The sequence below is a fragment of the Grammomys surdaster genome, unplaced genomic scaffold, assembly GCF_004785775.1.
Source record: "Grammomys surdaster isolate TR1022 unplaced genomic scaffold, NIH_TR_1.0 325, whole genome shotgun sequence".
NCBI classification, from domain to species: domain Eukaryota; kingdom Metazoa; phylum Chordata; class Mammalia; order Rodentia; family Muridae; genus Grammomys; species Grammomys surdaster.
In genome coordinates, this window is record NW_021604744.1 from 5469148 (window position 1) to 5541236 (window position 72089).

Consider the following 72089-nt stretch of genomic DNA (forward strand, 5'->3'; position numbering starts at 1 on the left):
AGAAGCCAATGGTGTCAGATTCATTAAGGATGTGCCTCCAGGGACCACTAGTCCAGCAGTAGGAGGAAGAATGAGAGGAATAGGAAGGGAGTAAAGCTGTGGCACAGGGGTATCCTCAGCTGTAAGGTAGAGACGTTATCGGTAGTATGACTGCATGAGCTCTCTTTAGTGTGTGTTACACACTAGAGCTTCCCCACCAGAGAGAAGAGAGCTAGATCACAAGGAAGTTTATGGTCTTTGCAGTCTTTCAACATTGTTAAGTGGTGGTAGACTCTACTCCAAGCCCTTAAAACTCTTCCCTTCATTCCCAGAGGAAATAAAATAATGCACAAAAAAGGATCTGCAAGGAGTTCCTATAGTATACACTACAAGTGTGTAATGAACTGAATGAGGACTCTCGCCCCCATTGACACTTTCTATGTGTTTATTTTGGTGGCCATAACCACTTGACTAACTAGTAGACAAGGAACACTTCAGCTTGATATGAGCTGTGCTGGACAAGAATGTCAGGACGGCCTCCTGGGAAACAGAAAACTGAATGGGAGCCAGTCCATGTGTGTGGAAACACCGACTGATACTAGGATGACAGAACTCTCCATCCAAAATGATTTCTATAACACCACCCACTTGAAAGCCCAAACTTATGTAAACTTAACTAGAACAGGAATGTTTGGTTTGATGAAAAAATGATAATTGCCTGTTTCAGGTAGAGATAGCTGGCACCCTTGTGGAGATTTACATTTAGGTTTTTAGTTAGCCACTGGCCATCTTCAGCTTCATAAACATCAACACATTGAAGTAAGGACTAACTAGGAGCAGAAATGCAAACCCAGAAAACACAATTATAATACTATTGTTGAGCCATATTGAAATTGCCGTGTGAGTCTGAACCACGAGTTTCTACAATTGAGGCCTGTACAGCTACTGTCTAATAAAGTAAATAATAAAGTAAATAGAGATTGCGCTTTGACTTAATTACCCAGTTTCCACTGTAAAAGAGAGATGATGAATAACCCAGACATGCATAATCAAAACCACTCACTATCTACGTATAGCAGACTATGGTACACAAGTCACAAATAAATGTCACATTTTCAAAGCTCCCATCAACTACACATCTGCCATCACTTGCTAAGATTCACACGATCAATTAGATGCCGTCTGAGCTGTTGACTTGCCTGACTCTCTTTGCCTGTCTTCTAAATCCTAGACAGTTGTCCATGTCATATTTAGTATCTATTTCTAAAGAAACAGGTTAACAGGTCTCTAATTATCTCTGTCAACAGAGCATTCTTCACTGTTCTCAGAAAAAGTCCCATTATTTGAATAAGCATTCAATGCAAAGAAGGATGCTAATGCCCATAAATTAAGAGTTTGTCTCTAGGCATTTTAAATCCGTTGACAGTGTTGGGGAAAGCTATAAGCAGAGAACAGACTTGCACTCATTTTAATACTGTTACATTGACAAAAATCCGAGCATTTATAATCACATTGTTCCCTAAGAGCCCCAGTTCTAAATAACAGATTCATTTTTCTCTTCCACAGTCAGCAAGGTCAGCTCACACACGCACTCACTGTTCCTGAGAGCCTGCCTGCCTTTTCCTAGCTGTCCCAGACAGCCTATTGCAGAAACTGGCTGAGTCACGTCTCTCAGCAGCGACTCAATAATGAGCCATCTCTAGGCACATTGTGAAGACATGCCAGAGATGTGTTTTTGATCTCCACCTAGTTTTTAGTCATGCCTCAGGCTGTGCCCACATTACTGAAATTTCCCGTGCATTGCCATGCTCAGTAGGACAAAGGGAAATTCTACAGAACTGCTACTTAATGTTACTCAATAAATCAGTAACAGAAGCAATGAGTGGAATGGAATGAGAAATTCTTGGCTCATAGCCTTAGAACCACTTCCTTCCTGGAATCAAAGAGTGGTTAGTAGACTGGCTTGCAGGGGCTGTGGCCAAAGAACAGTTTTAAGTAATTAATACTACGCTGAAAACTTGAGCTGTACATAGAGTTTTCAAGACAAGAAACTGCTACTTTTCCCCTGCTGGGAGATTCTATTATCCATCAACTCAGATCTACCTGGTGACTAAATATCTGCCCAGGTTTGATATTTAATCAAAATAGTTCATGAAATAAGTTAGTGAACATAGAATCAATTGGACACTATAACTAACATAATAACAGAATAATTTACATGCACATTTGTTAAAGTACTCAAATACTATATTCAGTTTTTAAAAATATAATCTACTTCTTTGTCTTAGGAAAGGTTTGGAGAGAAAATTGCTGTCACCAAGTTAAAAACATTAAGAAATGCCTTCTGGAAACATTAATTAAATAGTAACATGGTGCTGGCTATACTTATGGAAAATGAAGAATTAATTCTTTTTATTTCGTTTCTCCAATATAATATTTTTACCTATTATTTGGGAATTTCTCAATAATATACCCTACTCTTATTCAGCTTCTAATTCTTCCAGGTCCACCCAACAACCCTGTAACCTTCTACAAAAAAAAAAAAAGAAGAAGAAGAAGAAGAAGAAGAAGAAGAAGAAGAAGAAGAAGAAGAAGAAGGAAAAGAAAGGAAAGGAAAGAAAATCAAAGAAAAGAGAAGAGAAGAGAAGAGAAGAGAAGAGAAGAGAAGAGAAGAGAAGAGAAAAGAAAAAAGAAAAGAAATCACCAAGTTCTATATAGTCACTGGAACATGCTTGAACTCCTATTGCCAGTCCCTTCAAGAAAACTGAATCCTTACCCACCTCCACCTCTGCCAGAAGCCATCAAATGTGAAGAGCTCCACTTCAGTGTCCCTATCACAATTTTTAAGAGTTCTCTTCAATAGCTTCCTGTCTAGACTGTTTCTTTTTTGAGAGTTGGGGGTGGGAAGGAGAGGTTGTCACAGTAGCCTTCTAAGTCTCATATTACCAATCCTGACTCTGCAGTCATCAATAGCTCTGAAAAAAAAAAAAAGAGTTTCCTTGCTCATTTACAGTCAGTGACAGCGCAGATACGGACTTCCACATGGCCTCGCGTAGCAGCAAGGTCCACATACCTCAGCATAGTCTCCGGTGACAAGATAGACTACAGAGATCAACACAGCCTTGGGCGACAGCATGGGCCACAGACAGGGACCACAGACACCATCAACACCATCATAGCCCTTAGAGAAAGCACAAGCCATGCACAAAAACATGACCCCATGCAGCAGCACGACCCATGGCCGGGACATCAAGGATGTCAGCACTGATTCAGACAGCATTACAGACCACGGACCACCACCTGGCCTCTGGCAGTAACACAGACCACAGACTTCAACAATGCCTCTAGCAGCAGCACAGACCTCAGACATCCACACAGATCTCCTGCGTCAACACGACCTGCAATGGCATTATAGACCATGACACCAGAACATTCCCCAGCTCTTGCACGGACCATGGATACCAACATGTGCTCGGGGCAGCAAGAACCATAGAGGTTTTTCTAGAAACTCCAAACCAGAAAATGAATACCCCTCCATCTCAGACATCCTTAGAGACATGCTTAGAGCGAGGACAATCTTGCTGCTAGGCAATGTATTCAGGGGCAGAGCCTGCTGGCAGTAATGCTACCCTGTCCACCAGAGTTCTACACCTGTCACCGCTATCAAGTCCCTAGTTTTACCTCTCTCCATTGTTCACACAACGCTCAGTCCCTACATCTTTCCCACCTCTCCAGGACATGTTTGTACATCTAAGTAACACAACAAACGAGTGATACATTTGGTCACTCAAATATCCCAATGATTCAGATCTGTTACCACTGCCACTATCACCCATAGTCTTAAACATGGCCAAACTCCTACCTACACACAGGTAGTTATCTCCAATGAATCATCAGAGCTTTCTACAGAGATTTCACAAATTATTATTATTATTATTATTATTTTAGCAAATGGTAGGAAAGCTATAGTCTCTCCTTTTATGTAGTCATTCAATTTAGTCCATCATTGTTACTTTGCATAAAATAAGTCTGTATTCTACTTCCCTATTTAAATCTTGAGTGACTATTTATTTCCTATAGGATAAGAGAGAAGTTTATAAGTACAGTAATGTGCTTTTCAATGCCACCCTTGTTAGCAGCTTTTCCTGGGTTCAGGCTCTCAGCACTCGGTAACTTCTCATGCCTCAGATTTTTCCCTTTGATTTTTCCGTTCATGAAAGTCACTTTCTCCTATTCTAACACTAACTCCTAATTTTTAATTTGACTCGATTAGAGTTGTAAAATAGTTTAATTACACTTTCTTTTACTTCCTTTTGTATAGTTCTTCCTGAACTCAGGAACTTTCTAAAGTGAAAAATCATGATTCATTTCTATTGGTAATTTTGAACGTACCTTAGGAAAAAGTAACCCAGTTCTATAAGCAAATGATCATCAGAAGGATCTACGAAGCCTCCGACTTTTCATGGTACCAGAAGGTACCCATGAAAGCTTCCACAGGAGGGAAGTAAACAACAGTTAAACCATCATAAAGGCACAATAGCCCTCGAGGAGCAGTAATGGCACTTATCTTGGTAATAATCAATAACTCTCTAAGGAATTAAGGGCCACTTAACAAACAAGGAATCATACCTACTCCTGGACACCTAGTCAACTGCTCAGAAATAATAAAATCATAGGTGTTGATGGAGAAACTCCTAGTCAACTTTACAGCCTGGTCTCTAACTACATTCTAAATATTTATCTTTATTCCCACATATAAGTGTAATTCTCATCACTCACGAAGAAAGCTTCTCTTTGCAATAGATAAAGATCATCACAGAAAAATAGAACCAAACAAAATTAGTACTTCTGGAATCCATTCATAGCTAATAGAGCAGGCACACAACTTTTGTAGCTAAGGTTTAAGAATCAAGGGAGAAAGAGTAAAAAGATAGGAAGACTCAGAGGAATAGTAAGTTTATGTGATATACTGTCTCCTAGAAATGTCCAAAGTCTCACCAACATGGCTGTCTAAGTACAACCTGAACAACATGAATAGATTTGCTAATGTGGAAGGAGAAGCACTTACTCAAATGAATCCTGGACAAAGTACAACAGGCAATAAAATTGTAGTGAGAACATAAAGAAAATCTTCTTTAGGGATGATTAGCCAATACCACGTGGATAGCCTTGAAAACATGTAGGCACTGAGCACAAACACACACACACACACACACACACACATGCAAATGTGTGTCTTATATGTATATATACATATATTATGTATACAGATATATACATATATACATACATATGTACATATGTATATTATATATACATGTAGACATAAGACGTATGTGATAATAATTTAAGAAAAAGAGGCCACAACTTTGAAAAAGTGTAGGGTTAAGGGTCCATAAGAGGGTTTGGAGTGAGGAAAGAAGAGATGATGCAGTTATATTATAATCTCATTATTTTTTAAGTTACACAGGACAAAGCCAGAGAGTACATCAACACTTCTACTTAAGTATGGGTCAGTGAGTTGAACAAAAGGAAATTCTGTCAGGCCAGCTGTCCAAGTGGCATCAGTTCTTCTCTTTTTACATTTGTTGTAATGTGTTGACAGCTGCAAACCCGGCTGGGCATGCCTTGACTACTAATTATACTTAGAGCAGAGTTAGACTAGAACTCAAACATCAGATAATTAAAGAATGTTGATCATAGACATCACCATCAGAGAACAGACACATGATTAGCATTTCTCTGTAGTAAAGACAGCTCTTTTACAAGGGATCACATACCAGGCAAGACCTCACTGTTGACCTACTTATATTCTCTTGAAAAATGTTTGCTGATGACTTTCTTGGTGTAAAAAATATTATGCAAGGAAGAAATGACAAAATAGATTGCTGCACCTATCCATTCTGGAGACAAAAATAAATAACACACACACACACACACACGCACACACACATACACACAAAGAAACCTGTGGTTTCCTAAAATTTTAAAACAATAGTTAATCTGTTGTTCAGTTATCCTCTGAGTTTTGTGACAAAACATTGAAAATTATACTCTAAGCTTTGTATTCAGGAATTTTTTTTTAATGAGTATCTTACATTTACTCTAGATATAAAAGAGGAAGTGGTTATACAAGTGAGAATGGAAGGCATGACTCTAGGTTTAGGGAGGAACTTCATCAAAGGCCCTTTGTTTGTGTGGTACAGTGTATAACCTAGAATAGGAAGAAGGCAGAAATGTTTGGTTTGATGGTTAGGCTACTCAATTTGACTGGACTTGCTATCAAAGAAGATAATCTGCCAGGCACATTTATGGAAGATTTTCTTGATCATGTAATGTAAATTGAGAAGATCCACAGCAATATACGTGACCCTTCTGGTTGCCGCTCAGATAAAAGGATGTCCAAAGGAGAAGCTTTTCTGTTTGCTTCATTGCCTTTACATGTAACTGGGAGTTCATCTGTCCTTTTTTCTGTTGCCACGGCTACCTTCCTTTATGCTATCAGAACCCAGCTCCTTTGTGCTTTTAATGTGGCACTGAAAACAAGTGGCTCCTTGGGAACCCTCCAGGGCTTCAGCATCAGGTTATGAGACATAAAGCTTAATGGATTTTTCAACTATCTGTTCTCATTCGTCCAAGATAGCTGTTGTTGGATTAACCTGCCTGTATTACATAAGCCTCTCTAATAAGCTATTTAGAATATACTCATTCGGTTGGTTTTGTTCTTCTAGAGAAACATAGTTCATAAGAATATGTTCAAAAAGTAGATGATGACAGAGAGATTTAGGGATGGGTTAGATTTTTATAATCTTGATATTTTATATTTAATTATGCAACAATGAACAAAACTTCCCTGTAGTCAATGGTCGAAAGAATAAGGAGCTTGGCTGATAGAGGATGGATATTCTCTGTGTTATCCACACATAGAAGGCAAATGAAGCCTTTGGAGGAAATCCACCCTGAGTGGATTGAAAGGAAATGACCAAGGGAGTTTGAGCTAACAAATTACAGACTGACATTCGAGAGAGGAAGATGAATCAGCTAAGCCCTCTAGGAAAAAATGTGAAGCTATTGACCATCTGGAGAAGTTTGCATACCAGCAAACTAAGAACAGTGTTTGACTTGATTGGATTGAGAATACCTAGGAGATGAGTAAACTATATGGCAGTACAAGTCTGAGAGGGAGGTTCCAGAGAGGGTAACTAGGGAGATAAGACTGACTGACTGGAGTCATCATCTAATAGGTGAGAATGTTACATGTGAATAGAAGTGGGAAGGAAGGCAATCTGCTGGTGCCGGCTCTCTCTGCTCTGTGGCCTCCTCAAGGACTGATGCCCTGCCTGATATAATTTCCCTTCTGTGATGAACTAAAATCTTGGAAAGGAAGAGACAAGACAATCTGTTCTCTATTAAATAAATAAATAAATAAATAAATAAATAAGCAAAGTAGTTTTCACATACACAAAAGTATTTGCTAAAGATAGATGGTTTTGATGAGGAAATTTTGCCAAAGTCTAGAAAAAAGTGTCTTATCACATTCACATCTTTTAAATGAAGCTTAAAAAAGGAAGCTAGTAGACACATAATTGCTATAAAAGTAAGTTAAATACTATGATATCTGAAACGGATACATAGTAGTTAATATTATTTATTTTTAAGGAGTCAAAAACAATTTCTTACTGAGTCACAAGAATAATCACATTGGATTATAAGGGATATAATCCTATCTACTTAAGATTATTACAAGAATTAAAGGTTTAAAATGGTAAGAATGCTTACTGCTAGACCTAGGCTCAATCCCTAGATTCCATATGGCAAAATAGAAAATTACCTCCCACAAATTGTCTGACTTCCATATGTAAGCTATGATGTACACACACACACACACACACACAAACTCAAAAAATTCAGTAGTTATCCTTTGTACAAAGGACAAAAGGATGCAAAAAGAAATCAGAAAAATAACACCTTTCACAGATAGCTTCAAATAAAAATAACTTGGGGTAACTTGAACCAAACAAGTGAAAAATTTATAGACCAAAACTTAAAGCCTTTGAAGAAAAAAAATGAAAATATCATAAGATGGAAAGATTTTTCTATGCTCATGGATTGGTAGGATTAACATAGTAAAGTGGACATCTTACCAAAAGCAGTTTATGGATTCCAGACAATCTCTATCAAAATGCAAAACACTATTTCACAGACCTTGAAAGGACAATTCTCAACTGCATGTAAAAAAAAAAAAATCCTGAACAATAAAAAGTACTCTCAAAGGTATTATCTTCCATGATTTCACGCTTTACTACAGAACAATAGTCAAGGCACCTGATTTTCAATAAAGAAGCCAGAAATTCACAATGGAAAGAAAAGCATCTTCAACAAATGGTGTTGCTCTAATTGAATCCTGACATGTAGAAGAATGAAAATAGATCTGTATCTATTACACTGCACAAAATTCAAGTTCAAGAGGATCAAAGAACTGAACATAAAGCCAAGCACACTGCACCTGATAGGAAAGAAAGTAGTCAATAGATTTGAATACATTGGCACAGGAGACAACTTTCTTAACAGAACACTGATAATACGAGCAATAAAGTCAACGACTAAAAATTGGAAACTGATGAAACTGACAAAATGGCAGCCTCCACAATGGGAAATAATTTTCATGGACACCACACCAAATATAGGGCCAATATATAAAGAACTCAAGAAAGTTGACATCAACAAAACAAACATTCCAATTTAAAAAATGAGGCACAGATTTAGACAGGTATTAGGGGACTCTCTAATGGCTAAGAGACACTTAAAAATGTTCAGTATTCTTAGTTATTGTGGAAATGCAAATTAAATCTACTTTGAGATTTCATCTTAGATCTGTCAAAATGGCTAATAGCAGTGACACAAGTGACAACTCATGGTGGCGAGGATGTGGAGCAAGGGGAAGACTCCTCCATTGCTGGTCGAAGTGTAAACTGTACAGCCACTATGGAACTCCATATGATCAATACTCAGAAAACTGGGTATTGATCTACCTCAAAATCCAGCTGTATCACTTTTGACCATATATCTAAAGGACCCTTCACTGAACCACAAGGACACTTGATCAACTATGTTCATAGCAGCTTTATTCATAATTGCCAGAAACTGGAAAAAAAACTGAAGAATGGATGAAGGAAATGTGATATATTTACACAATAGAGTATTGTCAGGTGGTAAAAAAAAAATGACATCATGAAATTTGCAGGCAAACTGATGAAATTATAAAAAAATCATCCTGAGTGAGGTAACCCAAGCTCAAGAAAGACAATCATGGTATGTATTTACAAGTATATATTAAGTATATATTAGCTGTTAAGTAAAGAATCAGATTACAATCCCAGACTCAGAATGGCTAAGTAATAAAAAGGCCTCTCAGGGAATGCTTGGATCTCCATGGGAAGGAGAAATACAATAAATATCTCTTGTGGAATGGGAGCGGGTGAGGATGGGAGAAGGAGGCATCAGGTGCGATAGTGATGGAGGGAGAGAACACAAGAAGAGACAATTGGAATTGGGGAGCATTTCAGGGACTGTATGGAAATCTAGTGCAATGGAAACTCCCTGGAATCTCTGAGTGTGATCCTAGCCAGGTCCTCTAATAATGAAAGACATGGTGCCTGAACTGGGTAATGAGGCAAGGTTTGGAGCAGGACTGGAATACCGACTCAGCCACAAACCTTTGACCTACAATACGCCTTTGCAATATATGCTGGGGCAATGGTTGGGTAAAAGCTGTAGGAGTGGCCAACCAATAACTGGTCTAAATGACCCACACCATAAGATTCCATGCCTGACACTAGATAGCCCTGAGTCCTAGGACAGAATCAACCAATCAAACAAAAATAATCGCTGTGCAGTGATGGCACATACCTTTAATCCCAGCACTTGGGAGACAGAGGCAGGAGGATTTCTGAGTTCGACGCCAGCCTGGTCTACAGAGTGAGTTCCAGGACAGCCAGGGCTACACAGAGAAACCCTGTCTCAAAAAAACAAAACAAAACAAAACAAAACAAAACAAAACAAAAACAAAAAACAAAAAACAATGGAATGTCGTAATAATCAACGAAATTCTGTTACATATTTCTGTCTACCCCAATTTTTTAGAGCATCATTCAGCAACTCATGGGATCAGATATAGAAATCCACAGTCAAACACTAACCTGAGCTCAGAGGACCCACCAGAAGAGAGAATGAGGGATTGTAGGAGCCAGAGGAGCTGAGGACATGAGGAGGAGATGGTCCACAGAATCGATCGACTAAGCAGGACTCATAGACGCTCACAGAGACTGAAGATGAAATTATATATCTTGCATCTGTGCACGCGCATGCGCGCGCACACACGTACGCACGCACGCACGCTCGCGCGCGCACACACACACACATACACACACACACACACACACACACACACACAGAGGCATATACATATGCCTCTGCATATGTGTTATGGTTGTTTAGCATAGGATTTTTATAGGACTGCTAACAGTGGGAGCAAGGGTATATCTGAAACTTTTGCCATCTCCTGAGATCCTTTGCATTCTACTGGGTTGCTTCATCCAGACTTGATATGAGAGTTTGTGCCTAGTTTTATTGTTTCTTGCTATGTTGTATTTGGTTGATATCCCTGGGAGACTTGCTGTTTTGGACGTAAAGAGATAAAGGAGTAGATCTAGGGAAGAAGGGAAAGGAATGGGAGGAGCAGAGGGATGAAAGACTCCGGTTGGATAAATCATATAAAAACAGCATGTAGAACTTCAGATTGACTGCTTCTGATGTGCACTAGCAAACAAGGCTTCACAAATGCCTGCCGTGTGGAATGTCCCTTTATGAGGCTCTGTCTTCTAGGTCTCAGAGAGTGCAACAGGCCCTGCAGTCAGTAATTAAGCGAACATGTTTATGATGAATCTCTTCTTAATCTAGGTGACCTCATTTAAGCCTTTAAACAAAGGGTGAAGTTAATGTCTAGAAGCTATTCGCTTTCTAGTTGGATTATTTAAAAATTTAATTATTTGTTTATTTACCTATTTTTAAATTTTATTTTATTTCTTTACTTATTCACTTTACATCACACTCACTGTCCCCTATTGATCACTCCCTCCCACAATCCTTCCCCCATCTCTCCTCTCCTTCCCCTCTGAGCTGGTTGGAGCCATCCCTGGGTATCCCTTCATCCTGGCACTTCAAGTCTCTGAGAGGGGAGGCATTTCCTCTCCCACTGAAGCCAGACAAAGCATCTAGAAGAACATGTCTCACGTACAGACAGCTTTTTTGATAGCCCCCACTTCAACTGATCAGGACCTAAATAAAGAAGAAGCTGCACATCTACTACATGTCTGCAGGAAGGCCTGGGTTCAGCCTGTGTATGTGTATGCTCTTTGGTTGGGGGTTCAGACTCTGAGAACCTCAAGCTTAGTTTCTAATTGGTTTTAAGCATGCAGATCTATATAAAGAGAGTTCCTCATGGATAGCCTGAAATTTGCCTCTTACCCTTTAAGGATCAATCATTTAGTCTCTCATTATTTCAAATCAAAAGCATTATTTTACGTACAAGCTGACTTAATGGCAGTATCAAAATTTTCTACAACTCTTCTTGGGGACCTTGAAAAATTGAACTGACCATTCATAGTACATCATTTTCATTTTTACATTATCCTTATTTCTTGTATTTCCTGGTTTAATTTCTCATTGTTTTGTTCCCTAGTAGCAAAGGGGCAATGCATCACATTTTCTAAATCTTGAAATGTCAATTTTTAATGTTTAAATATTATTGACTTGGGATGGATAGTGCAATCGATATGACTCACACTACACATTTTCCATAAGTGTTATTCTCAAGTCAAGGGTATGTCTACAAAAGTTAATATCTTACAATAGGGAAAATGTGCTAATTAATGTCCAGATATGATGAACATTAAAATAGTGCCTGTAAAGCACTTAGACTATTGCTTAGATTATAAGTGCTACTCAAACATTAATCTTTACCATAAATGTCGTCACTACCTTAGGTAGTTATCGTACAATTACTTGGGAATGGATCTGACACTAGACATAGTTAACTTCAAATCTTTTCATTTGATTTATTCCCATGAATAAATGACATAATTTCTCTAAGCTTTTTGTTGCTCTTGTTAAAATGGAGATTTAAGACCTTCAGAATATAATGAGATGAAATGATAACGTGTTTTATGAGCTTATCACAAAACTGAACTTGGATCAGAGCAACGTCTTCATAGAGGAACTGGCCCTTGCTCTCTACTGGCTGTGCTAATAATAAAAGCATTTGGCATTGTGATTTGTGTTCTTAGAACTGCTGTTTGCCAGACAGTGTTTTCAGGAAATTTATACAAGAGAGGGCAGAGTGTACGTGATGTGTCTGTCCCTGGCTGGCCTCCATACCCATACTTGGATTTAAACGTGATGACATCCCTGGCTCTGAAATGACAGATGGTCACAGCTCTGCTGTTATCATTTATAGAAAGGAATATGAAAATGTCACAGGACATCCTGACGGTGACCTTGAGTACATGTTTTGGCAGAGTGTGACAATGACCCTTTGTCATCTTTCTGTAGATTCTCTCATTTGGACTTACAATTTGTTGCTGTACCATAATTGTCAGGTATGTAGAAAACAGAGGCTTATACTAGCCTTCGAGAAATGATTGTCAAATTTTCAGGAATTTTGCTACCAGTTGTTAAGTAGTTATTTAAAAATAAGTTATATAAATTTACAAGTAAATATTTTAGAGTGAGTAGTGACAAACATATCAAACAAATAATATTTAATTGTCTATTACATGTTATTGCTTACACGTTGAGACTTGTCATACTGACTGTGCATTGTGAAATGCTATCTGATTGTGTGGTTTTGTGCCTAGCTACTTAACTCTAATGACTGATAGCATATCGATAGCTTTAAATTAGCCATCGTGGGTGTGTGAACTACAAAACAAGACTCCTCCCTTGTGCTTCATAAACATGTATCAGCATACCCCTGAAATCACTGAAGCTGGATGCATTAGACTACAGAAGATATGTTGTTAAGGAAACATTATGGACAAAGGCTCTTTGCTGTATTTCCATGGATATATTTGATATGTAAGTGATGGTGTTTTTTGGAATTTTGTCATCATGTGTAAGTATATGTGGTTATCTATCTTTGGGGGTAAAATATTGGTGAATTCACAGTGAAGTCTAGGATCAACACTACATGAGTGTTAAAAAATCATGAACAATGATGACTGGGTAGCAGACTACTAGTCGCTATGTGAATCTGTAAAACTATATTTGGCAGACTATGTACATAGAAATTATAATAGGACTTTGAGTTTCAAGAAGTCATTTGTTAATACCCTACTCTAAATCATTATCATTGCCCTAAATTCAAAAACGTAGTACCTAGTTTATCATTACATTTGCTATCTGAGCCTGTTTACATTCAGCCTTTTACACTATCCCCAGGGACATGGAGAGAAGAGCTCCACCAAACATTGAGAATATACAATGAAAATGGACCTATGACAGAAATAAAGCCATGCAGGGACACCGTACAAGCATTTATCATTAAATGGCTCAATGCATCTTATGTTTGTAAAATGTTATTCTCTGGAATATTCTGGCATCCCATTCATTGGAAACAGATTCTGTATATACACTAAAACTTTACCAGAATCCCTTTTATTTGGGAATTTTTTATCAAAAGTTCAATAACTTTGAAAAATAAAAATACGATTTCATAATGCACGCCTTGCTCAGTTTTCTAGACACTGTAAAACTATACTTAATAGAATTTAAAACAGAACGTTTTACATCCTAGTGTATGTAATGATACAAACCTTAAAAATTGTTATATAAAAATAAGTACTCAAACTAATTGCTAGAAATTTGTCCTTGGCTGTGTCTTTTACTTAAGAATTTAGATAATGATTCAATTAATCTTTTGAAGCTCTGAATTTTACTTATTTATGATTAACATAGATACGAAAACTCCTTTAATTATTAATTATGGTGACAAAATTCTAAAACAACTTGTAGAAATATTGTGAAACCTGACTACATTTAAATATATGATAGGAAGCCTGTTAATTAAACTATTTAATAACAATGATGGCTTCAGGGCTAGCTTTAGAAGACATCACAGATAATCAAAAATTCTTTAAGAATGACAATTTGATAATGCCTAAGCTCATCTGAAACTTAGCATTTAGGTTTGAAAGCACACAACTATAGCTGGTTCCTCCTTCCTACTTTGACTGTGGTGTACTTGTGCCAAGATTTGCTAGTATGAGGCTTTTGAAACTTTATCCTTAAATTCCAGAGAGTCTACGACAAAACCTGTTTTATATCCGCTAATCCAGTGACTGCCCAGCTGATACTCTCAGGACAGAAGCAGTGGACTCATAGTTTGAATCTTGGTTCATATAATCTAACACAAAAAATTATCAAAGAGTGCAAATGTATACATCACCACATTTAAGAATTTAATAACCTTGTGTCTGAGACAAAATGAATCTAAATTTTACAAGGTAGCTACTTAACATGATATTAGACTGTTATTTTCTTTATTATAATAAATTCTATTTAACAGTCAAAAGTTGTTGTCAAGCTTGCTGGATGAGCTACTTTGGTGTGTTAAAACTATGCAACATTGTGAAAATATGTGAATTTGTAATTTACCTTCATATTTATTTAACATCTACTTTTCTGTGTAGCTGAAATGTCCTGGATATTGAGTATACTCTGGTGATCTGGGAAACAAAGTATATATATATATATATATGTGTGTGTGTGTGTATGTGTGTGTGACAAAGAATATATACAACAAAGAATATATATATATATATATATATATATTCCATATTCCCACAGAACTCCAGGATACTGTAGACTGTAGTAATGTTAGGCATTAGAAAACAAACATATATTTGGTTATCAACAAATTTGTGTTATGATTAATACAAATAAAGCAAAAACCACTTGTATGGGGCTTAATATAATATATTAATTAATTTTCTGATTCAATGGCAAAATTCTAAGGAGGAGTGCTGTATGGGTTAAAAAAAAGTTTGCTTAGCTCAGAGTGTAAGAGTTTCAAGATGAAGCCACTCTGTCTTTTGGTCTCTGTTCTGTATCAATGGACATAATGGTTAGAACACATAAGAGATCACTTGGCAACAGAGGAAGGCAGAGAGATGTATTCCAGAGGAGACATTTCATTCAAGTTATGTTGAGTGAAATAAAATTACTTAATCCCAAAAAGGACAATGTTACAAGCCCAGGGGACTCACATTTCTAGGGAATATCCCACAGTTTCTTTTTAGCCATTTCTCAAATATTATAGAGAATATAGTTGTACAAGTAGCTTAATATGGGAAATAAAATACAACACATATTCAACAACATTATCTGAACCCCTCTCTGTAGCATAAGCTTTATTTCTCCTATCTCAGAACATAAGTCGGAATGAATTTAGTTCAAGGATCTGTGGGACAACTGGAAGGAAAATTGACTATGAAAGACAAGATGAGAGCAATCACATGTTCTTCACTAATCTACCGTTGAGTCCTTCACTCATTTTTTTCTTCATTGTGTTCCTGCTTTAGTTATAGATAGAATTTTCTTTCTATTCGTGTATATTATTCCATGCATCTCTTAATGGAAACCCATAGGCACTCATTTAATTACAAGAATAATTGTTTTCTCAAGCAGAATCATCAAAGAAAAGGTTCAATTGCTAATAACATTTAAATGTTTTCCCATATCTTCTTCATATAATGTTATAGTTTCACTTAAAATTTAGCTATACAGCTATATGTAATTAAAGTTGGTGCATAAGGTAACAAGTCAAATTTTCCTTACAAACTGTTAAAAAGTAAATATGGTCATCATCAATTTGTGAGGTTCCTTTTATTATATATCATGTTCCTTGTATGTTAAGTCTAATTTAGAGTAAGTAACAATCTTAATCCACATGTGGTTTTCATTCTAATTATTTTAATTTTAACCAATTTTCATAGCTAAGCAAATTGTCATCTTTCATTTTTATCTATCTTTAATGTGAGTTCTTAAAATTATTTTCACATCTTGTCAAAAATCATCTACTGAGGAGTGATTTCAGAATGTTCAATTCCTATGTTCAAGAAAAATCAAGTTTTTACAAAATCTAAATTTTCATTCAGTAATCTAGTTCATCTCAATTATATATGTCTATCTATCTATCTATCTATCTATCTATCTATCTATATTATACAGAAATGTTAGATACATATTACATATTTAGGCACCATTACAAATAGAATCCTTTCCTAATTTTCATCTTAAATGGTTAACACTAGGTATATATTTAATATAACTATTCTAATTTATTCTGCTTGTTTAATTATTTTATTTAGTTTAACTGAATAACAATTGGCGTGTATTCTACACAATTTATAAATAATGAAAATATAAATTCTATCTTGAAACTTCTACTTTGGTTAAAAAAGCAAAAAAGCTTTGCTTTCTATTCTACATTTTCAGTTTCTTGTGTATTACCTAGGTGACAGTTGACATCTTTGTCTATTTCTTGAACTTAAAGAAAACTAATCTGATGTGCTTGAGTATGTTGAACAGCCCTCTAATTGAGATTCAAGGAAAATCATATTCCAGATAAAGGAAAGTGGTCCCTTAGAATTTTCTTACCATCTGGGTGTTTCTTTTCAAAGTCAAACAAAATCAGATTCTGTGCTATTAAATATGTTTTGATCCATCCTATATACTGTATGAGTCTAACATTGATGGATTTGTTCTTATTTAATGTTGCTTTTTATATATTTTTTAAAAATGATGCTTTTACGTAAAATAATTCAGCTCATATTTAGCTTTTATAGTTCAACTAAGTTGTGAGGAGTTGGGTTAGGTTAGTGTGTGTGTGTGTGTGTGTGTGTATACGTACTACCATAAATAATATTAGAAGCAGCTTATAAATAGAAATTATATTTCATTTCTTCCATGCATCATCTTTTGAATTCCAGGACATAAATAATGCTTCTTTTTAAAATATCTGAAATATTTGTTTCAAGTTTCACTTCTGACCAGCCGTTAAATTTAGCAGTCTTAATGATAGCTCCACTTTCACTCTTTATATACATATATTATTAAATATTATATATAATAAATATATTTTATCGATCTTACAGCCATAGTTTAAGACTAGCTGGTTTAAATATGAACAACATTTCTTAACTTGGTGTCTGTCCTTCCATAGTTCTAGGAAAACTCTAAAATTATATAATCCTCATATGTAAAAGGATATTAATAATATTTATCACTCATTCAAACTCTTAGCTTTTGAATGTTTTGAAAATTAATGACCTAAAATAAATCATTTAGATTCTTAGAGGTACTAATTGAAATGCACAAGTAATAATTTTTGTCCATGTCCATATACATTATGTGTCATTTATTCAACTCAGTACTATTTGGGAATTGTTTTGATTCAGTTATTTCTGCAAGCACACATCCTTGTGAGTCAGGGGTTAGATCCTGCTTATCTCTCTCTCATGGTTGGTAACAAGTATCATGAAGACAATGAGTCTCATTTGCACAAATTCTTAGAGCCTTAAAATGAGGATGAAGATACATACGGAAAGTAAATTAAACATTGCAACTAAAGTAACATACCAACAATATTGACGTTTTATGTATATCAAAATCACTTGCTACTGAGTTTTGTTTGTTCCCTCCTCATCTTTCATGCCTTCCCACTCATTCCACTCTTCCTTCTGTTCCTTTCTATGTTTCCACTCATTCCATCTTCATAAATGAAGACTGAGGGTGCAGTCTCAGTATCAGTATATTTTATTTCCAGATGCTTTAAATAAGGTTTCAAGAATGCTAGTTGCTTAACACCGTGCTAATCTGGGCCAATTAGAATTCCTGGTAGCAGATTCCTGACTTCTGGGTGGGTCGAGGATGCTTCAGAGAACAAATCACTCTTGATGACATGTGTCTAAGAGAAAGCACCTCATGTTGCTCCTCACAGGAAGAAGAGGAATAAATATGGATAAAGAAGTTGTGAAAAAACACAGCAAATGTGAAATTATATAAAACACTTATCCACCTGCCAGAATTCTGTACTCCTGGGATTCTTGCCTCACTTCCTAAATGCTCTTGTTTGTGACACGATAGTTTGACTTCTCATTGATTTTCCTTGTGTTTCTCTATTCTAGAGTTTCTGTTGTGTCTTATCAAATCCTTAACAAATGCCTTGACAAGCCACCTAGATGATATTTTCTTTACATCCCAGAACAATATGTTAAGCCTATTTCTTACTTTGTGTTTATTTTTAATTGTATATAGTTTTAGTTTAAAAGTTTATTATAATATATTCAGCATTTTGGCCTAACTCAAAATATACTGAGATACAAGTGTATAAAAAAGAATTTCTGCTTATATATTTCATCTTTGCACCTCAGGTTGCCTTGATTATCTTTTAAAATCAGAATTTTATTTAAAAAAAATTACAGATGGGATGACAAGTTGTTTATGGCAGGGATTCTTGTGAAACCAATTATATTTTTCTTTTGCCTAAAAGCCTGTTCTAATTACTTCCAGAAAACAATTGGTCAGAATGTGATTTGAATTATGACTTGAGATTCCAATGAAAATAATACAAGCAAATTAAAATGCTACGCGAATCCCTAGGGGAAAGTTGTTTACTACAAGTCAAAAATAAAAATGCAAGTGTAAAGGATTACGATAATGCTTCTTCAATAAGGAATGTCAGCATTTAGAGTGCTGGGAATCACACTGTTGGCTCTGTCATGAAATTACTCACTGGGCTCCCTGATGCAACCAAACATAAATGTAATATTGTCTTTTACATGTAGCACCACCTTAACATGTGTCCAGGTGTCTGAACTGTAATGAAAGCTGTTAATGTTAATTGCTTTGTAAAAAAAAAAACTATTACATAAATGAAATTGATAGATTAGAAAATACATTGCTAAGAATTGCAACAGTTTTTTTTATAATCTTGTGACAACCCATTTCATATACACAGCAAAAATCATTGTTGACATAACATTTTAGGTAGTGAGACAATATCACAGGTCACCAGGAAAAGTGTGTGAAGTCTTGAAATCAAGATTTGGATGAAACCACTGGAGACTTTGAAATGTTTTGGAAAACTACTTCTGAGAAATTGTACTTACTTTGATTACTACTGTCTACAAAAGACAAAGCATTCTGGTGTCTGTTTGCTTGTTTTTGTTTTCTGTTACCTGTCTTGTTCTACAAGGCTTAAGACTTAAAAAAAGAAAGAAAGAAAGAAAAAGAAAAGAAAATATGCAATAAACAGTCATCATCAATGGAAAAATGGGGAAGATTTGCAACTTATAAAACCTATTTCACTTTTACAAACAGCACATTTTAATCCTACAACTTTCTGTTTAATTAAAATAGTACCATTTCCTAATAATTCCAGGCTTTGGTATCTGTAATGTGCATGTGTGTTTTTCCTCATATTTATATAACCTCAGCAAACAGATATTTTACAACATATATTTTGCTTTTCTGAATAGTCACAGGGTTAGACTAAGTCTGTGACTTTTCTTTCTATTTTCTATTTTACACAAGAAGCAGAATGCTTGTTCCCTGGAAAGCTATCTGTGGGTCTCTAATAACATGTTAGTGCACCTGTCAATTTACTGATTTACTTGTTTGTTCTATCCAAACCAAGTGATGAAACTCATGAGGGTATGTGAATTAAGTCTTAAAGGGGGATATGAAACTATTTCCCCCTTGTGAATGAAATAATATTTAAGTCACCCAACTATGATTTTGAGAAAGCAGTTTCACTGTGGCTATAATGTATCTATGAAGGCATTTCAGTAATTTATTACTTAAAAGTTATATTTATTTGCTTCTTACTTATTTTTGAACAATTTTTGTATGCATATAATACATCCATACAAATACACTCCTCAGTCTCCCCATTCAACTTCTCCCACCTTCAAAACACCTCTCCACAAACTTTATTCACTTTCTCTATCTCTTTTTTCCAATGATTGTTAGCCATAGGCACACATCCACCTGCAAGTAACCACTTCCAGGGAAAAGAGATTCTCCTTCTTGCAGAGTTTTTCAGCTGTTAATGGTTCCTGCCCCAAAAGCCATCAACTGCAACCAATTCCTTAGTTAATGGTAGAGTCCCGAGCCCCTCCTTCCTCTGTGACAGAATGTAAATGGCTTGATCTCATGCAGACAATCACAGCTGCTATGGGTTAATATGTACAATAGCCATGCCATGTCCAGAAGACTTCATTTTACAGCATTACTCTTTGTCTTCTGGCTGTTAATATTCTTACAAATTCTGAGTCTTGAAGGTATTTGTATAAAATGTCCCATCTTTAACTGAGCACTGACAGTTAATACTTTGAACAGTTTTGACTCTACATTAAGTAGTGCCCACTTTAAGAAGCTTTTCTGAACAACTTTGAGAGCACTATATATCTATGAATATGAACATAAATACTTAGAGGGCAGTTTAACAAGTCACTTAGAATCACTAAATGATCCTTTGGGGGTTGTGGCTTCAGCAGCCATGATTTTGGCCATGTTTTCAGGGGTCATCCACCTGCAAACAATTGTTAATTGTTTAACAATTAGCTCTTGTTAAACAATCCTATTGCTGTAGGACCACTGGTCATACCTTATTCAGTAGATCAGTATTGAAGCATGCAGAGTTAAGCCCTTGCTGCATAGCATACTACTTTTTATTTTGCCTGTCCTGTCCATCCTGTCTGTAGATTTGAAAGTCTTGGATTTTGATTCAGATTCTAGAAGGCTTTATTATTCTTTTTTTAAAATGTATTATCATCATCATCATTATTATCATCATCATTATTACTTTTACTTTTTTTAAAGTTCAGTCATTACCCTCTCCAAGTCTTCTCTCCCATAGTTCCTCATCCCATTCCTTCTCCCCCTGTCTCCAAAAGGATATCTTCACTTCTGCACCCCCTGCCAGGCCTCCACATTCCCTGGGGACTCAAGTCTTCTCAAAGGTTAGAAGTGTCTTCTCTCACTGAAGTTAGAATAGGCAGTCCTCTCCTGTGTATGTGTTAGGGGCCTCAGATCAGCTCCTGTACGCTTAGTTGGGGGCTCAGTGGCTAAGAGATTTCAGGGGTCCAGGTTACTTGAGACTGCTGGTCTCCCTCCTACTCAACTTTTTCTAGCCTTTCCCTAATTCAACCACGGAGTTCTTCAACTTCAGCCATTGGTTAGGTGTAAGTATCTGCATCTGTCTCAGTCAGATGCTTGTTTGGCCTCTCTGAGGACAGCCATGATAGGCTCCTGTCTGTAAGCACACCATAGCATCAGTAATAGGGTCAGGCCTTGGAGCCATTCCTTGATATGGATATCAAGTTGGGCCAGACACTGGACTGCCTTTCCCTCAGTCTCATCTCCATTTTTGTCCCTATAGTTCTCTTAGACAGGAACAATTCTGGGTCAGAGTTTTTGACTGTGGGATGGCAACCCCATCCCTCCACTTGAGGCCCTGTCTTTCTATGTGGGACCATGAAAGGGTAGCTTGGTTCCTGGTCAGGCACAGGACTCAAACCCTGGACCCTAATGGGATGGACAGTAGGTGTTTGGCTTTGCTCCCCGACTCCAGGCTCCTAACATGAGGCTGAAGATCTCCATTGATCCAGACCTTTCAGTCACATAGGGAAATGCCCCTATAGTCCCTCCCAAAGAGAGTTTTGTGTCACCTAGCACAGGTAGCCTTTGACTACTGAGCTGCTGCTTAATCTCCCAATAGAAGACTTCTCTACATTCCACCATGAAGGCCACCAAGTCAAACAAGCTAGCTGACCCAGCCAAGCAAGTGCTGTAACCAAGAGTCTTTACCCTGTGGAGCGCTGCTGGAGTTTCTCTCCCTTGTCCCTCTTGGCTGTGGGCCGGTCCAGCCCTTATAACTACTCCATCTCGGTTCTTCCATGGCTCCAAGCGGCATCTGGGAGCCCACGGACAGAGACCAATGGTCAGCCACTTTGGCCCGGAGACCCACAAACCAGGAGCTCTGCTCCCATGGGACTTCAGACTGAGACCTTTCCACACCTGGGCGGAGCCCCACTGCTTCCCAGTCCATCATCCACCCAGTGCTGCGTGGAATGAATTCAGTCAAATTCCTATGCTTCTGCCTCCCTGAGCCACAGCAGACATTCGGGAACCACAACACAGCCCAACAGGACCCATGCCCATGCATGACCCACAGCCCAGCATTTCTACTGGAGGTGAACTCTACAAGTTCTCTCTCGCCACTGTTGGACATCTCATCTAAGGTTCCTACCTTTGAGTCCTGAGAGTCTTTCATCTCCCAGGTCTCTGGTACATTCTAGAGGGTTCCCCTATCTCCCACCCCTCCCCCAAGGTTGCATATTTCCATTTACCTTCTATTTACCCTCACTGCTTCTCTCTTGATCCCCAATACCTGATCATGTTCCCCTTTCCCTTCTCTCTCCACTCTCCCACCAAGGTCCTCCCTTCCCTCTGCCTCCTGTGATTGCTTTTTTTCTACCTCCCAAATGGGATTGAGGCATCCTTACTTGGGCCCTCCTCTACTTGTTAACTTTCTTCGGTTATGCGGATTGTATCCTGGGTATTCTGTACTTCTTTGGCTAATATCCACTTATTAGTACATACCCTGCATGTCTTTTTGGGTAAAATTTTCCTCATTCAGGATGATACTTTCTAGATCCATACATTTGTCCATAAAACTCATGATGTCCTTATTCTTAATAGCTGAGTAGTACTCCATTGTGTAAATGAACTACATTTTCTGTATCCCTTCTTCCATTGTGGAACATCGGGGTTGTTTCTAGCTTCTGGCTATCACAGACAAGGCCACTATGAACATAGTGGAGCACATACCCCTGTGGCTTGATGGAGCATTTTTAGGTATATGCCCAGTAGTGGTATAGCTGGGTCTTCTGGTAGAACCATTTCCAATTTTCTGAGGTACCTCCAGATTGATTCCAGAGTGGTTGTACCAGTTTGCAATTCCACCAGCAAAGGAGGAATGTTCCTCCTTCTCCACATACTCGCCAGCATGTGCTGTCAGTAGTGCCTTGTCATCTTGGGCTTTCTCTGGTTTTACTTCCTTTTGTGAATGTGTGACAATTTTATCTTGCAAACATTTTTTGTTGATTTGATTTTTCTTCTCTGAGAGATGTGTTTTGCAAGCTTACTATAGTTTTATTTCATAATGTAATGTTGAGTAACTAATTGTTATGCGATGTTAGAGGAGGAAATGAGTAACATTGACATTGTTCTTCCTTGCTTAAAATTATACAAACGTTCATTCCTAATGCAAAATTCACTTATACAAAGTGGGCAGCTCGCCTTCTGATATCAGGTAACTGACTTTTCTCTAATGAATTTTTCATTTTTCACCAACAAATATCTGGCATACTATGCTTGGTGAACAATGAACTAGACAATCTCAGTCCTTTCTTCTGCCAAATCTTAGATTTCAGTTAGGCAGAAAGATTGCAATCCATAATGAATGTGACAGGGCCTAAAGAGGCACATGAAGAGCTGTATGAGGCCTCTGACCTAGACAGACTCCCAGAGGGCAGTATCCTGCACTGTCAACTCCAATACTGCAACTCCAGACCTCCTGAGCAAGAGCAGGAAGAGAGAAAGGGGAGTGACCGAGCACAGTAAACAGTACTGACAGGGACCTTGTAAAGGATGCGAGGCAATCAATGAGCCTAACAGAGCCAAGGGGTTGGATGAAGTGCATTGAGAGTAATATAGCTGGAGCTAAGCCTGGTGAGAGATGCCCCAAAGTAGTATTGCTGTGCTGATGCCAAGCTGGAAGGCTTCCTGCCAGCTTCAGGGCATGAGGAAGCTGCAGGGGCTTTAAATAGAGTAAGCGATATATGGAGAAAAGTAAGATACCAATTGACAGCTAGGAAAATAATACTGCTAGCATTTACATGTTAGGCATTTAAAGTAATGTTAAACATTTATAGTAAAGATTTGCAAAGTACTGTACAGTTTCGTTTTATATAAAGCATCTTAAATTATAATTTAAAAGTACCTTGTTGGTTCTTCTATTGGGAGTCTGTATGATATGCCTGATGAAGATGACAGCTGAAATTCCAGAAGGAAAAAATAAATACGAGGACAAAATCTATTTGTGTATGGTAGTTTGCTGCCTCCATGGATTCCTAAGCAACGTTTCCCTTGTGCCCATAATTTGCTTGTTGTCTCGGTTAGATAGAACTTTAAATTATTATCAGCTGCCAGCTTCTGACATATCTGAAGTTCATGGATTTTCATACTGGCTCCCAGAGCAGTTGACCATATACTGACACAGCATCCAGACTGCATCCAATCGGTTTCTTCTTCAGTAAAGTCTCCAAGAAGGCCAAAGATCATGTTCTTTAATCACATTAGTAAGAAATAGAGAGAGATGGTTGTCTCACTCCTCCCTCGACCCCTGGGGACCACAGCAAAACCACTTCCTATCCTTGCTCTTTCAATGTTTTGCCTAGTCTGGCTTAGAATAAGTGCATTCTCTGCTTCCATCATGCAATCTCTAAATAAAGACCCCATACTTGCTTTCTCTCCAGTTATTCTCCTTTTTGCATCCTTCATAAACATGTTAAAAATCTCTGCCCTGATCTGAATTCCCAGGACTTAGTAATCTGAGTTGTTCAGAGAACTCAGAAAGAAGGAGATAAGAAACTAATTATCTCAGTGGGTGGTCTGAATATGAAGATAAATTTTAAAATTTATGACAGGGTGAGATTGTAGTAATTATGAGCTATGCACAGTATTATAACATAGAGCTAATGCATATTTGATATTATGATCAAGTATCAGCTGATAAAGTTAAGATGTAAATGATAAGCAAATTGCAGGACACAGTGGATAGGAAAATGGAGTCATGTCCTGAAATGTTCCATTTGTTGTATACTTTACAGTCAAGTTGATTGTGCATAACTAAGAAATACATGTTTTTGCAAATCATATCTTGAAATGTGATGACGGGCAAGCAAGATTGAAAGTGGTTATTGCAACTTTGGGGTTCAGAAAAAGGACTTCTATTAATGAACACAGCTTCTTTCATTAAAAACAAAATGTAGTTTCCAAAGACGTCCACAGTCTTACAATAGGACCTTGTAAGAGTCCAGTGCCGTAGTGGGAAGCACGTGGAGACCAGAAATCCAGGGGGCTACTTTTTCAAATAATCCTTATTTCACCTTTACATCCATTAACTTCTTCCTTTTAAAGTAAGATTCTCATTACACACAGAGGACAAAACAGAACGCTCTGAGCAAGGACAAAGAAGTCTTAGAGTGAGGAGGTCCATGGCAAGGAGGGAGAGATCTGCAATGTGTTTTAATAGTTTAGTATTTCACACATGGAAAAGCTGCTTGGGGCCAGCTCACACCTGTTCCTTCAAACCCTCATATATCTGCCTTATATAGCTGCTTTATTTTTCTTTTGATGTGAAGAATTTTACTAGTAAAAACTTGGACTGCCTATTAACAGGTTGTCTAATAACAGACGTTTTTTTTTAAAAAAAAGAAGCCACAAGGTTTAATCCCTGATATTCTTCTTCAAAGTCATTTGTAGGGCTTTATTAATAATTCTAAATAGATCCTAATGACAAATCTCCCAAAGGAACAGGGGGTGGGACTGTTAAATAACTAATACCCTTTTTATCTGCCCACAGAATCATGGGTTGGTTTTACAGCAAAGTTCTTGATTAATTTATAATTAATTCATTATTGTAATTGAAAAATTGAAATCATAGAAGCAGAGAGTGCTCAAGGGATCAAGAGTATGAGATGTTGATCAAGAGTTGTGAGCCTACAACTGAAGGGGTAGTTAGCTTCAGAAACCTACAGTGTAGTTACTAGCAACAATGATATGTTCTGTATTTGAAATCTTACGGAGACTTGACTGTACATCTTCTCATGAGAGGATAAAACAACTGCTTAAATGACAGATTCATTAGACTCTAATGATTACAGGATCTTGGTTATCTCTTTAAAACATGTATCAGAACACCCTGTTGTACATTTCAATATGTATAATTTTCAGTTGTTAATTATAATTTTATGAGGTCAAATGTAAATAAGAATCTAAAGATGTCTTTTTCCTAAAGGAACTGTTCATAGTCCCTGGTGTTTAGTTATCAGAATAGGAAAGTTCAAACAAAGTTTAACAATGGCATAGCATGAGAATTCTATTCTATTCCTATTAGAATTTTATTTAATGGCCTTAATAAAATTGTCATTCATAGGGGATTTGGTGTATAAAAAGGTCTCATCACCTTTCATGTAGAAGGAACTATTAGGAAACCACACTTTCAATTAAGCAATGGACAGGATATCATCAACGTCTAAAGGGTGGCTACAAAAGGACAACAAAGTAACACAAAGATTAGGGCTTGTTTTGTGAGGTCTGCAGTTAGTGGAAGGCTTTGCTTGTCCATCTGCCTTGTGTTCCTGGGAGCATACTGAATCTTGAGACTTGCTTTGTAGATCAGGCAGCTCTCAAACTCAGACATCTGACCTTTGAGGGCTACCCGAGTGCTAGGATTAAAGGTGTGCATCATCATGTTTGTTTTGTTTTGATTTTTAATTTTTGTAGTTGTAGTGAACATTTTTTAAAAATATATTTTGTAGCTTTAGCTGGCATAGCTAGCTAAGTACTATAACACTAAGGGACAGCCCCAGATGTTTTGTTTTTTGCAATCATTCATTCATTAAAGGAATATAAATACTTACTTTATTACTTTGTGACTATTAGTTAAATAATTGCTGTCAACCAAACCAGTGTGCTAAATATTAGATTAAAACCTTCGCTTTTAAAAAGCATTTGCTAAGTATTTAACACTAGGATCATCACTTACAAAATATCTAATTCCCATTGAATGTGAAAAGGAGAAAGAGTCAATTTTAATGTCTTAATATTGAATCTCTTAACACAGTCAAAATCTGATTTTAATTAGGAGATTAAGCAATACTATTAATTTGAACAGGAAAAGTTTAACACGAAGATCTGTTGACTTTAGGAGGGGATTAGGGTAATAAAAGAGCTTCAATTAAACATGAAAAAAAGCCCTACTATATCTAGAGGATTTAAATGGAAGCGTCAATATTGTGGGGCTGATAAAAGTATCCATGGACTAGTGCTTCTTTCCCAGGCCTGACTCCAGGATATGGATGAAGAAATCATTTTGAGTTACGAAAAGCTAGAGAGTTGCTCTGAAGGAAATTTTTTTCTTTAGAACTTTCCAGAAAACCTACCTATCTCTTGGTAGGTATTGAAAGCTCATCATGGAATTCACCATGACACTACTGACAGAAAGTCCTTGGGGAAGACCCTGTGCACTACCGTTAGAGGCATTCTGAAAATGCATCTGCAAGAAAAGCTGGTTATGTGAGACGTACGCCTTCAAGTACAGTATAAACAAAGGACCAGGTGACAATATGGATTGACAGAGTAGCTTGTCAAATACCAGATCCCTAATGGGGGAGTGTACTGTGTCACAGAGAACCATAGAGGAAAAGAGAGTAAAAATGAAATAACAGACAAAAACAAGCTTTGTCATTCTCAAAGAGAGATTAGGCAAGAGGCTAGGATGAGGATTTTCGATTAGCTAGTCTGTATAAGATAGGCTTGATTTTGAAGAGTTCAAATTTAGTAAGGATGTGGATGTGCCCTACGGTTTCATTTAAACTCCTATTGCCAAGTACATTCAGAATTCTTAACTGTAGTATGGCAACCAATCATTGAAGACTCATCAGCATTTTCCACTTATAACTTTTGGTTGTCTTAAGTTTTTACTTTTTTGTTTTCTATCGTTTTTGTTTTTGTTTGTGTCTTTTGTAGAGTTTCTGTGTATACACAATTAAGGGTCCAGCCAAGGACATAAAGAGTCTTTATGCACAGATTAGTTAAGTGTCCACAGTTGAAGTCCTCCTATTGTTAAGGTGACTTGAATTCATTTTCAACCATAAACACTTACATCTGATGCTACACCTTTACCCAATATGACGATCCCAATTTCATTTCACGAATTTCCCCTATCAACTATGAGAAATGCAAAAAAGAAATCTATAAACATAGATTTTATAGGAGAGGTTTCTTTTCCATCAAATTTCTGCTTGATGTGTGTCTGTCTCTGTTTCTTTTGAAGCTTAAACTCATTTTGGCTGTTATAATATGATTTGTTTAAGATTTTTGGTTTTGCAAGCGAGTTAGTTTGGTTCCAGCTAGTATTACATTACAGATGCTACATTATTATTATTATTATTATTACATTGCAGATGATCTTTTAAAATCAGAGCTCCTTGAGGACATGTTGGGCCACAGATACAGTGGTGGACTGGGAGGGGAATAAAATCTGGAGTTTAAAATAAATAAATAAATTAATAAAGAAAGAAAGAAAGAAAGAAAGAAAGAAAGAAAGAAAGAGAGAAAGAAAGAAAGAAAATAAATAGAAAAAGGAAAAAATTTAAAAGGTCATCAGTAGTAATTCATATTAGTAGAGAATGTTTGCAAATATCTATAAAGGAAAACAATTTTCGTCCATTTTCTCAACCAACCAGGAAGCTACAAAGTTGATTTTTGAGAGAGAAAATTAGCACAGGGTGTTAATTTTACTGTGCTTATTTGCTAGTGTTAACATGACCATAATTTACAGCTCAAAGGATGTTTCTTTACACATCATTGCTTATTTGGCAGTTTTTAGATTTCCCTTTCACTGGATAATGCAGTTTCTGGATTTTTCCATTTACATTGGCTTCGAAAGCTCTGGAGGATCTGGAAAGCAAAGCAGGGCCATGACCTGCACCTCACCCAGGAAAAGAATTTTTAATATGAGGGCTTTCAAATGCCTAATGCCTGACTTTGTCATCACTTTGTATTGCTGACATGTAGTGCTTGAGATGTTTTTCTCCTGAAGGGCTTTAAGGAGCCATAAAGGATAATGAATAAACATGGGTGTCCAGCATTCATGAGAAAATGTGCCTGCCGAATCAGTTATTCCTTTCTCCTTCATCTTCAAAAACTCACTAGGACGAAACTTTGCAATTCATATGAGACCCAATGCGGTTACTTGGAATGAGCTCTCACTGGTGGTAAGTGAAATCCATCAGAAAGAGACTAGCGCTCAAGTAACTTCATGTATGCAACAAAAATCTCCAATTGCTTGACTTCCTAATGCAAAGACAGAGAAATTAGATGCCAAGTAGAGAAAAACAAGAGAGATAATTCAAGAAAATGTGAAGATTTCAGTTTTGACTGTGTCAGCTATAAAACAAATGGCTGCACTGTTTGCTACTACCTTGGTGTAAAAGTGAAACCTTAAATAGGAAATAGTGACGTCAAAGATACTTAGCTGGAAGGGATTTCTGTGTGTTTATTTCTTTGCTTGCTTTAGGGTTTTTGTTGTTGTTGTGGGTGGTGGCTGTTTGTTTTTACTGGCTGAGTGCTTGAAGTCTAAAAGTTAAGGATCACTTGAAAATGAGATGGAGTGTCCATGGAGTGAATATATTATTGCTGAGAACTCGTCTTGCTACCTTTATTAATCCTCATGATAGTTTGGTTGGTTTGGTTAGTTAGTAGGCTTTTTAGTTTAAATACAATTCCCTTAATAAGAAATTTCATCAGAAAGATAGAAAAGCCTTATGATTTATGTCCACATCTCTGACTAAATAACATATAATACCCACTCAAAAAAAAATCTCATTTTTGAGTAGAAGAGTCACTCCTGGTTGGATTCATTTACTGAAATTCAGTAAGGCACAGATGAAATCCACATTGAATTAGCAAGTTTGTCTTGTTTGAAACCAAGACTATCAACTGTATCAGCTAAAAAACTCAGGGTCTTCAGGACAACTAAAGGCCAACAGATACATGTTTTTATTGAAGTTCCTTCAAAAGTACAGGACAAATTTTAGTTAGGTGACTGTGTACATGTAACACTGTTCTGTTTATTATTGTAGATATGTGTCCATTTCTTAAGCCAATTTTCTATATATTTAATGTATGTTTCTGTATGTTTGATTATATCAACTGCAAAATTTTATGGGAGGAGGGGTGTCTCTGACCATTACGATAGCATGAGACCATCATCACATTCTTTTGCTGAAATACTCTTATTCCATTTAGACATCCAAAGACATCTAAGCCATGCAGAACTTCAGTTTCTATTTCCCAGAAAGGACTGAATCAAACATGAGTCATCCTTCTTGAAGTCATAGTTGACGCCATCTTGGCCAAAGATCTGGGCCAACCAAACAATGAGTTTGTTAACATTAAATTAGAGGACTTCCATTATTTTTAGTAGATTCTATCTATTTGTCCTAACCCAGTCTTCACCTCACTCTAGAATTGTGTTCTGTGAATATCTCAACTTTGTCCCAATTCATCAATTAGATGAAAGCAATTAAATGATTTACAATACATTACAATTAGATGAAAGCAATTAGATGATTTACAATACAATGATTTATAACTGTCCACTAAAGAATAAAAACCTGCTTTGGGCAAAACCTCCCATCTACTCACCCCTTTGATAAGGTAGTCTCATCTTTTTCTTACGTTCACTTCCTATGCTTCTATTTTGTATACAGTTCATTTGAAATAATCTTCTGTTGTCTCTTTACTTTGATAACTCACATTGAAGTCATGAGAGTTTCTGTTGAGAAAGCTATCTTTTCCAGATATAGTAGGATTGAAAAGAACAATAACAATAAAACTGTAATGTCACGTAGTGACTGAATGTATTTTCATCTGCCATCATGAGAGTCCATAGCTGCTGCACTACCAACAGACCACACAGTCTTGCACACAAAGTCCCCGGTGCCTTAAAATAGCAGAAGGAAAAAAAGGAGAGAGTCTCCTCATATGATAAACTTAGATCAGTAAGAGGCAGAATTCCAAGACTGACACATTCTCTTCTGTCACCCATGTGAATATAAATAAGACCCACTTCAAGAGCAACAGTTGGTGGTTAATTCAGTGAAGCCCTTCTTGGTTTGGGTTTTGTTCCTTCTCCAAGTGTATCTTTTTCTGTCTCTTATATTTTCTATCCTGGTAATAACATGCAGGCACTATATAACTGAGTATGAACTACCCACCCTTTTCCATATTCTAACCAACTGTGATAGAACCATCATATTTTAAATTATAATCAATTATGATCTACCCATACCTTTTCATATTCATTTACTCTCTTCCATAATCTAATTAGATATAGTCTATTCTTCCTCTTTCATATTATAACCAGCTTCCATTTACCCTTTCTCTTCCATATTCTAACCAACTGTGATCTACATGTCCTATTCCAAATGCTAATCAACTCTGACGTATATACATCGTCTTTTGTAATCTAACTATGATCTATGAATGCTCTTCGATATTCTGTGTCTATTTGTCCTCTTTGATATTCACAGTCTTCTAGCCCCATTATAGTTTGTCCACATTTTCACATTTTTTACAAAGAATTTTTACCTTTACTCCATATCACCTATTCTATACTTGTATCTAGTGTCTCAAATAGGAATTTTTGTCTACTCTATCCAAAAAAGATCCTCTTTACACAATACCCTTTACCTTCCATTTCATTTTGAATTTATCATTAACATTATTATTCATTTAACATTATTTTTATTGCTGTTTAGTAATTTTCTCTGAAATAAAAGAGTCTACCTGGAATGGAAGCTCCTTAATACTCAGTATAAAAGACCAGTAAAACTTTCCAATCTACAGAGAAGCTCATTAACACTCAGGAACTAAACAATTCATTAGCTTCTGGAAGCCCAGGAAACTAAATTCACTAGGCTTTCTCACCTCCGTGTTTATATAAAGAATATAAGGGATCTTGGGAGAAAGGCTCAGACAACTCTAGCTGCCTTGAAGAGTCTCAGGCAAACTTGTTTACATCAAAGTGCTCATTTCTCACCTACAGAGCTGCCTTGAAGGTGTTTCCAGAGTTTCAACTTTCATGTGCTTTCATGAAAGCTTTTGGTGACGTAGCTGTCTTTCAGTCATTTCTGCTTCTGTAAGTAGCCCCTCACCCACAATCCTGCATATAACCCTAGCAAACCTCATTGTTTAACCAAGTTGGACGTTGGTAGTATGGTGGTTTGAAAAAAAAAAAGACCCCAGTAGGCCCATAGGGAGTGGGACTGTTAGGAGGTGTGGCCTTGGAGTGAGTGGGTGTGGCTTCGTGAGAGAAGGTAAATGATTAGAGGGTGAGCTTTGGGTCTCAGATGCTCAAGTCAGTGCAAGCTCTGCTGCCTGTGGATCAGGATGTAGCATTCTCAGCTCCTTTTCCAGTGCCGTGTCTGCCTTCCCATTGCTGTGCTTCCCAATCATGATAACAGACTAAACCTCTAAAACGATTAGCCAGCCACAATTAAATGTCTTCCTTATAAGAGTTGTGATGGTTATAGTGACTCTTCATAGTAACTAAGTGTCTCTTCAGTATCTCTTCACATCTAACTAAGACAGCATCTTTTCTTTGGTCCAACACAGGTTTCTTAACAAGGAAATTTGATCTTTGTTCATGTCTCCCCAACGATAGCAACACATGATTCTCTTTACCTAAATTTATTAGTTTCACAAAACTGAGAACTTATAATTTTTGATTCTTGCTCTTTGCCTGCCACATAATAACACTCAATTACATTTGGAGCAAAAGACATTTATTTTACCAATAAATATAATTATTATAATTAACTTTAAGTATGCGTCAATGTTTTCTACTTAAGCAAATGACTAACTAGAACTAAATATACATTTTTGCTAAATTAATTGTATGCATTTCTTGTTTATCTATAATGTTTAGAATTTATTTTTAAAAATATTAAATAAGCTATTTAATAAAATAGTTGGCAAGATTTAACAGAAATGTTCTGTATACACACACATATACACACATACACACACACACAAACACATGCACGCACACACACACATAACTTATTTGCCAGATGTAATTGTCATCTCAGAGCGTACTAGGGAATAAGCTCACCTTTTTTAGTTCTTTCTGAACACTGACTGGTTTCTACACTCCACTCCAAAAAACTGATTCAATCTAGCTTCCCCCAGCTTCTCTCTGAATTTCTCTGCTTGGCTCAAACTAACTCTGGCAATTTGTTCTAATCTTCTGGCTCTTTCTTATTCTCTGGCTTCAACTGCCTCTTCTGACCTGTACTGAACTTCATGAACTCACAAACGAACTGAACTGCATTGCACTCACTTCACTGATTCCCAATTGACTGAAGTAAACTCCATGCAAGGAAGAAGTCAACTGACTCCTAGGACTCACTTCCCCTGTGCTGCTCTTAAGTGGCTGCTCTCCTGAGAGTTGAGAATATCCTATCTCTGACTCATTCTGTCAAATCTTTCTCTGATTCTTCATTTCATCTCCTCCTCAATTAGAAGTCATTGTTTGGGATTAGAAGTATATACTAAAGAATTACAGCTAGAGGGATTAAAGGTGTATACTATGGGCAAGTCTGCATTCCAGCCAGATCATAAAGATCTAGAAGTTCTTTGGATATTATCAGAGTAGCCGTGTTACTGGGTTCAAATTCCTCTACGCATACACACAAATACAGATACATACCCTAAAACCGAGTTCCTGATTCAAGTATCTTCAGTGATGCATATGAAGCTCTAACTTTAGCTGTGGTTACCAATGCATTAAGCAAAAAGGAACATGTAATATATGCTTAGAACCAAAATTTTCAGAAGAAATTCAGAGGCCTTTTAGTAAACAGATTTGATTTGATGGTATGTTTTCAAAGCGGTAATAAATATTAGTCTGACAGGTATATCTCAAATGTTTCATAAAACAAACACACAAAAGTAGTCAGTGTATGTGCTGTCATCACTCCATATTAAGGCAATAATAATGTCTACTTTAAAGGAGAAACTAGTATTTTAAAAAGATGCTATCTATAAGTAAATTAACCACAATGACATTTTTTTTGTGTTATACCAAATGAACTAGTGAGATTTTCACCAAAATATATAGCATAATACAACACAATATTTGTGATCTCATGTACTTTTTCTTAGAATTTTTGTTTTCTCTTCTTTCTTCTTCTTTTTTATTTGAGTGTAGATATATCACTCTTAGAAAAGAGAGCTTAATACAGAGTGACAAATTTTCCTAGCTAAATTACTTCAAAGAAACTCACTAGTTTGATCTTTGCAACCAACCTCAATATAAATTTATGACTTGTCTCAAAATATACATGGTTCACCCTTTAAAGTCCTTTGTAATATTCTAGATTCATTTAATGTATAGTGTATAATCCTCAGACCTTTGTGGTTTTAAAAATGAAGATGCAAATCAAATGCTATATAAAAGCACCTTTATAGGTTGCTAGCTTACTACTGTAATATATATATATATATATATATATATATAATGCTATATTATATATATATAATATATAAATATATTATATAAATAATACATATATATATTCCATATTAAGTCTAATATTGGATTTGGAGTTTAGAATAACTATATTCTTACAGAAATTATGGCATTCAAAGAAGGATGAATAATTGTAACTTTTTCACTGCCTCAAAAGTCCTTTGACTTTTTAAAGATATTCTCCCCATCACTTATTTTAAGAAAGGAGTCAAAATCTCCAACCAATAATGTGGCTCCAATCCCACCTTGTTTCTTAAAATATTTTTAATCATAGTTTGCCCTCACACATTGCTTTGTCTGAAGTAATTTTAGAAGCTTTTTCATTTTTTTTTAATGTTCTGTGGACACAATCATGAAATAATACTTTTAAAATATATTCCTCAAATTATATTTACGCAAAAATGTTTGACTCTGTGGTAAGAGCACAAAAGATCAACCCCGATAGCCAATTATAAATGTGAATAAGAATTGTTGACTTTTTGTCACAATGCAATCGTTCTTTGTGTATATAGAGATGCTTGATGAGAGGAAACAACAGGATCCACGATAGAAGCAATTTCTTTCATTTCTTTTATGTGCTCAGAGAACAACACTATACTTACTTCTTCTGTATTTGCTTTCTAAATTTTATTTACACAGCTTCAGCTAAGAATATGCCTATAGTGGCAGTGTCTTGCTGTTCTAGCTTAATTTTCCCAACCAATGCCATCCCTTTTAACCAAAGATTAAACTCATCCTAGACTAAAGCGGAGAAGAATTTGTCATTCTCTGTCTTCATATATTTAACCTTATAGGCTGCTTAAAAATCTGTCTTCTAATTAAGCAAGACTCACAGACATTGTATTACTGGAATGATAGCTTCTTCCCTGAAGTCTTACATTAACACGATGTTTTTCTCTGATTCTCATATAAACATCACATTTCACCACTGATGTTTATAAAATAAAATAAAAACAGTTCAAATAAAAGATAAACCAAGAAGTCCCTTGTAGAATGAATGCTATGTTGTAAAAGAAAAAGACTACTTGTTTACAAAACTTGGAGTCACTGTTTTCTCTGGTTACACCAGTACCAAAGTTAACTTGTCAGAAAAAGTTCATGTTTGAGACTAACTCAAAGACTGTTATTCTCTCCTCCACTTCCGCCTGCCTTCCTCTAAATAGCAGTTAGACAGAGAGAAGCTTTAGTATATTTGTTCTGAAAGTGTGTTTTTGTTATTTTGGTTTGGTGTCTTTGTTTTTTTGTTGTTGTTATTGTTTTTTGTCTTTGTTTTTTGGTTTTTCTTTTTTTGTCTTTTGGTTTTTGTTTGTTTGTTTTTTCTATTTATTGTGCCTCTGTATGTAACAAGTTCCAGACCTGGTGTCTGAAAGTAATATCTAAAGCAATACTCAGGAGTTGTATCTAGGATGTGTTTCTTTACTTAGACTCTAAGTACTACAAAGTTTATCTTTAAGGCTAGGTGCTTTTTTTGAGTAATGCTACACTATCCCTTTGAACACCCAGAAGGCAAACAGTAGCAAAACTAAAAGATTTAACTGACCTGTGTGTGTCTATGCATTTATATAAATATTAGAGTATCTACTAAATAACACAAAACAAACACACTTGTTTTTAAAACATTTAGTAATCAGATGGCTTATATTTGTAGTCCTAAAACTTAGGAGGCTGAGATTGGAGGGCCCGAATTTCAAGGTTAAACTGGTTACATAGTGAGACCAAATCCAGCATGAATAACTTAATGAAGCCATGTCTTAAAAAAGTAAACGCAAAATTAAAAACGGCTGGAGCTACTGCTCAGTGATAACATACTTAGCTTGAATGTGTAAGGATCTAAATTTTAACTATCAGTCATGGTGGAAAATGTTAATTAAGAACAACAATAAAAAATTGGAGAGCCAGTGATGTCTCACAAGGTAAAGATATCTTCCACGAAACCGACTTCACTTTGTTGTCTAGAGTTTCCCAGTGAAAGGAAAGAAATAACTCCTGAAAGTTGTCCTCTGACCTCTACATAGGTACCTCTGCACACAGGACACGCTCCTCAACACTAAGTTCACTAAATGTTAGAGGAAGGAGGAGGAGGAAAAAGAGAAAGAGGAAAAGGAGGAGTGAATAGAGGAAGAGGAGAAGGAGAAGAGGCAGAAGAGGAAGAAGAGGCAGAAGAAGAAGAAGAAACAAAAAGAAAGAAGGAAGGAAAGGAGGGAAGAAGGAAAGAAAGAAAGAAACAAAAAATATGAAGGGGAACAGAGAAGGGAAGTACTAAGGTAATTAAAAAGGAAATTAGAACTATCATTTGTATCTTCAATATTCAGCAATGTCTTATTAATTCATTTGGCTTATTTATAATTTCGTATCATTACGCTTACTTATTACCTGTAATAAAGCTGAAGTCCAGGAAAGTTCAGTTGGTTCACTTATTTTCCCACACAGGAAAATAACCTGATATGGTTATAGCAGTAGTCTATTACACTTTTTGAGTTACCATCTTGGTTCCCATTGAGGGTACATAATCTGAGTAACAGAAATTCATTTACATGCTTAAGTCTTAAATCATATGCAAGTTAGAAGAGGCGTCCTTAAATTTTATTATAAGCATAGGGTTGTATCAAAGGTAAGAACAAGGTCACCTTCTTTGTGCAATCTGTTGCCTATGATTCCAATGGCCTTTGTTTAATGAATTAATTAATTTTAACTTTTTGTTTAAATTATTTTGCATATTTATATTCCAAATGTTGACCCATTCCTGTCCCCCATCCCAGAGTACTTCGTCTCATCACCCTTCCCCTTTGCCCCTAAGAGGATACTCCCCAATCTCCCAACCACCACTCCCCTCACTCACCCACTCACCCCCAATTCACCACCTCTCCCCATATCCCCATTCCCTGGGGCATTAAGTGTCTATAGGATTAGGCACATCCTCTCCCATTGAGATCACACAAGGCAGTCCTCTGCTACCTATGTGCTACAAGCCACATCACGGACCAGCCCATGTATGCTATTTGATTGGTGGCTTAGTCTGGGAGCTCTGAGGGGTCCAGGTTAGTTAATCTTTCTGTGGGGTTGCCATCCTCTTCAGCTCCTTCAATCCTTCTCCTAACAGTTTCACAGGGGTCCCAGAATTCAGTCCAATGGTTGGCTGTATCTGCATCTGTCTCAGTCATCTGCTGGTAGGAGCTCTCAGAGAACATCCATGCCAGGCTCCATGGAGGCAGTAATAGTGTCAGGGTTTGGTGCCTGTGCATGGGATGGATCCCAAGTTGGGGCAGTCACTAGCTGGCCTTTTCTTCAGTCTCTGCTCCACTTTTTCCATGCATTTCCTTTAGAGAGGAACAATTCTGGGTCAAAAATATTGTAGATAGGTGGCCCCATCTATCCACTGTGGCACCGCTGGAGGTGGTCTCTTCAGTTCCATCTCCTCATCATTGGGCATTTGAGCTAAGGCCATTCCCACTGGGTCCTAGGGCTTCTCATATCCCCGATCTTTTGGACATTCTAGAGGTTCCTCCATCCACTACCCCTTACAGCTGCATATTTCCATTCATTCTTCTGGCCCATGGGATTCTTTTCTGTCTTCCCACATACCTGATCCTGCCCCCCTTTCCCTCCCCTTCCCCTGTCCCTCCCACATCTATTCCTCCCTTTCTCTCCCATGATTATTTTCTTTCCCCTTCTAAGTGGGATTGGAGGATCCTCACTTGGGCCTTTTTTCCTGTTAAACTTTCATACTATCTGTGAGTTGTATCATGGTATTCTCTACATTTTGGCTTATAAACACTTGTCAGGGAGTACATACCATGCATGCATGTGAGTGAATTTTATGTCCAGTCACTTTTCTGAAGTTGTTGATCAGCTGTAGGAGTTCTCTTAACACTGCTTTCATTGTGTCCCATAAGTTTGGGTATGCTGTGCCTTCATTTTCGTTAAATTTTACATAGTCTTTACTTTCTTTCTTCCCTGACCTAGTTATAATTCACTAGAGAGTTGTTCAGTTCCATGAGTATGTGGGCTTTCTGTTGTTGTTTTTATTGAACACTAGTCTTATTCTGTGGTGATCTGATAGAATGCATGGTATTATTTCAATCTTCTTGTTTCAGTTGAAACCTGTTTTGTGTCTGAATATATGGTCAATTTTGGAGAAGGTACCATGAGGTGCTGAGAAGAAGTTATATCCTTTTGTTTTAAGGTGAAATGTTCTATAGACATTAGTTAAAACCATTTGGTTCATAATTTCTGTTAGTTTCACTCTGTCTCAGTTTAGGTTTTTTTGTTGTTGTTGTTTTTGGTTTTTGGTTTTTTTTTTTTTTTTTTTTTTAGTGACGTGTCCATTGTTGGTGAGAGTGGAGTGTTGAAATCTCCCACTATTATTGTGTGATGTTCAATGTGTGTTTTGAGCTTTAGTAATGTTTCTTTTACAAATGTGAGAGCCCTTGCATTTACGGAATAGATGTTCAGAATTCAGAGTTCATCTTTGTGGATTTCCCTTTTGATGAATATGAAGTGTCCTTCCCCATCTCTTTTGATAACTTTTGGTTGAAAGTCTATTTTATTGGGTATTAGAATGGCTACTCCAGCTTGTTTCTTGGGACCATTTTCTTGGAAAATGTTTTTTCAGCCCTTTACTTTGACCTAGTGTCTGTCTTTATCACTGTCCTATATGCAGTAAAATGCTAGGCTCTGTTTATGTATACAGTTTGTTAGTCTATGTCTTTTTATTGGGGAATTGAGTCCATTGATGGTGAGAGGTATTAAAGACCAATAAATGTTAGTTCTTTTTTTTTTTCTTGTTGCTAGAGGTTGTATTATGTTTGTGTGGTTCTCTTCTTTTGGGTTTGTTGTGAGATGACTAATTTCTTGTTTTTTCTTGAGTGTAGTTTTCTTCCTTGTGCTGGAGTTTTCTTTATATTTTCTTCTGTAGGTCTGGATTAGTAGAGAGATAAAATTTGGTTTTACCATGGAATATCTTGGTTTCTCCATCTATGGTGATTGAGAGTTTTGCTAGGTATAAGAGCCTTGGCTGGCATTTGTGTTCTCCTAGTGTCTGGATGCCATCTGTCCAAGACCTTCTGATGTTTAGGGTCTCTGTTGAGAAGTCTGGTGTGATTCTGATAGGTCTGCCTCTATATGTTACTTAACCTTTTCCCCTTACCACTTTTAATATTCTTTCTTTTTTCTGTGTATTTAGTGTTTTGATCAATATGTGATATGAGAATTTTATTTTCTGGTCCATCCTATTTGATGCTCTGTAGACTTCTTGTATGTTTATGGACATCTCTTTCTTTAGGTTAGGGAAGTTTTCTTCTAAGATTTTGTTGAAGATGTTTTTTGGCCTTTGAATATAGAATCTTCACTTTCTTCTATTCTTATTATTGTTAGGTTTGGTCTTTTCATTGTTTTCTGAATTTCCTGTTTGCTTTACATTAGGAACTTTTTGCACCTTCTATTTTCTTTGAAGATTGTGGCAATATATTCTATGGTATCTTCTATGCCTGAAATTCTCTCTTCTATCTCTTGTATTCTGTTGATGATATTTGCATCTGTAGCTCCTGATCTTTTTCCTAGGTTTTCCATCTCCATGGTTACCTTCTTTGTGATTTCTTTATTGTTGCTATTTCCAATTTTAGATCCTGGATGGTTCTGTTCAATTCTTTTTGTTTGATTATGTTTTCCTGTATTACTTTAAGGTATTTATGTGTTTCTTCTTCAATGACTTCTACCTGTTTACCTGTGTTCGCCTGTATTTCTTTAAGGGAGTTATTTATTTTGTCCTTAAAGCCTTCTATCATTTTTATGAGATGGGATTTTTAGCTCATTATCTTGCTTTTCAGGCATGTTAGGATATCCAGGGTTTTCTGTGGTGGGAGAACTGAGTTCTAATAGTGCCAAGTGACGTTGGTTTCTGTTGCTTATGTTCTTGTGCTTGCCTCTAGCCATCTGGTTATCTCTGGTGTTAACTGGCTTTGCTACCTCTGACTGAAGCCTGTTCCTCCTTGTAGGAAGGTATAGCTCTGTGAGCTTTGTTAGAGGTGGCATTCTGGGAGGCAGAAAGTGCTGTCTCTGAGTGTAGGCCAGTAGGTTGGAGCACCCAATTTGGCCCAGGGCTGAGTTGTAGATTGAAAGATGTGTGTCCAGCATTGTGGATAGGTCCCTCCAGGAGTTCATCACTCAAAAAGAAAAAAAAAAAAAACCTCCCATGGTTTGAAAATTTGGTATGCTTCAGGATAGTTCAGATTTGGTTCTTCATAAATGGTACATTGTACTGGGTTGAAGGGTAACTCTGCCTCAAGGTTCCCTTGGCTTGGTGGAATGACTCTAATATAAATGTACTGGAAGTGCACTACTGTAGGTAACAGGGAAGGACACATGGAAAGGAACAGAGGAGACATCCTCATAAACAGCTGTATTTCAAGTCTGGCACCTCAGACTAGGTGTCTGGCCCAGTCCCATGTGACTTCATGGAACTTTCAGCAGCTGCCTATTCAGTCCATCCCACTCCCTCACTCACTATAAATACCACTCACTAACCAACTGGGAAAGAACCCCATAGCATCTCCTCACAGAGCTCCACTAAAGGAGTCTCTACCAAGGCTAATATGCCTTTAGCTGGAGGGCACAGCAAAGAGGTCTGACAAAAATTGTTTTCTAGTACCAGCAACAGTCTCTTTTTCCTTGCCCCAGCAAGTGCCTCAGCTGAAAGGAATGCTACCTGGCTCCAGATGCCGTCCACTCCCACTTGATGATTACTGGCAAGCATTGCAAGGGAAAGATTGGGAAACTTCAGGCTTCATTCCCTCCCTCATTGCTAAAGTTGCCTGAGGCTCTGAACTTGGGTCAGCACCTCTACAGGAACCCAAAATCCTGAAAGTAACAGAGACACTACCAAGATGCAAGAGAAAACTCCTGTGATCAAGGCCACTTTTTCTATCTAGGATTCGTCTCTCTGGGTGCACTACTGGTACTTTTTTCTTCTGTACTTCACTTGCCTAAACTACTAGGGTACAGCCACTCTTTGTGACTTGTACAAAGGGTGGAGCTAGATGATTCTGACTTGGCACACGCATTATCTAAACACACTACACAGATCCAAGATCACTTTTCTGCAGAAAGTCACTTATTAAAAAGGCTGACACATAAAAGTGGTTAAATGTATCCTTGTAATTTAACATACAAACCTCAACACAGTAACATGAGAGAGAAACGAGGGAATATTGCACACACCAGTGTTGGTAATCTCTATTGTGTAGATATCACATCTATGTAATACGTGATAAAAAGTTCAAAAGAGAGAAGCCTAGATGGTTCAGTAGATAAAAGCATTTGCTGCTGCTGCGCTTGGGGACCTCAGTTTAACAATCTCTGGGACTCACATGGTGGAAGGAAGAAACTGAGTATACAAGTTGTGTTCTAACCTTCTCTTACAAGCCATGGCAAGTGCACACACACATGCCTTTAATATCTAAAGGTTAAATGGAACACGTTATAGTGAAGAAAAATAGTTAAAGGAAATTGAAAATACAATGTTAGACATGAATTAGGCAGTCGGGAAAAAGGTAGAAATTTTGCAAAAATGACTTACCATAAGTTCTAGGAATAAAGAGCCAAATGAGTCAGATCTGAAACATGCTGAATGTCTCAACAACCTGTAAGATCAAAGAGAAGAAGGAATGTCAGACTGAAAGCAGGTCTTTTTTATTTTTTTCAGAACAGAACAGAGAAAACAATCAACTCCTGATAGAGATGCCAAAATTATAGATTGGAAACATGACACCCTAGTAAAAATCACGAAGATTATTATATCCACAATTGGAAGACTGATCCTTGACCTTTGGGGCTCATGCTATAGAAACATGAAATTAAAATGGAGCCACGACTTTAATCATGACCTAAAATTCTGAAGTCTAACACATAGGAGAATCTTTCTTTTTTTTTTTTTTTTTGGTTTTTCGAGACAGGGTTTCTCTGTGTAGTCCTGGCTGTCCTGGAAATCACTCTGTAGACCAGGGTGGCCTCAAACTCAGAAATCTGCCTGCCTCTGCCTCCCAAGTGCTGGAATTAAAGGCATGCACCACCACTGCCCAGCAGGAGATTCTTAAAGATATCAACATAGACAGTGATTACCTGGATATGGCTCAAGAGCTCAGGAACCAAATCTGAGAATTGAAAACTACAATTACTCAATTAAAATTTTACACACAATCAACAGATTAGTGAAAGGGATGAATAGAATGAAAGAAGGTAATTTGTTTTGTTGAGGGTTGTTTGTTTTGTTGAGGGTTGTTTGTTTTGTTGTGGGTTTTTGTTTATTTGTTTGTTTTTCCAATCCATAATTCATTACATAAGCCAGTCTGACCTTGAATATTTGAACCTTCTACATCAGTTTCCTGAGGACTGGGATTAAAGGTATGTTCCAAAATGATTGATTTAACAGATTTTATTTTCCTTTTGACTATGCTAAGGCTTGAGCCTCAAACCTTTGTATACACAGAAAATGTAGCTACATCTTGTGCTCTACAGAAGTCAAGTATCACTATCTAAAATAATCTCAAATTTAAAAAAAAAAACACAATTTGCTACAAATCTAATAAAAATGGGTAGATGTTTTTTTTTTAGATACATGTGCAAAGAAGAAACATGAAAGGGCAAAAAGAAAAAAAGAACAAAGGTTGAGTAATGTTAGCTATATCACCACCAATACTGCATCAAATCTCATCTCACACTAGGTTTATGGCGATTATGCAATCATAAATAAAAATAATCATGGGGATGCGGGTAAGCAGAAACCTTATTTATCATCTTGAGAATGCAAATTAGTGAAAACACCATGGAGTCAAAAATACTATAGATGTCCCTCAGAAGATGAAAAGCAAACCAATCATATGGATACATTTACTCCTACGTACATGTCCAATGGACTGATGCCAGTATTTAAAAGGCAACTTACATGCCGTATGTTTATTGTTCAACTTTTCACAATAGCTGAAATGTGGATTCAGCTTAGGTACCTGTCAACAAACAAACAGGCTGAGTAGGTAGCTCAATGGTACTTGCTGTAGAAGCATGAGGACCTGAGTTTGAATACTCAACACCTACATGGAAAACAAAGTATGGCTGCAATAGTCTATAAACCCAGTGCAGGGGCTGCGGTGCTGTATAAAGATAGCAGGATTCTCAGAACTTGCTGGCCAGACAACCTAGCTCCAAAAATCAAGTTTCAGATTCAATGAACAGACTGTCCAAATAAGGGCAGAATGAGGACAATCTTCTGAAGGCAGCCTCTGGCTGCTAAAGACACATGTACGGGCACATAGTATTGACACAGAGGCATGCACATGCACACATAAAATTGTATGTACACTGCATAGCACATGCCAAAAGAATGAAAAGTCAATAAAAATTCTAGTTGTGTAGGGGAAAATTAAATGTATGCTACGAGAATCACCAAGCCAACCTATAAAGTTTTGCAATTATACGTTCTAAGTATGTGTCCTTCTATGAAGGAGTAAACTAGAGGTTGTTCAAAAAAACTCTAGTAGTAGTCACAGTATAGGTGAAAGGAGAATAAATATATTGAACATGGGAACTTTTAGGGCAGCAAAGCTATGGTGTGTTAGATTATAATGTTGAATCATATTTCATACTTTTTTTATACACATGGAATGTGTAGCACCAGACATGAAGCATGGACTTTGGGTATAGATTGTTGAATTTTAAATGTTTCATTTTGGGATGCTATACATGTTTAAACCCCATTTATCATTTACATACAGGTTTAAGCCATGCAAGGCACTAGAGAGGAGTAACGAACTGGAAGCAGCAAGGGCAACTAGGGACATATTTCTCAAGGTGGCCATTTGCTTACCACTCATAAGCTCAGCAGATGGCTTAAAGGCAGAGAGGATGGGGCTGGCTGGCACCTCATAGACTGTCAGGCTCCGTCTGGGCTTCTGATAAATATTAATTAAATGATCTGAATCCATTGAAGAGCACCAGCTATGCTGCCAATTTTGACAATCAGTCTTTGTTTTATGTATTAGTCTCAAGTCAGCAGACAAGGAAACTGATCTGTCATTATTAAAGTGAATGAGACACAGACACAGCCAAGGTAGAACCCAAACACATACCTGCTTCATAGAATCTATTTTATTAGCATGTTTTGAAATCATATGTAAAGAATATGATGAATAGTGATTTATATAGAAATAAAGTCATAACACTTGAGCAAACTCAACCTATGTGTGATAGACAGACAGCCTGGTGGTTATCATTGCTTTACCTTGGCCATAGTAGACAACAAGGAAAAGCAGTAGCCCAGACTCATTTGGGAGATTCCTAAGGTGTTATGAATGGGTTTCTTGATCCCCTGAAATAAAACCATCATGAGGACCTTACCTGTATGAATCCTCAGGCCAGTAAAGGCTAAAGTCTGCAGCTTAGATAACTGTGGTCAAGATGAATGATAGCCCAAGGAAAGCATTATGAAATTTACAATAAACCTGGTTACTCAAAAGCATGTCTAAGTTAAGGTACACTATATGTATGCTGTAATTACGTGTCCTGAGTTAAACAGACATGACAATAAATCCTCTTCATTACAGGAAAGTAGCCATGATATCTGCCAGTCTCATAAGCCTGTGGGTTCAGATGAGGATTCATTAATATTAATGTGCAAATTCCACAGCCTTGCTCATAATGGCAGGGCTCTTTCCCTAATGTGCAGTGTCTGAAAATGTCAGCCAGCTATCTGGGAGTCCGCATGTGTTTCTCGGTTTCTTTACTCTAGCCTTTTTGTTAATGGATACTGCCACGCACCATCCTAAGAGGTAGCACCTGGTCACTGGCCATTTTCCAGGACAATTTCTAGGATCTTTCTAGGCACCAAATTACCCTGAGGGAATTATGTTTATTCACCCACTATTGTGCTTAGTCACCAGTGTTTGTGAGCAGTTCCATCAGCAGGGTCTCTATTGAAAGTAGCTATTATGAGACCCAGTGTGTCAGAGCACAAGTTCAGAAAATTCGGGCTCCTCTATATTCTTTCAGAAAAGAGAATAAACACTGGTTTCATGGAGAAACATTTCCTTGTGGTTGCAGTGTTAGTATCACTAATAGTTCTCTATATTTTTACTAGAGGATTGTATTCATTTTGAGTGGGATTTTTTCATACATTGTTAGATAGGTACTACAGTTTTTTGAAACCCAAACAAGAACCCTCTACACTCGGCTCACTTCCAAGAATATACACCATATAGCTTCCCTTTCATGTTGACAAAATGGATGATGAAGCAAGTAATATTTCAAAATGGATGGGATCTCCATCAACATAGTTTAATTACAAGATAAAAATATGACAACAATATAAAGTAGAGAAAATACAGGAGATGGGTGAAGGCATTGCCAAAAGACATGGTTATGCTTTTATCTAATTAACTCCCCAAGTATACATGAAACACAAGTACTTCTGTTTTTATTTTTGTTTTTTTCTCATACTCAGAACATAATGGGGTTGAAAAAATGAGAGATGAGGGGAAAACAATAAGATAAACAATAAATAATGAGGTTATTATTTAGATAAAAATATAAAATGTCATCTTCTAAAACACAGAAAATGCATATGGCTAATTAATACATTGTGACTAGGGACTTATCTCTTTGAGTCATTATTCAAAAATAAGGATATTAGGTAAAGCATTCTAGGAGAGGAAACATCATGTTTAGGCAAAGCAGAAAATGCTGATGAATTAAACATCCTCAAGTCACTATTTGAAGTCTCCAATGCCTACTTACTTGATAACACCCTTCATATTGATACCAAAAGAGAAGGAAACAGACAATGCATGCAGTCCACTATGTACTTTACATTGAGCCTTCCGTTCAACGTACAGCACTCACTTACAGGAAAATAAAATGAGATAGAACAAAGGAACCCATGAGACAAAGAGTCCTGTCCACCTACAGGGATCTGTAGGCCAAAAAGCAAACAAACAAACTTACCTAATCTCATATAACCAGAAAGTGTCAGGACGTGGATGTAAATACAGAGAATATTGTTGCAAGATTTGTGATTTAATCTAATATCGAGACACTGGCAGGCAAAGTTTTACTGTTGTTTGGAGATATTTAGATGCAGGGGAATATACATATTTTTATTATGAAAACAAATGTGAAAATGAAATATACAAACAAAGAAGAACTGCATTGTCATGACCAACATGGCCATTTATCGTTTTATGGTGCTTCATGGAACTTCACGCATCTCAGAAGCAGACTTAAGGAACAGAGTCCGTGCAGTGGATTTTCAGTTCCAACAGCAGGAATGACTTCACATCACAAGATCCTCAAGTGCCCTACATTGTTTAGAATCAACAGTAGCACCTTAGTACTTGACTGACTTTACTGTGAATGAAGAATCAATAGTTTATGAGTTTATTTCAGCTGTATTGTGCTATTAGTTGAGAGTTTTAATTATTTTGAATGAAAGAAGTAAGATTGTGACAATTTAGACCTCATCAGTCTAGTTATGTTGGGTTCTAAATATGGTTGAGAAAGATATTTTTAAACTGGTAATCTTATAGTAATAGAGGAAATTGAAAAAGAATAATTAAAATAGAATTGGCATGTGATGGAGTGGATGAAAGACGGCTCCTTCTGCAGTTGTTCTGGATTCTTTGGAATGTTTCCCTTGAACAATGTTAACAATGAAATATCAACATCATTGTTAAGGATGTATCCATGGTGATGAGCAAATCCATAAATAGAATCTGCCCACTTCCTGGAAAATTTACATGTATTTTATTTATTAAAACTTTGCCTGCAGTTATTCAGGGACACTCATACGTCACAGATAAATGAATTAAATGAATGCAAACTTGTTCTCAGTTGGGCATTCTTTTCTAAGTTTCATGTTTTGATGTTGTACCCAATTTGTTTATTTAAACATACTGGTTGCAATGGGTACCTCTGCATCTGCAGCTGCCATTTTTTTCCACTAAGCTCACATCACCCTGCTCAAGCATGCTTTGTCAGACAAAACCCTGGCAGGAGGAGTGATAGATTTAACAGTTATGCACTCTAATAATTAGAAACACTCTGACTTGAGCGGATCATAATGGGAAGATAATTTTAATACTAAAAGGCTCTCTGAGTGATCCAGCAGGTAGTGCCAAACAGAAATCAAAAAGATGACAGATGGTCAATATATTCTGACCAACTGACAACTGCGATTGCCATAGTGTGGTAGTTCCTAACTATGCACTTCCCATGTTAAAAAGAATGCATTATATTCCATGTTCAATAAATATCCTTTGTAATGATTTTTAGTGAGCATTTTTTGAGCAACAAGAGAGGGTTTTTATCAGTATAATGAGAATGAAATTCTTTCATATTTGAGGCCATAAAAAGCCATTGTGTTATGTACATTGTTTCCTATTATTCTAGAATGCTTTTTATAAATTAGAATTTCAGTTAATGTCTTCACTCTTCAAAAAATATTTTCATACAATCAAACTAAACAGAAAGTAATTAAAATGTTCTACAAAGTTACACGTCTTTACAGGAATTTGAATTGGGTAAATGATTAGAATTAGAACTGTCTACAAAGTAATGCATGTATCAAGCTTATTCTGTGTATATTGAGTGTCTTAGAAAAGAATTGACTTGTTTAGGCTTACCCAGATTGGTATGGATTAAATGGGCTAAATGGGGTGTTATTTGCTTCATATTATTATTACTTTGATACACAGGGAGAATTCTTTATTCTAAAAGCAGTAAAAACTTTACACCCCTCACCTAGAAAAATGTGATCATTAGCTGCTGTCCAAATACATAACAGATCAGAAATGCTGGCACTGTAGGCCACTTTAATAAAAACAAAAACAAAACTTTCTTCTTGATTTCAATTTAGTATTACATGGAAGCCAGGCTTTTTAATCTTAACAATGCTTCTGAAAATGGGGACATATACAAAGGAAGATGCCACACCCAATGCCCAGATTTGAGACTACACTATTGACAATCATCTATTCCCCCACACTGGCAGGATTTCCTAGGACATTTTTTTTTCTCTTGTTCACTTATGAGAATAGGACAGAGAAGTCTTGCCAGATAAAATCTGGTTGAATCTTGGAAGCTAATAGTATTCAGTTGCAAATTTACATTAAGCTCTTGCTCTGCCAGCTTCAAAAATAAACCCAAAGACAAAGCCAGGTGACCTCAAATAACTCCAAGCTTGAATGGTCACCTGGGCCCTAGTAATTTGAAGCTTATCTTGTCTCACATACTGTCAAAGTAGACAGAGTAGATCACAATATTGGTCTGACTTTGTTAATGTGTCTACTCTGTCATCTCTCCGTCAAATCATTTCCAATTTCTCTTTGCCCCTAATGATATGAAGGTATTCTGAAAGGTTAATTACAATTTGATTTCCTTGTTCTGTTAGTTTGAAGATTAGCATGCTGACATGAAATAGCAACTATACCTAAAGGTCAGCCCACAATTCATCAGACTACAGCACAGTTTGGAGTTAGGGCATTACTCCTGTAACCACATAAGCTCATTTCTGTACTGCACGAACAGCCTGGGCACTAGCTGGAGATGACTGATCTGGAATAGTCCCACTTTATCCCTGATAGAGTTTGGGCTGTTGTCAATGCATCCTGTGCCATGAATTCTTCTACGAACAGTGTCTGATGTTATTTATGGGATGTCTGAAGAGTTTCAAAGGCAGCACAGGGAATCACCCAATCACTGCACAGCATTTTCTATTCTTGCCTAATTGTTGTTGGCCCATTGACTAAGACAAATCACTGAAGTAGAAGTTTCTGGTTGTCTCATGTGATGCAGACTCATGTGGTGTTTTGCTGAGCAAAGCCCCTGTGGGAGGCCATGTGATGTTTCTGTGGGAGGCCATGTGATATTTGGAGAGAGTATAAGTGAGACTCAACAGACAGTGATGGGGCACTTGCATAGCTGGCTCTGTAGGTCTTCACTTGTCTCGCTTCTTCACTGATCCTCACTTTTTTGAGAGAGTCTCTGCAGAGAACTCCTGGCATCAGGGCTCATCCTGATTGTGCCAAATAACTCATCCCAGTTCTGTGGAGGCCAGGTGATTTCTGCAAGAATGTGCCAATGTTCCTGATTTGTGTTTGCTGACTCTTGACTCCTTTGAACTGGACTGTTGGTATCTGACAATGGAGATTGGAATCGCTCCCAAAGAACTACTTCTAATCAGGTCCACATCCCCTTGTCCTATTTACCATCTTCTCTCCTCTATTATTGCATGGCGACCTAGAAAGGGGGGTTGAAGAGTTTGAGAACCCTTACTAAAGTTAGTTTTGAAAAATCTAAGCCTCAAAATCACATTACCAGGTCCAAGAGAATAGTGAAAAATACTCATTCTGATAGGGAAATGTAGCTGGGTACATTAAGAGACTGATTTGTGCTGGCTTTTGTCATCTGCCTCGACTTCTAACTTTGGTCACTTTAATATACAACCGAGCATTGATTTAGTTTTAAACATTGTTTTAGCTATGTTTATCAGTAAGCAAAGTCAGAAGCTGTCTTTGTCTTTAAGGTCCAAAAGCCATTTTAAAGTGAATATCTTCATCTGAAAATTTGACATGGACAAAATGTTTTAGTTGTTTTGTTCATAGTTATAAACAATCCTTGAGGCTGGATTCTCTATAAAGAAAAGTTGTTTAGATTAAAAACTTGGAAGCTGGACATTATTATTTATTTAGCCACTGAGAGGGACCTCTGTAGAAATATCAACACATAGTAGATGGCAGGATGGATGAGGGACATGGAACAAGAAAAGAGTAAACAGACACAGAACTGGAGTACCGGAAAATGTTCATCTTGCAAAATCTATGTGAGATTCCTGCTGAAAATTGCGACATCCAAAAGTTGAGCTTGGCTCAAGGGGTATGTCACAACAGGTTCTACTTTCTCGGTGCTACCACTTGAGGATCAAGGTTACAACAAAAGACTGCTGGAGGAAGTAAACTATTTACACACCATAGCACTAACAATGATTAAGCTTTTACACGTCAAACACAATCGACACTTCTGTTTCACCCGACTGTTAAGGCACACAGTACAGTATGCAGCTTAGTCTTGTCTATATGCATCAGATTCAAGTCACAGCCAGTGTCTGATCCTCTGGGAACTAAACACCCTGAACCATTTTGTTTTTTCTCCATTATCTCAGAAAAGGATTTTAACATCTTACTTTAAGCTGATCTTGTTTACCTCATGGAACTGCTATTACTCTCAGACAATTTATGCTAGAACATAAAAGGAACATAAGCACAGAAATATAATAATTAAAAAGAGACATTCAGAAAAGGTATTACCTACTAAGTAATAAGGCTAGGAATTCAAAATATTTTTTTAAACTATACATCTTGGTATACTCTATCTCTGTACTAGTACATTTGTAGCTGATATTGTAAAATATTATCATATTACAATAGGTGTTGAATCACATGATTACATCAACCAGAGTACATCAGGCTTGGTGCTGTAATATTTTGAAAAGATGTACATGCTAGTGTTCGATGAAGAGAAATCAGAGAATATGAGTGATAAAGAGGTGGTATATTCATATCTGTGACATTAAAATATTTAAAGAAACACATACTACCTCTTTCCACCCATATTCTCTGATTTCTCTTCATCTAACACTAGCATTGCTACTACATCTTTTCAAAATATTACAACACCCAGCCTGATGCACTTTTGTTGATGCAATCAGGTGATTCAACACTCTATTGTAAGCACTTTATCTCAATTTGTTTGTGCTTAACCTAGCTTAGCTACAAACAAGTTCCAATGCTTCCATGGACTGGTATTGTTTATGTGGAACTCATATCACCTGAATCAAGGAAAAAGGCTTCTAAAAGAAAACAGTCCAAAAAAGGATAAGGGTGATGGACTAGGTACAGTGTCAGGCACGGCTGGTGCATTGAGAGTTTTAAGTGTATGTCCACGAGACAGCTTAATTCTGAATGCTAGCACTATCTTTCAATGCTAGGAAAGAGAGGTTCTGTCCAGAACTTCAATGATTTGTTCTAGACCAGTTCTCTATGGAAGGGAAGCAACTTTGCTTTCAGATCCTGCTGAATGACGAAGTTGAATATTGTTACTTTTGAGAATAAATGCTTTGAGAAGAAATACTGTGCATCAACTTCATGGTTCCAAATAGTGTTCCTAATCTACTGGAGACAGCATATCTACAGCTCAGCCAGAGCCTAAGCAAAGCTAGTGACCTTGGGGAAACCAGACATGCTAAAAAGTTCTGAATGAGCCACCCAAGCCAAGCTCCAAAGAGCAGTCTCAAGAAGTTCTGTGCTATTTTCGCGTCTTAAACAATGTTTATTGGACGGCCTAAAAGGACACTATAAAAACAAAAATGCTGCTTTTTATTTTGTAAACCTAAATAGCAGTCTAATGTTGTCCTAGTTTACTAACCACAGATGGTGTTCTGAGGAATACCTGGGCTTAGCTCTTTCTCTGTCAGTCCACCATAGTTTTCTCAGGAGAAGCAGTGCTCACTCAACAGAACAACCAGGGAATGTCAGACTGGAAAGTGACTCAGGGTCTTGGAACATAGAGATTTGGATTTTTATACATCTGCAGTGGCTGGACAGTAAAATTTGCACACACATGCAAAGAAGAAACAGAGGACCATATTACAATCTAAGTTTAAAAGTAAATTTATCCATAAAAAGTTACAAAATAATGAAAAACCTGACGTACTCATTATGACTCCAAATTAACAGACACCGTTTCTTGGGGGGACAAAAATAAACAGTGTAAATTGTTAACAGATTTTTCTTCTTTCTACCTGGAAGAAATAATATAAAATATGCTTTTTAAATGCATACAATATGGTTTAATAAATTTGGATTCTCGTTCTACTCCTCTCCTCCCTTTAGCTCTTGGCTGACCCATCTGGGACAGGGGCCACTCCTTCCATTTTCCAGCAAAGAATGCATTTGCTCTTCTAACGTACAGTAGCCTGATGTTTCTAATCAAATGTGAGGCTTAGGGGTTTAGCTTGAGTGGAAGCATAGCACATTAAGTGCAAATAAGTGACTCTCAGTGTCATTCTTTCATTTCTAAAGTGAATTAATAACAGTTGAGGATATATTCTCCAGATTTACTCTGATGGCTGCTAGTAATTCAATCAAATACTTTTTTTAGACTAAGGTTAATTTTTCTGTTTCCCATATTTTAAAGATTAACACTTTGTTTTTAACATTCTGCTCTGGCAGCACAAATACAACCCGGTTAGTCGAATAAAGGCAATTATTCTGTTGTCAAAGGCACACACATCTGGGCACAAGAAGAAAGAAACTGAGCTGGCCATCTCTCTGCACTCCGTTTTCGTTTTGAGAATAGATGCTCATTTGTTACTGAAGTGAACTAAAGCATGGCATGTCATGCTTTTAAAATACAGAGACTACTCTTGAAATTTATGTAGTTAGTAACAGTCCAAATTTCTGTGGAAGCCAAGTGCTGCAAGAAACGTAAGACAGTTTCAGGATTCCATCCCCCTGTCACATAGGAGAAGGCACATACCAGACAGAGAAACAGCTGCTAGGCATTGCAGTGGCCACAGACACAGGGATAAGGAAATAAGCAGCATATATCTAGAGAGGATTTCAAACAGCATTGTGCACAGCGCCAACATTTTGCTAGTCATATCAAAAATATAGAAAAGAAAGAATATTTTAGTTTCTGGGACACTGGGAGAGACAGTTGAGGCTAATAAGCGAACAACACCAGGAGAGCATGAAGCCAGAAGTTAAAACTATGAAATCTGGCAATGGCTAAGATTCACAGTCAAAAGCCATTAATCATAACTTAGGGGAAACCCATCATTGTGCAAATCACAGGAGAGGGAAACGAAACTTGGAAATGATAAAAGTATGAAGAGAATGTGGTCATCAGAATTGTACAGACCTAGAATTTAATTCCATCTGTGGCTTTCAGCATATGAGCTAATAGACTTAAAACAGTTTATTCCCAAGATAAAAGTATTAAGTATGTGTGGAATATCTAGCACAGCACCTGATACCCATTAGTGTCTTGGTAAATCTTAATATGCACCCATTTGGCATCCATAAAAATTGGATGCATAAGCTAGGTTACTGTCCCACAGTTAATAAATATTAAAGGAAGATATTCCTAAAGATAGAGATGCAGATCTATGTGTGATATTGTGTACTGAGAAGACTCTTGACTTGCCTTTTTAAATTCATTCTTCTATTTTTTTGGAAATTATTATGTAACTATATTCTTGACTTCTTGATAGCCTATCATTTTCTACTGTACTCATGTTGTGAGTGTATCTTAATTGAGTTCCACAGTACTTTTACATCTGTGACTTAATTGCTTTTGTAAGTCTTGGAATTTGTAGTTTATTTTGAAATATGTTTCTGTGCCTTCCAGTTATTCTTCTGTTTCTGAGACTTGAAATGTAATAATATGTGTGTAGTTAATTTTAAAATGTCCCATATTTGGCTTTGCTGTGGCTTTTTTTCTCTGTGCTTAATTTTTATATTTTTTGAAAAAAAAATACAGTTTATAAATGCTACCATTCATTATATGTAATATTACAATCAATTTAACTATAATTCTACACTAAAGAAGTTGAAGCAGAATTACTCTGAGTTTGAAGCCTCAGAGGCTTCATTGTCTTTAAATTATCAATTCAAATTTTGAAGTTTTAATTATATTAAATTATTTTTATTATCATAGCATTTAAATATAGATTTCGAACTTGCAGTTTTAGAAAATGTCATTTGTGTTAATATAGAATCAGAACTCATAGGAACAAATATCAATAATCAAATGGTTTATGTCTGTATCTCACTGAAGGACAGAAACTTTCAGAGGGGCTTTGTGGAGAAGCTGGATAGCCTCATATCTCTAGGAAGGTTTACTTTGTGCTCTGGTAGAGAACCCATAAGGAGAAGAACAGAATAAATTGCTGTACTGAACTCACTCTTTTAGGCCTCAGTTTGTCAGTCTCATTCCGTGTTCTGACCTTCTATCCAGGGGCACCATGGAAAGCTTAGGACATGTACAGGAGCCTTTCTTTGTGCTAAATTTCTGTTTATACTTTTCATTTCTCTAGGGCCATAAAACTTCCAAATACTACTCCTAGCTTTTAATTGGCTTTTAGTTTCAATTCAGCATTTTATACTCTTCACAATAAAACTTCCAAATACCGCCCCTAGCTTCTACTTTCTATTTAGCATTTTATACTCTTCACGTGCAGACTTGAATTAATGCTTCAAAGGAGAATGCTGTTCATCATCGTCCACCTTCCTTCATCTTTGCCACCCTTCCTTCCCTCTGTTTTGTTTTGCATATGTCATAGTAATATTTTTCTTTTCATAGCATTCTGTTTTCTTTACAAGCAGCATGTATTTACTGAAATGTGTGTGCACATGCATGTATACGTGTGTGTGTGTGTGTGTGTGTGTGTGTGTGTGTGTGTGTTTGTGTACTACTGGCTTCTCAGACTTGCCAACAAATGATTCAAGTCTGGAGGCTTCCAACAGGATGTCAGCTCACCTCCAGTCAGCAACACTTCAATGATAAATCCCCTCCTTTGTAATTTTATCTGTCTTTGCTACTTGTTTTGAGAAGTGTTAGTCATCTAGAATATTATTACTTCAGATATTCCTGACAACTTGGTTTTGATGAGTCCAACATTTCTCTTGTTTTCAAAGTCAACATCTGACTAATTTAACAATATTTCATAAGCTTTGACACAAACAAAAACTTGAAAACTCAGCTTGCAGTGCAATGTGTGAAATCCTTTCATTATATAGCCGATAGACACAATGCCAAATAGATGGTTCTGCTCATTACTGAAAGATAATAATCTACTAAAAGGGGCCCCAGTATTTTCTAAAGCTGGGAACAGATGATATTAAAAATACAAAGGGGTGAAATATCCTATCCATGTATAGTTGCTCAGTCTTCATAGCAGAGAGAATATTCTGATCACAGAGTTCAGGAATTTCCTTGGTATCCATGGGAGACCCGCAATGCTATTATTGCTAACCAGTTTTCCAACTCGGCCAGAGGTGGAAACAGGGTTGTGTGTGTGGCCAGATGCACAGTGGAAGCTCTCACAGCAGCGAGAGCTCTCTAGACAGTGACATATTACACATTCCTGGGCTCAGAACCTCTTACTATTGGACAGATTGTTTCATTTTTATTCTGCCAAGGACATTAAAAAACAGCATGCTGCCAGAAAGGTTATGATCATGAAGAACACGTTCAAATGATTTTTAATCCCACCAATTGCTTTTAACCAATGTTATACTTTAGCTAAGAATTAAAATAATATCAAGTCTGATTTTTTCTTTATGTCAAACTAAACATAAACCAAGTCACTGACTTATGCTTTGGGATCAATAACACTGCAATATGTTGGAAGGCAAGAGAAATCTCTGTGGTTCTATTTTTATGCATGGAGACTTCATTTTCCTAAGAGTAATTTGTCTGAATTAAAAATGCTTTCAGTTGAAAACACTGTTTTGAAATTTTATATTTTTATTGAAAGTTTTACCTACCTTGTGAGAATTTCATACATGAGTTCTATTATTGCATCATTTCCACTTCTTCCTTCCTATCTTCTAACTCTTTCTGTGTCCCCACACTCCCTCCCAAATTGATGACCTCTTAAATCTCTCTGTCCACATCTATACCTGTACCTGTGTCTGCATCTGCATCTATATCTGTATCACATACTCACCCACACACATGTGTGTGTGTGTTACTGATTTCATTTGGTGTTGCTAGTATGCAAACATATATTCACACATTTCAGACTGACCACTTAGAATTGAATAACCTATCAGGTGGCTCATCCTTTAAGGAAACCTAAACTTCCTTTCTAGCAATCATCAAGTGTCTGAAGTATTTTCTTTAGGGTTGGAAATTTGTGAACTTTCCCCTGTGCATACATGTAGGTCTTTAGGTGGCCATATTGTTACAGATTCATGGTGGGTGCAGCATCCTTGTCAGGTATAAAATACTCTCTCTAGCAGTAGGCATGTTTGTTCTCTGGCTTTTCAATCTTTCCACACTTTCTCCAACAATGTTTCCTGAGACTAAGGTTTAGTAGTTTTGTGTATATGTCGTAAATGGAGCCAGGCCCCTCATAGGCCGTTATTTGCTGCAGTTGACCAGTTGTGTATATTTGGAGTAGTTTACATCTCCTGGAAAAGGAAACTTCTTTAGCTTTCTTAGTGATGAGGAAGAACTATATAGGCAAAGATGAGTTATCTTACTTCAGAATTTATGACCTCTCCTGTCATGGGTAGTTGGCTAAACTATGACACAATTTCCATCCTGTTCAGTGAACTTTAATATCAATTAAACAGCTGTTGTTTAACCCCTAGACTGGTGTTTAACCTATAATACTGGTGTACTATTGTGGGTATTTTTTTAATCTTTTGATTATTGTCCTTTATAGGTTTTATGGCTGCCTAGAACCACTAACTGATTTCAGCAATTTGCATAGCACCTTCCAATATTATGAGAGCAGTGGGAGATCTTCCAGTTTTAATTGTTTTTAATTTCAGAAAAGTTTTATACGTATCTTTTCATAATGCTATATATTGCTATTTTCCTACTCATGCTCAATCAATTGAATGTTTGGAAATTTTGTGTGCTTTAATGGAGGGTCTAAATAACCCACCACCCCCAAAATGATCACAGAATTGCTAAATAACAATTGAGAAGGATGGTTAAAGAGGCTTACATTTCTAAGCACAATCTCTTTCTTATCATAGTGGATTTAGAGCCTGCTGACTAATTAGTGATTTGTATGTTCATGATAGACTGAAATTGTGACTCTATTTTTCCTCTTATTCATTCATCTTTATTACTTGATATTACTATTACTTCATCCCTTTTTATTTAAGGATATGCATGAATATTCACCTGTATAACTTCCATGAAAATAAATGTACTTTTGTATAGAAAAACATGCCTTTATTCTACTCATTTGAAATCTTTCAGTGTATTAAACGGTTGCTTATTTATGACTGTCCATGCTTTCATCTCCTGTGAATATTTTCTTAGAGTAGATAGAATCTATGGATAAACTGGGAAATACTAAATGAAAATAATGAATTTGAAAGAAGAAAATAATTGAGGAATCACAGAAATGTGACAAGGAAGATAAAGAGTCAATTTAGCTACATAGGAGAATATTAACTCAAAACAATATTGTCTTTTTAAATAACTGCTAATTATTGTTTAGAGGCAAATTGGTGTAGGATTGTTGGCCCAAATCTTCTGTGCCACTGGATACAGCCACTTGGGGAGTCAGGACTGTGCTTATCCTAAACTGTACCTGGGATTGGTGTGGGCTGTAGGGAAGCCCTGAGACACTGCTCTTGTTGTACAAAAAGCACAGTGTGAGATGTGGGAAACCCAGAACTGATTCAGGTAATCACAGGCCTGCAACAAGACCAGGCAGGCCATGGGGTTCTCAGGTGATCCCAGGCCTGCAACAAGGCCAAGCCATGGGGTTCTCAGGTAATCCCAGGCCTGCAACAAGACCAGGCCATGGGGTTCTCAGGTAATCCCAGGCCTGCAACAAGGCCAGGTCATGGGGTTCTCAGGTAGTCCCAGGCCTGCAACAAGGCCAGGTCATGGGGTTCTCAGGTAGTCCCAGGCCTGCAACAAGACCAGGCCATGAGGTTCTCAGGCTCTTGGACATCTAGGTGAGTTGCAGAAGAGCAGAGACTGGAGTTACAGAGGAGTGGAGATGAGAGGAAAGGAGAGGAGAGTTGAGTTGGGGCCAAGGACTAGGTTTAGCCTGGGGTAGTGGAGAGAGGAGGGATGCTCTAGCTGGTCCCATGGAGAGAGTCCTTGGCTTGATGGGTGAAAGGCTTGGTGGTGGTTGTGGCTGGGTGTGCAGAGAGGCCTTCTATAGGCGACTAGTCTGTGGCTCTGTAGGCGAAGGCCTTCCTCATGAATCCCCACGGTGGATCTCAATGAAAAGAGAGTCTGTGGTTCCAAATAGTTTATTATCCTAGTGGAAAGTGAATGCATAAAACCGTACTCCTCTTCTCAGTGTGAGCCTGAGTTTAAATAACATTTTCAGGGAGAACTGTCTGGGAAGGGAAGCTTTGGGAAAACCCTCTAGGCCTGTAGGTAGCCCATTAGCATGGAGAACTCTGTTTTGAGCCTAACCTACTTGACTGTGGCGTTTCTTATTGTCTTGGTCTGAAATGTTAGGGATGCTTCATCTACATGTGGAGGGGCTTGGGACTTTGCCCTTATGTGACTGATGGCCACAAATCTACGAGAGGCTGTGGCTAAGTAACAAGGGCATAGTGCCGGGAGCAGGTGAAGCGCGTACTGTCCCTTCAGGGTCTCCGGACTTCAAGCCTTAGACTCGACCTTACCAGGCTTCCTCTCACGGTCCACTGCCCCTCAAATGGGGAATCAATTAATAATTTTTGTTATTTTAATTATATTCTATATTTATTTATCTTTAATTATAAAGAGGGAATCAAAGAAAAATAACAATCAAAAGAAAGACAGCAAGAATGGAACAAAGTATGTAGTAAAAAAACCAAGAAATCAAATATGAAAAAATCCTTTCCTATCAACTCTCACCTTGAATATAAGTTGATTAAATTTCTCAACCAAAACACACAGTGTGAGTAAGTAGAATAGAGATTAAAAACTCAAGTATATGCTGTAATTCACTTCACTTTTAAGGAAACATAGATTGAAAGTTGAACAACGAGAGGTGGCGCACACCTTTAATCCCACCACTCAGGAGGCAGAGGCAGGCGGATCTCTGAGTTTGAGGTCAGCATGGTTTATAGAGAGAGTTCCAGGACAGCTGGTTTCACACAGAGAAAACCTGTTTTAAACAAACAAACAAACAAACAAACAACAACAAAAATTGAAAAAGGAAAAAAACATATTTTGTATTAATGTAAAATTAATTTTAAATAAACTTTTGTAGAAAGACACTGAAAATATAATTATGTTTTGATGAAAGTGTCAACTCAAAAGAGGTTATAACAACTGGTGTGTATGGGTTTGTGTGTGTTTATCTCCAACATTGGTACACCTGAATAAAACAAGTATGAATAGGTTTGAGGGGTTAATTAGCTAAAATACAACAGTAACAGAGAGCTTCATTGCTTCTTTGATAGAACATACAAGTAGACATCAAAACAGGAAGTGTACTCTATATAAAATGACCAAAACTCTAAATATTCAGTTCAATGGAAGACATATAAATTCAGATGGAATATTACCTAAGATAGAGCCTGCATTTGGCCACATACACAAAATTTAAAGGGATTGAAACCAGAATCAAGTGTAAACTAGGAATCTCTTTGTAACTAGGCTTTACAAGTACATGTAAGCATTTTTAAAATGTCCTAAAATATGAGTAAACTAATCAAGAAGTCATAAGGATAATAAAAATAATGAAGCAAACAGAAACGGAAGCAAATAACAAAACTGTCACACAACAGAAGCAGACTTAAGGAGGTTAATCAAGTGCCTACATCAAAAAAGCAAAAGAGAAAAAGAAAAGAAAAAAAAGTTCAAATCAAAAAACCTAACTTACAACACAGCAGGGAGAGAGAGGAGGCTGCATTCTGGCTCCTGCTCGCTCTCACAGCCACTGCAGTACATTGAGCTCCATAGAGACGTCTTGGGGCAAGAGAGAGTGACGGGCACTGGGAGACTCTGTACCTCATGGAGGAAAATCAACTAAACATGGGCAAAGGAGATCCTAAGAAGCCGAGAGGCAAAATGTCCTCATATGCATTCTTTGTGCAAACCTGCCGGGAAGAACACAAGAAGAAGCACCCAGATGCTTCTATCAACTTCTCAGAGTTCTCCAAGAAGTGCTCAGAGAGGTAGAAGACTATGTCTGCTAAAGAAAAGGGGAAATTTGCTGATATGGCAAAGGCTGACAAGGCTCCTTATGAAAGACAAATGAAAACCTACATCTCTCCAAAGAGGAGACCAAAAAGAAATTCAAGGACCCCAATGCACCCAAGAGGCCTCCTTCAGCCTTCTTCTTGTTCTGTTCTGAGTACTGCCCAAACATCAAAGGCAAACATCCTGGCTTATCCATTGGTGATGCTGCAAAGAAACTAGGAGAGATGTGGAACAACACTGCAGCGGATGACAAGCAGCCCTACGAGAAGAAGGCTGCCAAGCTGAAGTAGAAGTACGAGAAGGATATTGCTGACTACAGAGTTAAAGGAAAACATGATGCAGCAAAAAAAGGGTGTAGTCAAGGCTAAAAAGAGCAAGAAAAAAAGAAGGAAGAGGAAGATGATGATGAGAATGAAGAGGATGAGGAAGAGGAGGAAGAAGATGAAGATGATGATGATGAATAAGTTGGTTCTAGCACAGTGTTTTTTTTTTTTGTTTTTGTTTTTTTGGTTTTTTTTTTTGCTTGTCTATAAAAAAGGTCCAAATCAAAAAACCTAAACTTACGACAGAGCAGAAAGAGAGAGAAGGCTGCGTCTGGCTCCTGCTCGCTCTCACAGCCATTGCAGTACATTGAGCTCCATAGAGACGGCGCTGGGGCATTTAATTCTCCTGTACATAACTCACTTCTTTTAAACAAAAAAATTGAAATGTAAAGTTGTTATAAGATTTGTTTTTTAAATTGTACAGTGTCTTTGTGTGTGTGTGTGTGTGTGTGTGTAGTTATCACACTACCGAATGTGTCTTTAGATAGCCCTGTCCTGGTGGTATTTTCTTTTTCTTTCTTTTTTTTTTTGTGTTTTTTTTTCGAGACAGTGTTTCTCTGTATATCCCTGGCTGTCTTGGAACTCACTCTGTAGACCAGGCTAGCCTCGAACTCAGAAATCCGCCTGCCCCTGCCTCCCAAGTGCTGGGACTGAAGGCGTTTGCCACCACTGCCCAGCTTCCTGGTGGTATTTTCAATAGCCACTAACCTTGCCTGGTACAATATGGGGGTTGTAAATTGGCATGGAAATTTAAAGCAGGTTCTTGTTGGTGCACAGCACAAATTAGTTATATATGGGGACAGTAGTTTGGTTTTTGTTTTTCTTTTCTTTTGGTTTTCTTTTGGGACTTTATTTTGTTTTTCATCTGCAGTTGTCTCTGATGCAGCTTATAGGAAGGTAATTGTTGTTCTGTTAACTGAATACCACTCTGTAATTGCAAAAAAAAAAAAAAAAAAAAAAAAAACCAATTGTGGCTCTTTTGTTGACATTCTGAATGCTTTTAAGTAGTATAATTTTTTTTTAATTAAGAAAAAAAAAAAAAACCCTAAACTTACATCCCTGAGAACTGAACAAGACACCATCTATATTAGTCAGGGTTCTCTAGAGTCACAGAACTTATGGATAGTCTGTAAATAACAAGGGAATTTGTTCTCATGACTTCCAGTCGGTAGTACAACTCTCCAACAATGGTCCGTTGTGAATGGGAAGTCTAAGGATTTAGTAGTTGCTCAGTCCCACACGGCTAGATTCCAAGAGATGTGCAAGTAGAGCAAATCTTCCTTCTTCCAATGTCCTTATGTAGGTCTCCAGCAGAAGGTGTGTTCCAGATTAAAGGTGTGTACCACCATGCCTGAATCTGGGACATGTTTTGTTCCAGGATGACCTTGAACTTAGAGATCTCCTTGCCTTCATCTCTTGGGATTCATAGCCACTATACCTCATGATCTCCATGACAAGATCCAGGTCTGAAACCTGTGTCTCCCAGCCTCAAGATCTGGGTAAGAGATGAGCCTTCCGATTCTGGATTGTAGTTTACTCCAGATGTAGTCAAGTTGACAACCAGAAATAGCCATTACACCATCCAAAACTCAAGCATATGTAGAGTTTGGGACCTTCAGTCCCAAAGCTATTGGTGTTTGACACCTGGAGGAGGGAGAATCATTCTATTTTGATAGGCTAACAGGTAGCCCATGCTCTACTGGATATTTAGATACTTATGCAGGCATGGACAGCATGAACTGGACTTGATTTAATCATTGAAAGGAAAACAATGAATTTATAAGGGGTGGATTGGCAGGGGAAAAAAGATGTGTTATAACGTTGATATAGGAGGAAATTTGTGCATTGCACAAATACATGGAATTCCCACAAAGTAAAGAACAATTTTAAAAAAGTAAATAGAAGAATAAATCAGGTCCTAAGCTAATAGCAGTACTAAAATCATAAATAAAAAACAAGAAATAAATACTCCAGAAAATGACATAAGCGATAAGTGAAACTGAGTACTAATTTTTGAAAAGAAGGAAATGACAAATCTTTAGCTAGATCAAGAAAATTAAGGAAAAAGTCAAGTAAAACCAGAAATAGATGGAAGAATTAAAATGATATTATAAAGATAAAAATCTTATCAGACTTCCATAACAAAATAAGTGCTATAGAATGAAGTAATCTAAAAGTAATGTACACATTTCCAACCATTTACAGCTCTCTAGGACTGAATCACCGAGAAATAGAGAATCCGACAAGAGCAGTAACAATAAGAGTCTATCAGAAATAAAAGTGTTCTCATCACTAAAACCCCAGAAACAGATTGTACTTAAAAAAAATTTCACCAAATATTTAAAGACCTACATCTATCTCACTTAAACCCCCCAAAGAGAAGGAGGAATATTTATTTTCAAATCCATCTTGTGAGGACAGCACTAATCTCATAAAACAATTGGTAAGAATACTAGGTCAAAAGAAAAATTAAGGACTAAACTGCTTGTGAAAGGATATGTACAAGTTTTCCACAGACTGCTATTGACCTGATTTCATCATCACATTAAGGTGACATATAAACTTGATTAAGCAGTCCCGGAGTATGAACATTGTAGATGACATTATTGTGTAATGAAGCAAAAAAGGTTGGACACATCTGTGTGACTGTCGAAAACTGTGGGAATTAATAAATACAACAGTAAAACTGCAAGAGATAAAAATACTAAGAACAATAAACTGTGGAAAAAGAAAACCAAATATTGATTTCATTTACAAATGTCTTAAAATACATAGAATTTTTTTAAAAAGTACAAAAGTTCTATATTATCTAACAATAGAACACAATTTAAAGAAGTTGAAAGAGACACAAATGCATGGGAGGATGGTGGTGATCCGTGAGAGGGAGTAATTCACAGTTAACACATTTATATGAACTCTCTCCTGACATGTGGCTTGGATTTACATGCTTCCATTTTAAATGCCCAAGAAAATTAAATGAAAAACTATAAGGATAAGCCATTCATACCATTAAAATACTTAAGTAATATGATGCTTGCATTATTCTGTTTGCAATCCTTAGTAATCTATTTTTAGCTGTTTATTATATATATAGCTAATTGTATACTGGTTGAAGACGAAAAAAGATAAAAGGAGTTATCTATGCAGTTGAATTTGGATCAGCTCAGAGACATTGACTGGTACTTGAATATTCTTCCAAGCATTTTACCATTCAAAATTCTCCACACATTTAGGGCAGCTCTTACCACCTTCTAAAATAGTTTCCAGTAGAGTAGAGTAAATATCCTAAAGGTTATAAAGAACCACAAGACTATAACATTCTTGAAATGAAGAAGGAAATTTGAGAGAACAGAACAAAGCCAGAAGCTTTGAACTACCATTAAAAAGACTCTACTGGACAGTGGCAAAGAAGACAGAATAGTCTAGCAAACACAATATCATGTTTTAAAATTTGCTACTTTCCACAAACAAAAAGAAATATAAAGCAAATGTATTAAAGGAATGAGTCATTAGATTGTTAAATTTACCAATAACAGTTCAGTGTTTTTCCAAGATCATGCAGATATCTCTTCTCTGAAACTTAGAATTGTTCAATAGAAAGAATATAGGAGTCATTTTTCTAATCAAGATTTAAGTACAGTGAATCTGTAGTAGGAAATTTAATCTCTCTACTCTGTGCTTTATATGTTTAGGATGTTTGGTGTTTCCTTATTGTGACTTAATCTTTGCTTCTACAGACAGTTGGTATTTCCTTGTTCCTTCTATGATATTCCTTCCTTCTACTGCACTGTAGAAATCTAACAGAAGCTCCTTTAATAAATTAAATATACCTTTATACACTTTTATACAGAGTTGCATATAGCCACTTCATCAACTTATAGTTTGGTCTTAGGTTATCAATAATTTGAACCTCTCCAGTAATTTCATAAATGCGGTAGATCTACGTGTGTTTCCAGGTTATACCAGTGCAAATAGTGCTTCAAAGTATTTTGTGCTACCACAATTTATTGTTTTAGCACTAATGCATGAGAAATAATGATTAATACTTGTAAACTAATGTTCAAATTGTTTTAAATATGATTATATATATATATATATATATATATATGTATATATATATATGTATATATATATCTCCACTCACTTATTCTTTTATTTCTTCATGGTTCACAGAATTTCTGAAATTCAGGCATGCTCATGTATTTACAGATGAACATTCACATGAACAGGCATATTATTCAAATATTTTCCTTCATTTTCTGAGAAAATGAAGCAGAATGTGTTGAGTTTAATTATAACTCTTTTTTTTTTACTATCTTATGGAAGTCTAAATACCAATTATACCTTAATTGCTTTAAGTCAGAATATTAAGACTGTTTTTCCAACTCAGTAGTACATTTGTTATTCATGATTAGAATCGACTTTTAAGTTTCTCACAACATTAATAAACATAAAGATATATATGCTCTGTTCAATATTTTTTCATGTTACTTTGATGTATGCCTTGAAATTATAGTAAACAAATTCCTTATTTTGCTTTTGAGAGAATGTTTATTGTGGGGATTTAAAATAGCAGACAATCCCCAGTATTTATACCTTCTTTTAGTAAAAACTGGTAAAACTCATACTAAAATGCTGTTTTCTTCAAATAAATTTCTAATTTATACCCTTTATTTGTTTAGTTTTATGCTATCTATATGCTCTGTATGCAACTATTCTGATTTGCTTTGAACTTGATAAGTGTTGTAAACATATCCCTGTGAGGAACACAAGTGGACATTGTAAAGTATTCTGTGACAAAGATGAAGAGACTCAAGAGCTTCAAAATCTCCTCCTCAAAGCTTCCCAGTCACGTAACTTCAGTCTCTGGAAAGGCTTTGATTCAGATGCCAGTAATGTACATTCAAACATGGAAAACTCTGGGCATGTGTTATTCTAATTAAAACTTCAATTACGAGCATGTGTAATAGTCTGTCATTATAATATCGGGTAAATATTTAAAAGTAGCAATTAAAATGTTAATTAACTTTATTCAAGGAAGTTTTTTTCTGGTGTCAACAGAAATGACCATCTTGTAAAATCAGATGTTGTTGAATCATGACGAATTTGTGCTTGTTCCTGTCACCATCATTTTCTTCACTCTTTATGGTGGAAAATAAAATGGACTATTTGTGATAGAGATGTAAAACTCCCCACATCTCACTAAGGGTAAATCCAACATTTTAACCTTTATTAGGAACCTGCTTAGATCTAGACACATCTAATTTGTGCCCTGTCAGATTCTCAAAATATGAAGTACAAATCTCCCTGATGGAAGAATGCAGGACAAAGCTACCCAATTGAGTCAACAAAGGTTTAAAACAGAAAATTACTATTTTCTTCAGTAAGATCTTAGACACTATACAACAATGGGATTTGAATTCTGGTCTCTGAGCTTTGAAATATGAGTGATTAAATGTCAGTAATAGTTTATCACAAGCTTGTTTTGTCCAAATCGTCCTTGCACTACATTTGGAATTCATGACCAGAACTAACAGATTTTTTATGGCAGAAGGTCATTAACTTTCCAGAGATCTGTTCATTATCTCAAAGGCTTGCTAGGCTTCTGTATTTATTGATATAGCTTGACCTTTCAATTGACTTGTACGTGTTCTAATAGATGCATTTCTCTCTGCACCATTTACAGTTAAAACTCAAGAACAATTTATAATTGATGTAAAACTACATTTATTCATTTTATTTTTATAATGATAGACCAAAATTAGAAACCATGTGCATCTATAATTTATATATTTATCGTAAGATCTAGGTTCTTCAAACTCACCTTAAATAACTAGAAAATAAATTATGTCCTCAAATGGAATTACAATTCTGATTTATATGTGCTAAAATGTCTACACATAAAAATGTTAACATCTGCAGATACATTAAGACTTATACGTCATTAAAGCCACTGTTACTTTGATTTTGTGAACAGTTGTGGGTTTCATTACGGACAATAAGCCAAGTAGATTCTTTAACATCAAAGACAAATTATAACATTTTAAATTTGTTTATATTGAAAATAGATTCTTCTTTCACACAATGCATCCGAACCACAGTTTTTCCTTCTACTTTTCTAAGAGCCCTTCCACCTTCCCTCTCTCCTGATCCACATCCCCTCCTTCTCCCTTCATTAAAGAGCAGGTCATCAAGAGACATCAGTTGTGTACCATCAAAAACTTTCAATTGGTTAGAAATATTGTGAGCCATAAATCTAAAATGCTTTGATATCTGAAAAACACAAATTGAGTTAACAATACAATAGGAAACCAATTTTAGAATGGGCAATGAGTGTTAGAGAAAGTAATACACAAAGGGCAATAAATGAGAAGATAGTCCAGCCTGAGTAATCAACAGGAAATGAAGACAAAGAACAGTGAGGTATCTTCTCATATCTATCAGAATGTCATTCTAAGAATGACAACGTGATAACAATTGCTGGCGAGGGTGTGGACACAAAAGGACTCATAGATATGCTGAGTGGCTATTTTGTTTAGCAAAGGCTTTATGAAGAACAGAGTGGGTGCTCTTCAGAAATTAAAAATGAGGCTACCATGTGATCCCAAAAATCCCAGAAATCAGTGAAGATCTAAAGGAAATGAATTCCAGACTTACAAGTGATGTCTCATTGCTGTGTTCACAGAAGCTCTACTCAAAAGGGCCAAGAAAGGATGAATGCATCAATGTTCATACACAAACAATATTTGAGACGCAAGAAGATGTCACCTGCAGTGACATGCATTTACTATGTAATCTACCAACATAGAGATTCTAACGCTGCATGTTTTCAACTCATATGGAACCTAAAACAAATGGCATCAGGGAAGCAGAGACTAGATCAGTAGAGATGGGAGCCAAGTGTAGTAGGCAGAGGATAATCAAAGGTTGATAGATATTATTTCAACAGGAAAATATGATTTTCTGTTTTACAGTATGATGGCCATAATAGATTATCATTTGTTTCAAAAATCCCTGTAGTAAATTTCAAAGGATCTCAAACAAAATGTTAATAATTTGAGTAATTTAGCTAACTCAATTTAATCATTTTAGCTTTTAGTCATAAATTATGCTCATTTTATGTCTCAGAAATAAATACAATTAAGTGTGCCCTTCCATGGCCTTGAGCAGGCCTGAGAGACCTTGTTTACCACAACAGACCAAGTGATAAGGACCTAGGTGGAGTTACCTACCTTGGCTGCACAGAACTTGAAAGAAGAACTGCCCCTGGGCTTGCCTTGAGACATCTCCGGCTGTGACGGATTATCCCACCCATCTCTCCCAGCTGAAACTAGGAAGGGTTCGGGCAGGGCCTTCCCCTTTAAATTGGAAAGCTGAACATTAAAGCATTGAGCTTTGATCAGAGAACTTTGTCTTGGCATCATCTCTTCTCGCCCTCCGTCTCTCTTTCGTTCCCAGGCCCCTTTCAGGTGAACCCAGTTGACTCGTGGTCACTGGTGGCTACAATTAAGTATTTTCTAATGAAAACAGAAACAATGAGATTTTATTAAAAATAAAAATAATTATGACATTTGAAATAATTTTCTCTACTAATTTCATGGATTTTTAACAGGTAGCAAATAAAGTAAATATTTTTAGAAATCCCAATATATAGGATAATTCATATACAAATTTTGAAAACACTGCTTAAATGTTATATTCAAAGCATGGTTCTAAGTACTTGAAATAAGCTAAATAAACAAAAATCTCCATTTAGTGGGTCAAACAATCAAGGGAGGAACCGAAAATAGATACAATAATAACATAGTTTCAAAAGTAAATTAAATGAAGAAAAATAGTCAGCTGGATAGGAAAGCCCATATCCTTGTGACTTACTACCTAAGGTAGAGATAACCTCTCCAAGAGGTGGCAATTGTGATTGGAAAACCTCTTCATGTACAGGTGATCCGCAACAGAGAGCTTGCCTGGCATGGCGAGGTCCTAAGGGATCCTGTGCAGCAGCAGTAGAAGAGCAATGGTAGGAGAAAAGGCACAGGGAAGAAGGCTGGAGTGGATTAGGTTAGAAGGTCTTTTCAGCGTTTTGAAAAGCCCTGTGTGTTTCGATCATTCATAATAAAGTCAGTGTCATTTTTATTACCACCGTAATGCGCACAGTCCATAATATCACATGCAGCAACACCACGAAGTCATGGCAACGGCTTTCTGAAACAAAAATCTGAATCCATCCGTAAATGCTAATAATATCTTTTCATCATTCCATCCCTCCTTCCTTTTCTCTCCATCTCTCACATAAATTCACAAGCACATGATGAATTTCTTTAGTTATCTGAGCTTTGTGCAATGGGACATGTTTCTCTAGAAGCATGGACTACTTTGTTTTAGTCTATCTGGTCTTATGTGCATTCCGTATCATAGATAGAAGTGAGCCTTGCCATAAATTAGTCTCATAAATTAAAATAGCTGCTAAATTGAAAGAGATGTTCCAGCAGGAAAAGTTACTGATACTCTCTAAGCCTCACTATCTCTCCTCACAATTATTTTATTTATATGAATAATGTTAATTCATTCTTTGAAAATTTCATGCATGTCCACAATGTATCTTCTTCAAATATTTTCACCTAGCACCTTCACAGCTCAGTCCCAGATCTTTGAACGTATTTTTTCCCAACTTCATTTGTTTGCTTTTGTCTGTATGTATATATTCTTTTTATATTTATTTTATCTACTGAAGTCAGTTATCACTGTCTAAGTGAACATAGGTGTCAGATTATCCACTGGGCATGGGAAACCTGTGTCCATCCTCACAAAGAAAAAAAATGTCCTTCCACTTTCATCTATGCATGTGAACTTGGTAGTCCTTACCCACTCCAGGCTGGAATCTTGATAGCCAGATCTTATCGAGGGCTTGTGCAGGCAACTGCCACATATGTAGTTAATTCATGTACTAATGTCATCTCCAGGAGGCAGAATTTCACAGAACTCTTCCAAGCCTCCTACTTCACATTCTTCCTGTTCCCTCTTCTGAGAGGTTTGATGTTGGGAAATAGGCCGATACAAATGTCTCATACACAGGTGATCAGACAGAGTAGATTCTAATAGGGTCCCTTTCTTATCTATTATATCTATTTTCCTGCCATCCATATGCATTTCATCTTAACACATAAAAAAAAGAATTCGAAAGTAGATGCCATAGACAGGAAGAGAGACAAAACACCGAGTTTTTTCTTGGGGTCCTGTGTGATAATATTTTCCTCCGGAGTATAATATTTTCCAATTTCTCCATCTGCAATTTTCGTAATTTCATTTTTTTGTTCCAGTTGACTAGTATGTTCACTTCATCCAGTGTGTGACACAATTTTTGGGTTCAGTTCTAGCTCCATCTTGAAAGAGGAATAAATGAAAGAAGAATGGTTTTTCAACTGAATTACATTCATTGAGAATTAGTTAATGATCGTGTATTGACTTGAAAAGGGAGCATTACCTCTGTCCTTCCCTCCTTAATTTTGATATTAGGCAGGGAAACACAAAAGCCTCTGTCCGTGTCCCTGCCTTAGGAAAAAAAAAAACAGATGAATAATTTGGGTAAAAGAATAGAGCTATTACACGCTACATTTGTATTTTAAATAAGGCAGGAAATATGAAACATTGAGCTAAATTAATCAGGATAAAATTTAGAAAGATAAACATAGATGTGTGTTTAATTCCTCAACAATAACTTGTTGCTGACAACAATCCAGCAGAGCTGGAACAATGGCATTCAGATCACAAGAAGGAATTGTCTCCTGAGTGTCTCCTAGCGCATCACTGGGACACTGTGTCCTATTATTGGAACCACATTTCCCGGGAGCACTGATAAGGGAGATTGTCAAGCAGAAGACACAATGGAAATTCAGGTTGAGAGAGTTTAGAAAGAAACTTTACAAGCCATGTAACACCATATTTTAGTTTTATACATGCACCCCATTCTTCCTAGAAGACTAGTCTCAATGCTTTAATAGAATAGACCTGACAATGTAATTTCTCAGTCACTACAATAGTCTCACAGTGTCCTTACCATGGTCTGCAGAGCAGTGTAAACACTCCCCAGCATTTCTCATGTTACATTTGTTCCTAATCACTTCCTTGCCTGCTGTGTCCTTGTCAGTTTGGATGCTTTACTTCCTTAAGCTGTTCACTCCTGTAGAAAACTTCCCTAGGAATGTGACTTATTCACTTACTATTTCGTATCTTTAATCAAAATCCTATTAATAAAGTTTACTCTGGGTACTCAAAAACATTAATGTTCCCTACACATTTATCTTATAGTTCTCATTTCTACAATACGTGTTAATATTTAAAACTAAAAATTTGCTTATTTAGTATGGCTGTTTTTCTTTCATGTGTTTGTCTTTGGCACTCTCTCCCACTAACTGAAAATCTCCTGGGGTTCAAAGTAAAACATGAAACAGTGAGCTGTTTATTTTTTTTAATTAAGGTGATTTATTACTTGATTCTAAATTTACAAAAAGACAAAGCATTATCATATTGGAAGGGAACTAACAAATGTAAATTTAATATTTTACTCATTCTGTGCTGATCAATACAATTTACAGCAAAGATAAAGATATTCTGCATAATATCCATGAGAATAGTCACTGTCCATATATGGCTATTCAGCTCTTGCTATGTGACTAACATATCTGAAGAAGTTAATTATCATACTATGCAATTCGAATTCATTAAAATTCATACTTATGTAATTTTATGGGAATATGTTAACTATGTAGGATGGCATAGTTTTAGGGAACACAAACAAAAATCGATAAACAAACCTTTATGGAGAGAATGCTGCTGAATAAGAAAATTTCAGTCACACATCTCCAATAAGAAGACAGGCTGCCTTGGCAATAGATTATACCCTGCTTCAGCTAACAGGTGTTTATATAGAGGCTGGAAAATCACATCAGAATTGGCACAGAGATTATTGTTTAGATGGGCTAATTATACTACAAACTTAATGTAATTTCTTTATTCTATGTCCAATGTTATATTATTTACACATAAACTTCATAGTCCTTTTTGCTTATGGTATTACTATATACACACAGAGAACTGACATTCTCAAATAATAGACAACATAGTAAAACTAGGATACATTCTCTTCAAATTGTTTATCAGTGAGAAATGAAAATGATATATATTACAACTTATGATAGAATAAATTAAATACCTTACCTTCACTGTTGTATATAAAATCAGGCTACATGATGTCATTTTAGGAGCATGGATTAAAGGGGATCATAGGCTGTAGAGATTCTTGGGAGGGACGTATCTGATGCAGACCAAAGACT